Source organism: Xenopus laevis, chromosome 9_10S, assembly GCF_017654675.1.
Source record: "Xenopus laevis strain J_2021 chromosome 9_10S, Xenopus_laevis_v10.1, whole genome shotgun sequence".
Classification (NCBI taxonomy): Eukaryota; Metazoa; Chordata; class Amphibia; order Anura; family Pipidae; genus Xenopus; species Xenopus laevis.
The window spans coordinates 45,295,011-45,367,099 of NC_054388.1; the positions used below are offsets into that span (position 1 = coordinate 45,295,011).

The following is a 72,089-nucleotide window of genomic DNA, read 5'->3' on the forward strand; positions in this document are numbered from 1 at the left end:
CTTTTGTAGAGGGCTGAACAGATATATTTTGTTGAATTATAATCATTATTTGTTGCATTATGGGACCCAGAAGGAGCTGAGTTTCACTAGGGTGGTCAGTAATCAGAAGCAGTTGCATTATTAAGGTGACAAGTAATCAGCCTCCGCTGCAATAACGATTCAAAAGAACTAGATTTGAGAGGAGAGTTATTTCATTACATGGCACAGGGGAAAAAGTATATCAATAAGCCACATCTGGTGCATTACGGGACATAGAAAGTATGGATTGCAATAGCATGGTAACTAATCAGCTTGTCAAGTACCACTATGCCACTGGACCAACCCCATTCCAAGGACACTATTAAGTTGCTTTTCTATGTCTCAAGGCCATTACTTATGTCTCAAGGCCATTACTTACTGTCCTTTTGTCTGGCAATCTGTATTGTTTATCAATGTGAAATGATTTTGTAGGTCACAGAATCCTTGAAAACAAACAATGTGTTCTCTGATCTCTTATCAATGCAGCTATCTTATCTCTATGGCTTCCTCTACAGTATATGCAACATATACTTTCCTAAATATTCCCCCATCATGTCCTGACTGCACGGGATTTATATATAAACTGGAACTTCTACAACCCCCACCTGAGTTTAACTGCTACACTTCTGTTATTAAAAGAAACCAGTTTCAGCTTTGGTTGCCTGATTTTGATTAATTAAATAATGTTTAGTATTTTTCTAAAGAAAAGCAGTGAAGCAGTCGTTCAGTTCCTAGACTTTGGCAGGATTTTTATCATTTATCATAGAACTTCCTGATTTGGACAGAATTTTAATTGAATGTCTTTATCTTTAGAAAAACTTTAAAGTACTACATTGAGGGGCCGATTCATCAAGCTCGAGTGAAGGATTCGAAGTAAAAAAACTTCGAATTTCGAAGTGTTTTTTGGGCTACTTCGACTATCGAATGGGCTACTTTGACCTTTGACTACGACTTCGAATCGAAGGATTTGAACTAAAAATCGTTCGACTATTCGACCATTCGATAGTCGAAGTACTGTCTCTTTAAAAAAAACTTCGACCCCCTAGTTCGGCAGATAAAAGCTACCGAACTCAATGTTAGCCTATGGGGAAGGTCCCCATAGGCTTGCCTAAGTTTTTTTGATCGAAGGATATTCCTTCGATCGTTGGATTAAAATCCTTCGAATCGTTCGATTCGAAGGATTTAATCGTTCGATCGAAGGAATAATCCTTCGATCGTTCGATCGTAGCATTTGCGCTAAATCCTTCGACTTCGATATTCGAAGTCGAAGGATTTCAATTCCTAGTCGAATATCGAGGGTTAATTAACCCTCGATATTCGACCCTTGATGAATCGGCCCCTAACTGTAGTTGTCTTATATTCTAACAATATATAGTTTGAGTTTAAACACAAATAATTTTAGTAGGTGTCACCAAAAAGCATCAGTTATAGTTTGGGCTTTCATTAATGGTGGTAAGGCCTGGGACTTCTGTACTCCCCATATTGCCATATTGCTGCTTTTTGTCTTCATCTTGTTCTAATATTTCCTTGTTCCTTACTGTCACCATCTTATTTCCATCTAGTCTTATTGTCTCTATTTTGTCCTACTGTCTCTGTCTTACTCTAGTGTCTTCATCTTATCCTACTGTCTCCACCTTGTTCTACTGTCTCCATCTTGTCTTACTGCTACTCTTATTCTCCTGTTTCCATCTTACCCTACTGTCTTCATGGTGTCATCCTTATACCTGCTATCCAACACTCTTTCTGCCTGCGAGTGCCTGTGAGTGGTGTTCTGCATGGTGCCATTATGCCTGGTGTCCAGGATAAGAGAGCCTATTTATAGTTACAGTCGAGGTATAGGATCCGTTATCTGGAATAGACTCCATTTTAATCAAATTATTCAAAATGTTAATTCATATTTCCTTTTTCTCTGTAATAATAAAGCAGTATCTTGTGCATGACTAAGATATAATTAATCTTTATTGGAGGCAGCACAATCCATACCTGTGAAACAATGCATGCAGCTGGCAAGGTGACTTCTATTGACGAGCTGGGCTGGTCAACAAATACAAGTTTAAGAATTCCTTAATAGTGCCAGAACCTACCTTAAGGGCTGTGACATTTTGAATGAAAAGACCACTTATTGTCCAATGATTGAGAAAAGGGGCCTACATCAGCAAAGAAAACTATAAATAAATAATGTATTGTAACACAGCAGGGGGATAGTCTGGAAGGACACTTGGTTGGGTTGACATGATTAAAGCAACAGGATTGTGTTCAAAATAAGCACCCTTCTGAATGTAGAATACTGTGCATCCTTATTATAAATATATTGATTTCCTTTAACGGAAATAGAAGGGGGTACCTGAAACATTCTTTCAGTAGCACTATGAGTAATTCTGGAATGTTTGAAGCAGGCGCTGTAAAGATAGGAGAACTGGGAGCTTCTTATCAGTTTCTATTAAAAGATCTCACCCCCACGCACATTCACACACTATTTACCCAATAAGCTCATTGCTCCAGGCTCCACCAGTCCAGTCATTCACTGGGTGTTTGGACAGTGCATGACACCAGAGGTGGGATCTGAATTTAATGTTAATTTTATAATTTATAAACGCTTCTATTGTCAGTGATGTTTGTTTGGCTGCTGTGCATCCCATGTCATGCCAGGAACCTGCTTTTTATTTTATAGGTTCACCATGGAGTCGGATATTTTTCCAGTGAGAAGTGTATATGTTAGGTACCCAGCACAGTATTAACCGTCCCTACATGCTTATTAATTATCCATGCCTCACGAGGCAACATCAAGTGACTTCAGAAATCCGAAGCGAACCCGCCGGTAAATCGTATTCTAGCCGGCGGGAGGGCTGTATGGGGAGATTAGTCGCCCGCAGAAGAGGAGATTTGTCGCTGGGCGACTAATCTCCACGTCTGCCACCACCATTAAACTGTGAGTCTCAGTGACCGGCTTAACTTAAATTGTTACAATTGTTTCTTTGCTTATCTTAAATTGTTACAAATGTATCAAAGTGCGACCGCCAGCAAGCCTCTTTTTTAATTATGTTTCAGAAACTTTGTATCTTTTTCTGGCATCAGTGCAGAACTTTAAAGAGAAACTGAGATTTCAGTAAGAAACCAGGGACTGTGGGTTGAGCTGTCCCACAAAAAACACACCCTATCCGACACAGGACACACTCTTAAGCATTCTCCCTGATCTAACTGTTTAAAAACATTTGGTATGCATTTCAATAAGTACTGATAATTAAAATATGGGTGAAAATGCTGTAAGGAGTGACTGTGCTGTTACAGGGTGACTCCCTAAAAAAAAAGGGCAAGTTGACATATCTGGCACACTATTTTCGCCAGCGCTATGCAAATTCACTAAAATCCAAAGTTGCGCTCAGGGGAAGCGTAAGGTTGTGAAATTGCGCTAGCGTTAATTCGCCAAGCAAAGCGAAGTTACGCTAGCGATGCTTAATTTGCATACGGCGCCAAATTGAAGTTACAATGGAGGTATATGTAGCATCACTACACAAACCTGGGAAACCTTCAAAACTGCAAATAAAATTTTTATTTTGCCCTACACATGTGCCCACTGTATAGTTAAGTTGCCATGAGTTAGGAAATGTAGGTGGGATGGAGGGTAGCCCAAAAAATTTTTCGATCTTTTTCAGCCTATCATCCATAAAAAAGAAAAAACGCCAACGTTTTTTGGGACTTTTAAACTTTTTTGGAAGCAATCCCTATCTACTCTATTGCACTTCGCCTGGTCTGAGGTGGTGAAGGAAGTCTGGCGTAAAAGGTAGCGTTCAGAAAAATGCGCACGTTAGTGAATTTGCGTAGTTACGTCCGTTGTGCAAATTCGTCAGGCGTAAGGGTGCGAAGTAACATTAGCGAATTTACGCCAGCATCCGTTAGTGAATTGGCGAATTAACGAAAATGTGCTACGCTAGCGAATTCACGCTAGCGGTTAGGCGCTTCGTCCTTTAGTGAATTTTGGTCACTGTGCCCAGTCAGTTTAAAAAGTGTTGAGGGTTACAGTTCAGCTTCCGAAACTCATTCCTTTATGAATTCACCAGGGCCCAGCTAAAGATGAGGGTCTCATTACTTAATAAGTAATACAACACTTTTCCTTCAGGCACTCTTCTATGCTGACACCATTATCCCTTTTCTATGAAGTAAATTTGATTTGTTCATTAATTTTCCATTCCTGTAACCTGGTTTTACCTCATTAAATCCTGTGGAACGCTGCCAACATCATTAAAGCACATTTGTGCCAAGGCTCTGGTGTGTTTGCACTGGTATTAATAAATGGCTGCGCTTTGCAACTATAAAGCGAAGCTAAACTGACGGACACCTCTATAAAGATGATGGAATAGTTTCTATTAATGTAGATCCTTAGTAACAGACTTCTGAAACGCATTCTTCGTTGCATGTGAAACTTCTACTCATCAGTAGGGATTCATGTTGAATCGAATCTCGAATCATGCGCGTTCTGGTGTCTTTATACAATGGCTCCTAGGAACATGGTCACACAATGGGCTTTGTCTTAACAGCACAAAGAGAAAATGCAAATACCAATCTGAAAAGTGAAATTACTAAGGATACATGGTGCAGAACACAATGGTTCCACAGAATGCTGATAACAAGGTAAATTACATACTTACATAGTTTGGCTTTTTGCGCAGTAAAATAAGAAAATTGAGAAGTAGCAAGTTATACAGTAATTTCTGGGTAAAATCAAGCATTATTATTAACAGTACATATTTATAAAGCACTTACGTACTCCACAGCACTGTTCTGCCGCTTTTATAAGATTGCCACAAGAGAGCACTGTTTTTTGGCAATTAAATTATACCAAGCTGGTGTTGATCCTCATAAGCCTGTAGGGATCATATCCTTGAAAGAGGGCTAAGAGCACTTCTGTCCAGGGTCTGGCTGCACTTTGTACCTCACTGCATATACAAAATCTGGGGAGAGGTGCAGAACACCTGCGATAAGGCAAAAGATATCAACGGAGAGCTCTGACTAGGGATGCACCGAATCCACTATTTTGGAATTTGGACAAATCCTGAATCCCGAATCCTTTGTGAAAGATTTGGCCAAACACCAAACCGAATCTGATTCAGTTTGGCCAGGCAAAAAAATACTGAAGATATAGCACAGCTTCTCCTTATTCTGAGCTAAATACAAGAAAGTAATCCACTGGGTAACTACCATGGGGGCATTGGGTCTGTGTGTAAGGGGGTGAACCAGATGAAAAGTGTGATATGTGAAAATGTTGTTATCTTGTGAGTGACAAAAATGTGTTGTGTGAACATCAGCTGGTCGGTGAGTGGAGACATGATTGACAGATAGGAAAAGCTAGAATAGGAAAGATCTTAAGTAAAGCAAGCACTAGGTGCACGAGATAGTGAAGCCTGTGAAGGTAGTTAGTAAGGGCAGCTTTGGCCCCATCAAGGAGGAAAGTGGAATTCGTTTCCTACGGGCACTCCGTAAGGGAATCAGTGGAATTTTAGGACAAGGTAGGAAGCACACCTGGGTCTCTGGCCAGGAATTGGATGAAAAAAGTTCCTAACCTGGAAGAGTGGAGGGATATCACCCAGAAGGTATCGGACCACTATTGGAGAGTGGGTGGATACGGGTGGAGAATATATCAGACCACTAATCGGTTAGGTGTGATCCAAGATCCTACGGCAGGTGTGCCTACTCTAAAGTGATTCCTTGAAGCAATTGTGATTGAAAGTGTTTTGAACAAGCGTGTGCTGGAGTGGTTGTAATGTGTCTGATGTGAAAGTTTATTGGTGTTCCTGCAAGAATAAATATCTCCTGTTTCATTTTTACAACGAATTCCGTGTGGTGAGTAACAAGTGGGGTAAGTTCCCCTTTAATATCTGGAAGCCCCTCCCACATGTGGGATAAGGATGTCAGGGGAATAGCTGGTACAAGTGGTCACATGGATACATATGGAACCGGGAGGTGGCAGTTTGGTAATGAGGATATAGAAATATAGATTTTTATGGCTCATGCAGTTGGAATTTGGTTAACTTTTGTGGTTGTCTAGATAACTATAAACAGTATCTTCAAATAGCAATCTCAGTATTCTCCATTGATTTGTCTTTAGGACAGGCACATTCCCTTTTGTTTGCATTCAAATATTTGCCTCTGCTTTTTCCATCATCTGTGTACAAATAAATGATATTTATCCATTAGATCTATTCTACAAACACTTGAAACCAGACTTGAGGGACTTGTGCAAAATGGCATGGAACTCAAGGGTGCCTCTCTCTTTCCATGAGATACTGTAAATATTTAGAGTTGGACAAAAATATAACATATAAGACGTGATTGAAACCTTGCCTTTCAGATTCCTTTTTAAAGGACAATTACAGCACAGCATCATGGCTCATATATGTTATATTTCATCCATTTCTACACTTCCTTAGAATGCACACCAATGGTTTTAAAGACATTAGAGACATTTTATATAACCTTGATATTCAGATACATTACTCATCCTTCCTCAAAACATGTAAAAAATATTTTGAAAGCATTTTACCTCCTTAAACTGTCATTAATTTCTGCTATTTATTTTTTATACTATACTGGGTAATTATTATGGAGTTATTTATTAATACAATCAAAGAATGCTGCTTACCTTAGACCATCAATCTGAAAGGTAGAAGGACAACCCACAAATAGAAAAGTCTCTCCCTGTTGCTGGGTGCTAAACAAACTCTTTATCAAACCTGTAAATATTAAGACAGCATGGTTGGAACATGGATATTTAGGGTTATATTTATCAAAGAGTGAAGTTAGAGATCACCACAATCCTCTAGAGTGAAATACCACGTCTCTCCATTCATTTCTATGGGACTTTTTAAATGCATATTTATCAAATGGTGAACTGTCACCCTTTGATAAATACGCCTTTAAAAATCCCATAGAAATGAACGGAGAGAGGCTGTATTTCACTCTAGAGGACTGTGGTGATCTCTAACTTTACTCTGATAAATATACCCCCAAGTCTTTAAAACCAAAGAATAGCTATTTGTTAGTTATTTGTTACAACAAGATGCAGACTATTTGCTTACAATAAGTTGATAGGTCTTTCCATAGGGCAGGGTAAATCTGTGGTTCCTCATCCATGTACCATTCACCTTCCCTCTGTCTGGGCAGGGTACATTTGTGATTACTCATTCTCTAGGTACCACTCATCTTCCCCTCTGTCTGGGCAGGGTACATCTGTGATTACTCATTCTCTAGGTACCACTCATCTTCCCCTCTGTCTGGGCAGGGTACATCTGTGGTTCATCATCATGTATGCACCACTCACCTCCCTTCTGTCTGGGCAGGGTACATCTGTGGTTCCTTAGGTTGTGTGGGCCCACTTTCCAAACTATTATTCCTCCTCTCCTCACTCAACCTCTGAAATAGGCCAAATGTTTAAAAGCAAGAGGGCCCACTGACATCTGGGTCCACCAGGAGTTTTCCTGGTATCCCGGTGGGTCAGTCCGATACTGCCTCTGTCTGAGCAAGGTACATCTGTGATTCCTCATTCTCTATGTTCTACTTACATTCCCCTCTGTCTGGGCAGGGTACATCGTTGATTCCTCTTTCTCTGTGTACTAATCACCTTCCTCTCTGTTTGGGCAGGGTACATCTGTGGTTCCTCATCCTGTAGGTACCACTCACCTTCACCTCTGTCTGGGCAGGGTACCTCTGGGGTTCATCATCCTGCATGTACTAATCACCTTTCCATCTGTGGTTTCTCATTCTGTCGGTACCACTCACCTTCCCTCTGTCTGGGCAGGGTACATCTGTTGTTCCTCATTCTGTATGTAACACTCACCTTCTCCTCTGTCTAGTACCAATAACCTTCCTCTCTGTTTGGGCAGGGTACATCTGTGGTTTCTCATCCTGTAGGTACCACTCACCTTCCCCTCTGTCTGAGCAGGGTACATCTGTGGTTCCTCATTATGTATGTATCACCCCACCATCCATTCTGTCTGGGCAGGGTACATCCGTGGTTGCTCAATCTATATGTACCACTCAACTGGACATGGTACATCTGTTGTTACTTTTTTTCGAATATCAATATTTTCATACTTAAATAAAGTTCATTGACTTAAATAAAGTTCATTGGCTCTCTCTTTAATAGGGGTTAATCAGAGAGCTAAAAATGCCTGATATTATTATATATACGCAGTATTGCAAGTGTTTTTAGATACTGAATAATTAGATTTCATTACGAAAAGACAATAGTTTATGTTTACCATACATAATATCAACAGTTGACATTTCAACATAGCTGTTGGCTCAGACATTAACAGAAGCCCACCAGTAACTGCTCAGGGCTCCCAGCGGCTCATATAGAGGGGTCACATCACCAAGACCCTAATACATTACACTGAGAGCTTCTGCTTTGATGCAAAATATCGGTTTCTTCCCATTTCCCAAAAAAGACTGATATTTATCTGAGCAGCAAAATACTAATGTTTTTAGATCATACCCTCTAAGATATGTAACTTGTGAAATCACAAACGCATGAACTCTTATTGGATGAGAGACATCAGGGATAAAAAAAAAGAAACATCTGTCTGCGGAGGTTTTAGTCTGGTGAAAACCTTAGGAAACATTTCTGGGATGCACAGACTCCTAGTAGAGCCATGCGTCATCCTCCCTTGTTTCGACAGGCAGATGTGTCTACAGATCTCTACAACTTCTAACAAGGATGAGAAATTCAGGACGAAGTTTCTCTTTATGTGAAGTGACTTTGCTAATGGAACATTCTAAATGGTTGTAAAAGTGTCACTCTCAAATATCCTGCACGCTCCACGTGAGCTGGGAATTAAATAGTACACGGGATTCACCATCAGCATATATTGCCAAACATGAGAATTTTATACAATCCCTCGGATACCTGGTGCCTTCACCTGGTGCTACTACTACTCATGCTCCTACCTCTGAACCAGGTAATGTCCAAGCTTTCTTCATAGTTAAAATTCTTACTGTTAACAGGGAAGTTTCAAAGTTGCTCTATACAGTAGCTAACATTAAGATGTTCATGCTATATTTGTTAAATTTTCTAAACTGGTGACTAATAACCATTGCCCTCTTCCTCCTCGTACTCTTTGGCTTTATTTCACATGTGCAGGGCACCTTCTTTAGGGCAGTTATGTGCACCCAAAATACTACACCTGGCTTCGGAAGGGGACAAGGACTTTATCAAGGAAATTGATGTTAAAGGGGTGCTTACTATAAGGCAGTTTGTGTCCTACTGGTCCGGTGTTCTGGTCATTATGGTCACACTCATCACAGCAACCAGGTAGTAATGTTCCAAGGCTTTACTTTAATATTGTAAACTGAATATCCTATAAATACAAGTATATTCAGCTGCTATGTTATAGGAAATCAGAAGTGAATGGGCTCACCACTGCTGTGTTTGAGGAGTTTTATGTTTACCCCACATGATACAAATTATTACCTTTTCCGAGCTCCAAAAGAGGGAGGTGCTTTAACACACTGGATTCTATCATCATAAAACCAGTCAAGTCCTACTGTATGTTACAATTCTTTTATTGCTAGAATTACATTTCTGTTGCCCTAAAGGGAATTCCACAAGCTTTCTGTTGCTTCCACATTTTAGTACAAAACTTGGCCTCTGCTACAGGGTCACCATCAGAAATCTTGTAGCCACTTGTTCATTGTAAGCACTAAGCAAAATCTTGCATTGCCTGCCCAGGAGTGGGTGGCTCCAAAGGACCCCTGTTACCATTGTACAAGGCCCTATAATTTGCTAGGCTACCTGCAGCAGCAGCCCCAACAGACCTGTCAGATAGATATATACAAAAAAGAGAATAAATAGAAGAGATATGTATCTGTAGTAACCTTGGCGGCATCTAAATTATTGTAATATTCATTTTATGACACATAAGTTGCCTATTATCCCTGCAATCACTACCATCAGTCCAGCCACTTCTCTAAACAGAGAAGTGGGCGGACAGATGGCCACCTCTACAGTTATGGGACAGGGGTTTCTGCAGAAATGTAGCCGCTCTGCTGAATTATCTTGCAAAGGATAAATTCATGTTAGAATTAAGGAATTATAAACTGCCTGTCGACAGGAGCCATATGGAAAAATCTCATATAGGATTTCTGGGGTGAAGAAAATGTTTTCTACAAATGTTTTCGCACAGACTGAGTTTTGTTATGGGTAAAAACATGACTACTTGCTTCTGAAGTTGCACTTTGCAATTTTGTTAGACTCATTGGAATTCTTGGCCACTAATCATAGCCATAGGCTTATAAAGGTTTCTTGGAGTTGTTGCATGGTAAACTTTCTTGTCTTCCATCTGATGATGTTGTCTTTGGTTAAATATGGAATTCTAACTGAATAATGCAGAATATTGATCTAATTATATAAATTGCATGGTGTTTATGCAGGCCTATAGCAACCAAATAGATGTCTGGTTTCAAACAGCAGATTAGTAAAGTCAACTCACTGATTGGTTACTACATGTTACCACAGACAACAGCAAATTTGTTATAACATCACTCCCTTTATAATGAAACTGGTGTCACATGACAAAATGGTATCAGAATTCACCAATAAATTATCTGACCGGTATAAAAGAACACCATCTGCCATGGTGATTTTACCAAGATACTGCACTGATACATTATATACCAATACTGGCCCCAGAGTAATGTATATAAATAGCACTGTATTTTGATTATAATGCTGTGGAAACTGCGGTGAAAAATCTCCTGCGTCAAAAAAAATCCGAATAATCGTGCACATAAAAATTGCCACGCTAGTTATAGAAAATCATGTAAACATTAAATAGACCCAATAGGCTGATTCTGATTTCCATAAGGATTAATTATATCTTAGTTTAGACCAAGTACAAAGGACTGATTTATTATTTCAGAGAAAAAGCAATCATTTTTAAAAACTTGGATCATTTGGATAAAATGGAGTCTATGGGAGACTGCCTTTCCGTAATTCAGCCATTTCTGGATAAAGGGTTTCCAGATAATGGATCCCATACCATAATCACAGTATGTATTTATCAGCGCTCCATTGCAAGCGCAAAAAAACTAAAGCTCAAGTTAGGGGTTGGGTTGGTGATATTGCTAGTTCACACTGTATCAGAAGCAAGACTACATGTATACAATAAACTACTGTATATATCTCAAGTATGCAGTGAGACTGCTGGTATGTTAGTTATATGCGGCTTTTAATAGAGAGAGCCATAATTTCAATGACACTACAGTCTGGCCAACAAAACTCTTTCTCTTATCTTAAAGAACTGAAATGAACTAAATAAAAATTCCTGTGTGGGACATTATTTATAATGTGAGGTTTGGCAGTCTTTCACCATTGCTTTTTGGATAAAATACTGCCCATTTTATTGGTTACTAGACAACATGGATTTTAAACCCACTGACATTTCTAATTAATATATAGTGGAATCTTGCCTAACATGGCTTCTTTATTGTGCAAAAAGCTTCTATAGAAAAGGATGGTTTCCATTTTTGATGTCATAATATCAATTATCTGCTTTTTATTTTGCTTCTCAGTCCCTGTTACCAATTCAAAACAAGATGAGAAGGAGAACAGACCTAGCAGACTTTACAAAACCAAAATAATATAATGTGTTTTGGCTCATAAATAATGTTTTTTTTCAAGCCGATTTAGTTAAAAACATCATAAATTTAATTGATTACATTATGGCTCTCATTTGCCAAATCCCTAAAAGCTGCTTATTGTTGACTAGGGATGGGTGAATTTTTTCACCTTGTTTCGCCACAAAAATGATGCCCATAGACTTGTATGGCGTTGTGCGTCAAAAAAATTTTTTTTATAGACTTTAATGGGCGTCGACGATATTTCGCCTACGGAGAATTTTTGGTGAAACTAAACAGGTCAAATTCGCCCATCCCTATTGTTGACGATAACAAATACAAAGTATTTGGTAAACATTCTGTAGAAGACATCTGCATCTTCTCTTCATAAGTGATTTTCTCTGGGTATCATCTCCAAAGATTTGGCCCGGCATCATGGAGGAAACAACAGATTACATGATTTAGACAGGGTCTTTAGCTCTATGTTTCAGCATTGACAAAAGCAAAATGGACTGACAGGAGCAGTAAAGCTTAGAAAGTGCAATATCCTTCTCTCCAAAGACTGGGCTGTCATACGCTTGCATTGAGCACTCGCTGACAATGTACAGGAGATAAGATCTAAATTCAGCCGAGGAAGAAAAAAGGAATGCTAACACCATATCAAACTACCCTTTAGACTGTTCCAAATGGAAAATAAATGATGAATATATTTCATATTAAAACCTCATTTGAACTCATTATTAGAATGTAAAAATAATATATGAGATTCAGTTAAGTCTGTAGAGACATTATACCTACCAATTAACATCCCCCAAGTAGGGGGGACTGAAAGATAACTGATTTATATGATAATGTGGTTCAGGAACATTTGGCCAAAAGAGGTCACTTGCTGTTCTTATAGAGTCCAAGAAGGATGTTACAGTGTCTGAACAATAATGGCTATTTTTGCTCGTGAATATGTAATACATTGCATTCATAGATAAAGTGAAGGTTAACCCATAGTTGGAGGGAGATTTTTGTGTTTGGGGTGGCTAAATTAAACATTTTCTACACTTGCACTTTTTACAATGTCCGTGTCTTGTATAATAACTCCAGGACAAATAGCAGGATAAATGCAATGCCAATTCCAAGTATAATATTGCTATCCTCTTTGTAGAAAAATCAATGTGGTTGGTTTGGGGAAGCTCACCCCAATCCTTAATTAAAATCTGCCTATGTGTAAACCCAGCCATCAGATTTACTTAATGCACAGCCTCATGTACTGTAGTAATAGTAAAACGGCTTCATTTGGTAAAATTTTCAACCGGATTTAGTATTCACTACTGTAAAGTAAGATTTTTTGAACAGTGAAGTGTGTGAAAGGGATTGTAGGGGGAAGAAAAAAAAAAGGTAGCTCATCATTTCTTTTTACCCACTGTACCAACTGCACTGGGAGGAAGTGACTGTGTATCCCCCACCCCTCTCCCACCTGTACAGAAATTACCTTCCCCAGATACCCAGGGAACCCACTGTACCTACTGCACTGGGAGGAAGTGACTGTGTATTTCCACCCCTCTCCCACCTGTACAGAAATTACCTTCCCCAGATACCCAGGGAACCCACTGTACCTACTGCACTGGGAGGAAGTGACTGTGTATCCCCCACCCCTCTCCCACCTGCACAGAAATTACCTTCCCCAGATACCCAGGGAACCAACTGTACCTACTGCACTTGGAGGAACTGACTGTGTATCCCCCACCCCTCTCCCACCTGTACAGAAATTACCTTCCCCAGATAGCCAGAGAACCCACTGTACCTACTGCACTGGGAGGAAGTGACTGTGTATCCCCCACCCCTCTCCCACCTGTACAGAAAGTATCTTCCCCAGATACCCAGGGAACCCACTGTACCTACTGCACTGGGAGGAAGTGACTGTGTATCCCCCACCCCTCTCCCACCTACACAGAAATTACCTTCCCCAGATACCCAGGGAACCAACTGTACCTACTGCACTGGGAGGAAGTGACTGTGTATTTCCCACCCCTCTCCCACCTGCACAGAATGTACCTGTACCTAGTTCATTGGGAAGAAATGATTGTGGATGTATGTACCTTAAGTAAATTGTTCTTTTTGGTTGTACCCTCCCTGTGAAATTAGGACCATAGCTGATTTTTATATTACAGATGGCCTATCTGCCACATAAATACATGGAATTGATAAGTTTTTTGTCTCCTCTTTCATTATTTTCTATGTGACTACAGCATAGGTAAGTAGAAGAAAAGGTCAGCAGCACACTGAGAATTTGACTTAGTGTGAGATTTATTGAAAAAACATCCAAAAATAGGGCAGCGTTTTCGGTCACCCGGGCCCTTTATCAAACCAGGCCCCGAAATGTTGCCTATTTTTGGATGTTTTTTCAATAAACCTCACACTAATTCAAATTATCAGTGTGCTGTTGACCTTTTCTTCATTGGATTGTCTGACTCTTGAAGCAGGCGTGGGTCCTACAGCATAGCACCTGATACCGCAAAAGGTATTTGTTCAGGGTATAAGCTCTCTATCTTTGATATTACAGCATAGGTAAGTGACAGTCAATTGGACTTAAAATGTTTTATAAGCTGAACCGCAAAAATTTGTCTCAAGAATTAGCTCCAACGTGTCAAGAAGCCAAATGGCCTATACTGAGCCAGTGTGTTAACCAAATCAGAACATAAATCACTCTGTCTGTTGTCACCACTGATATATTTAGGTATAAAGGAAATCCTTTTTCCTCTCGTACTGTTACAAGATCAAACAGTAAACAGAATGCGTTCCCATTTCCATGTGATGGGTCTTATCTTCTGACCTGGATGATGTCAGTGCACAAAGTGAGGCACGGGTTAGATTACCATTTCTGGAAGTGCTGTCAAAGACATTGATCCAAAAAAATACAGCTTGCTTTTTGAGATATCAAATGGTTTACTTCACTTCTTCAACTTTTCCTTCCCCCTGCAAACAACTCAGTCTTGATGCAAACAATTTAACCCTGCTGTAAACAACCGTATCCTGCTCAAAAACAACTTAACCCTGCCGCAAATAATTGAATCCAGTCATTTGACAGCTGGACATTCCAAACCACTGACTGGCGCAGGAACCATTTTGTTAGACCAGGAAAATATATTATTACTATATTAATATACTGTTACCTCCTCCTTCAGGATAGAATCAATTCCTCCTGTTATCAACCAAGGACTCGTAGTATCAGTTGTTTGCTGCAGTAAAACTAAGTTGGGTTTATAATACCATTAGAATAAAAATAATTAAATAGCCAGGGCAGTTTTATGTACTGTATGGTATATTAAAGAAAGCTCACCAGTGACTAGAATCAAATTAGACATATGCAAGAAAATAATGGGCAAAGTTTACAAATAAATAAATATCTTCTATTTTTATTCTTTATTTGGGTGTTGGGTCTGAGATGGAACTAAGTGTAACATTTAGCCAATCCCACCCTGAGCCCCCCAGCACACGTTCTGAGTTGGTTAATCTCACACAGTAGCAAGTTGTGTTAAATTGTCTCCCACCAGAATTTTTTTTTCTTTGCTGAATTTTCTGCAAGCAAATTTCTTAAGTTTGATAAAAAGCAGACTTGAAAAGAAGTTTATAAGTTTTAGTAAACTGTTTACATTTTTATGGGCGATGGCCAGCGTCCAAGTTACCATCGAAAGCAAGTAGTACATAATTAATTAAAATAAGACATTTCTAATAATGGTCAAGCTCAAGTGAGTGTCATCCAACATGGTGACAGCTCCAGTTAATTATTAATATAGTGAGGGAGAAAAAGTTGAAACCAGATTTATTTGCTGCTGGGATTACCATGGGAATATTGTTCAATGGATGGGACCAGCTAAGCTCTTGGCAGTCTGTTTAATAACATGAGCAGGGCTAAACTTTTTGCATGAAAAACGTTCTGAGAAACTGTTAAGGAAAATGGTAAGTGGACGAGTTTACTACTGAATCTAGACCTTTGCGGTTACTGTATATAGTATCTGCGTACAGATCCACAAGAACCAATATACCTCACTGTATATCCTGCAGTACAACAGGAATCAATAAAGAAAATAGATTCAAGGTGTATAAAGCAAAGGTAATAGATGCAAGATTATTCATTTGCAAAATGTAGAGGAAAGCCACTGGACTATGGGAAATAAAATTATTGATTGCAGGAAAAGGAGAAAATAACTGAAACCACACCTTTTCCAAATTTTACTTACAATCATGGCATCCATATCTAGCACCAATGCATGGACATCCTTGTGGCCAAGTAAACTTTTGCTCCCTTAGTTGGTGATACTTGTGGCTTTTATGTCAACTTCCCCTTAGCCACTTGTGATACATGAGAAACATACCTCTCAGTATCTTCTGGCAGAGCTGCTCAAACCATCTCCTTCTTCCCAGAGATACTCGGGTATCTTCCATAAATTAATCCATAACCATCCATGTACCCATAATTTACTGCTCATACTTGGTCTGGGTGTAATAAAAGAGACTCACCTTGGTAGTCTAGTGGGGGATGGCAGAGACGCTCGCCATGATGTGTTCCTGCTCTGTGAAACTCGCCTAGGGCGTGCGCGCTGTATTTAAAGGCGAGAAATTCAAATGTTTAAAAGGGACATCTATGTGTAAAATCCTTGCCCATTATAGGATTTGTTCCTGGCTTTTGCTATTCTGATCGTGATCCTGATTCTGACTACCTGTTGTGACCCCTGCCTGTTCCTGACGATTCTGACCTCTGTATCCTGATCCTTGCCTGAAATCCAACTATCTCTTCCGCCTTATCCATCTATTTGATCTCCCGGTTTTGACCCTTGCCTGCCTGACCACGCTTTGAACTTGAAAAAATTGATTTGCCCTTGTGACAGTTCTGATCTTTGTAACATTTCTGGTCACTGATAAATAGGAGTCTTCCACCCTATGTATACTATTAATACTTGATTAATGTGAAATGTGCTTCTACTACCGTGGGTGAAAATATGTGTCAAATAGTGGAAGAGGAAGGCCACACACACAGTCGAAGCATCATGCACCAAAAAATAGGCTTGTGACAGTTAATGTAATGCAAATGTTATGTACAGCACTTTGTGCAATACTTACATAAATAGGAGTCTGCGGGTACAGCTGCTCTGTTGGTTCAAGGAGAATGCAGCTGGAATGAAAGCTTATTTTAGCAGAAGCTTAGTTCTTAAACATCCTGTGGCTTTAACTCAAGTAAAAAGCTTCTTTATTCACAAAAGACATAAGAGAAGTCTCTGGCAGACTTTTGTCCATGCCCCAAACCCATTTTAACAAAATATAACCCAGACCTGCCAGTATAATTGTTACAGAAAATTGATAATTAGCATATAAATTCCAGCTATGCCATTATAATCACTGTAGATGGACACTCCAATAATCCCAGAAAGGCAAGTAAGATCACTGAAAAATTACCAATAAGCACTTCATTAACTCCATATATGCTAGTAAGATCAATGAAATATGTCCAATAAGCACTCATTAACTTCATTAACTTCATACATGGCACTATGATCAATGAAAAATAGTTATACTATACTCTAACACATTAACTCTAGACACTAGTGGATAGAATGAATGCATTACCTACACTTTCACAAGCAGAATGCCAGTAGCAGAGCCTTCTTCTTTCCTTTCTTTCCTTGTGCTCCCACACTGCTTGGTAGTGTGTTCCACAGTGGAAAAATACACCCATCTTGGATTTTTTAAAGGAATAGAGGAGATTTTTTAGAGGAATAGAGGAGAAAAGAACAGTGAACTTGAGGTGAAGAGAAGAGGACAGCAGCAGTGGTGGATTGTACCAGTGTTATGGTACAAAATCAAATGGAAAAGGGCCATTTTAGTGTTTCTGTAGCAGGATATTATAAGTTATTTAAATATATGAAAGATACTGCGTATCTTGACAGCGCTATATAAATAAATGATGATGATGTAGATATATAAATATAGATAGACTTTTCAGTTATTGTTCTTGCTTGACCCAGGGGTAAGATGTTAAATAGAACAAATACCTGGAAATAGTTTTCTGAATAAATATTTAAAGCTTATACACACTCACCCATGCCAGCTCATTGTGATGGAGATACCTACATGATTGAGACTAAGGAAGCTGAAGACAGTAGAATGTTTCATCAGTTGGTTCCAATAGAAGGTGAAAATTTAGTTGGTCCAACTTGAGATCGATGCCAAAGGGAGGTGGCTGATATTGTTTCTCCCAGCTGGCATTTTCCTGCAGCTACTGACACTGTATATGCATTTCTCATTGATGAGGGATCATCAATTGTTACTGTTAATAGTGACATTTTTGTTCCCATTTTTCAGGTTTCTCCATGTTTTCTACTGTTAATGGATCTTACTATAAACAGATTTTATCAAACATGAAGGGGGTCATTCATAATGAATTTGCAGGGCAGCGTTTGCCAGTTATAGGTACAGAGCTGTAAGCTTTGAGTTACACCGCTTGGCAGGCTGAGCAGATAAGAATTCTAAGCTACTAATGAGAAACAGAGAAAGTCAACCTGTACGTTACCAACCATTCATAATTGACATGGATCATTATGGAAAACAGAGGGACAGATTCCAGATAATGAATCTCATACGCTGCTCAGCACTTGGCAGATGATGTGAGCTACAAGCGAAACTGAACATAGTCTCTGTCTGGATGGGCATGTGGGCAGGTAGTGATGGCTGAATATTGTCATTTAATAGTAATGTGGAATATGCGTGGACTTCTGTTTTCATAGGAAGGGACTTTTCGTGTGGCAGGTAAACGGAAAGTCACTCAAAGTGTGTTACTTTGGTTCCAATATCAATTAAACTCTAAAAAAATTAAAAAGTTTAAGTTTAATTTGGTCTGATTCTGCTAGAAGTGACCAGAATTGGGTTTTTGATCTACAGGGTCAGGGTCTGACTAGGCCCAGCTCCATGCCCTTGCTGCACCTGACCTCCCTCTCCAGCCCTGGTTGCGGCAAAAGAAGCTGCGCATGCACAGGGGGAGGGGGGTTGCAGCCTATTCCCAGGGTCCGGAGGGCCCTTTTCAGCAGGGGCTGGGGGGCCCTTGAGACAGCAGCCACGGTGGGCCCATGCCCCCCAGTCCGACACTGTACAGGGTCAATAGAACCCTTAAAAAGTCACCTTCCATGTTTTATTGGATCACCAATTTGGAAAGCAACTGCAGGGGTTGGCCCAAAACAAGCAAGACACAGAGCCCAGAGGGTTTGTCTGACATACTACCTACAGAGGCAGGTTGCAGGTCATACTACTTTTAGGGCCATCACTGTTTGTGAGCATTTAAGTAGCCTGCTCTTTCCAGTGACCCAGCCATAAGAGAGCCCAAGGCAAATAAAAATTAAGAGACCAAAAAAAAAAGACTAACTGCAGTACATAAGTAAACAGTTATACAATCTTCCATCTAAAGCAATTTATTGGTAATCTCTCCAAGTAAAAGTGTTACTTTCCACCTCTGAAAGATCATTCCTTTCTTTGATATATGACAGTTGGTGGTCCGAGACATGTTGTTAAGTCAGGTTAGAAGACTTAAATATTAAATTGTTGAATTATTTACATTAGAGATCATCTGTGATATGAGATACTCATTGTGAAAAAAACATGATCAAACTCAAATTGTAGAGTTTTATCAGTGAATAAACTCGAAAACTAAAAAAAAATAGCAGCTAAAACAGGCCAAGCTTCTATAGAAGTCAGTGGATGGTGTATTTTCAGCAATTAAGCTGGAAGAAAGGCATACATGGTCACCACTAGCAAAATGCTTAGTATCTCCACAGCATGTTTCTTGTTTCACAGCTTTACCTTATATTGTTCTTCAAAAGCCAAACTTAATACCAAAATAAATTAAATACACATGATCACTATATCATGTAATGGGTTATAAATAAAGGCCATAATTATCGATGGTAATCAAATAACTGGAGCGGGGCCAACTGATCTTCATTGGTTTAATATTACCCATGTACCCCCTTCACTTGGCACAGATCCAAATGGATACTCAGGACAGACAGGGAGGAGAGTGGTATAACTGGCCAAGGTTTCTGAATCCCACATCTCTATCTTCTGCCTCTTTCAAATATAGATTTTTTTTTTTTTTTAAATCTCTATGTATAATCCCCACGAAATTGCACGTAATCTCTGCTTTTCCACAGGGACGCCAGGCTAAAATAGCTCTAATACTCCCAGTTTTCGTTTCCACTAATCTGTTATAAAAATCTTCTATTTACATTCAGCCCATGAAAACTGTCCAGAGTCACGTCTCAGTAATTAGCCCCCTGGAACTCCTGAGTTTGTCTCTAAAAAGATATTTTCTGTGTTGCAGGTCAGGGGATCTCTGCTGGAGGACACTTTGAGGAAATGGTCTCAATATAAACAAGACTGCATGAAACGGCTGAAGGTTGAGAGGGGCCTGCTAACTGGTCAGAGCTATGGTTGATAAGAGATAAATCCCTAAAATCATAAAAACTTGTTAGAGACATCATACCTGTACCCATAAGTCTATTTGTACCATATTTCTTTAAAGAGCAAGAAGGAACCCCCCAAACCAAATTATGATTAACCTCAATTAACTGATTTGGGTTGTCCATGAAAAAAATGTGAATCATGGAAATCTAAGTAAGCCTGTCTCTATGATCCTTAGCATTTTTTAAACCTCCTGCCCTCTCATGGCTGTAGAGTCTTCACTGATGGGGCCATTATGGTCCCTTTCTCCTCTTGATCATAAAGTGGTAATATTTAGTTAATTTTGTATCAAATGCCCTTCAAATTCTAATTAAACAGCAGAAATGCCACTGCACAATTGAGACTTGGCTAGGAACTTGCATTCATGGCAATCTTTTTTTTTGTCTTTGTCAAAATATTATTCTTTACTGTAGATAAAGCCATAGATTAGCAATCTGAAACTGTGTTTATTCAAACTTGACATGACTTGGCCCAACAGAAAGCGTAACAAGTTGTTTATATGCACTGACCTAATGTTATACTTTGGTTACAATAAAGCAATATGATGTAACTATATATCCAGTGGCGTAACTATAATACAGCAGACCCCGCGGTTGCGGGGGGCCCGGGGGACAGAGGGGCCCGGACCAAGGGGTCTGCTGAACGTAAATTCCTTGAACACTGTGTGCGGCAACCACCACAAGTAATTTAACGGCAGAGCGGTGGGGCAGATCGGAGGACAGGATGTGCGAGCGCTAAAGCGGATGCGTGTATGCGCATGCAGGTACGTGCGTGCGTGCAGCTAAGCCGGGGCCCCTGAAGATTTTTTTGCAGGGGGGCCCGGTTAGCTGTAGTTACGCCGCTGTATATATCTATATTAAAGAAGAAGATGAATGTTCTGAGAAGTAGATTATCCCTTCAACCAATTCCTCCTTCCCCAAACCACTTCCACCACAAATCTCAGCTCTCAGGATACTCACAGCTTGTACCTATGTATGCTTATGCAAATTAACTAAAGATTCTTTGTACTTGAGCCACGTAATTTACCTATAGTAATATAAGAGACTATACCAACTGCAAGGGAGGATTCCAGGTATAAACATGAACCAGTTTAACTGTGCCATAAATTTAGTGGATTTTAAAGTCTTGCAATGTCTGCTTATTATTACATAGTCAGTCCTATGTCTCACACTATTTGATCAAGCGCAGTTCTCTGTCACTAAGCACCTTATCCTTCAGTGACAAACAATTTCTCAAATCCTGTTCTCTAGTCTCCTTCTCCACTAACCATTACCTCTGACATGTTCTAATACCCCAGGATTAAGCTTATGCACACATTTCCAGTTACTGTCTCCAGGCATTTGTCTTTGTTCTTCTGTGTTTGAAAATCTTCCAAATGCATATGAAAATTCATTTTCTTCTTATGATTATTTTCAGGGTACATTTTTATGTGTAAATGTATTTGTTTTAATACAGTTATAGTCAGAGGTTTCCTAAAGTAATATTGTAGGCTGACATGGATTGTTCACTTATAGCCATTCTGCCTTCTATGTAATGAGAGTAATTGACGAAATTGATTTATTTTTCGAGGAATGGTTATTATCTCTACTTGTTACATTATTATACAATACATTGGCGATTGCCTGTACACATTATAAATAGTAAGATAAGATTCTTTATTTGTGACATGCGTAGTTATACATCATGTTATGTTATCATGTTATACAACATGCAGTGAAATGCATAAAAATTTTTTTTTAAAAAAATCAAATTTTTTAAAATTAAGTATAGTGGCAGAGCATATGTAGTACAAGATTAACCATGTTATTTACATAAGTGACAGTGAGTATAAAAATATAAAATATAAAAATATCAGTGCAGTACAGTATACCAAACCATATTATGGTGATGCTGAATATAATAAAAGAAAACGGTGCAGTAACAGTACACAGTATTAAAGTGCAATATATGTGAAGTGTATAGTACTGTATTGTGGTGATGTAATGTGTCACATAGATCAAGTAGGCGCAAGTAGTGATGGGCGAATTTGCGCTGTTTCGCTTCGCCGAAAAATTTGCGAATTTCGTGCGAAATTCGCGAAACGGCGAAAAATTCGCGAAACGGCGTCGGCGTCTCGTTTTTGACGCCGGCGCCTGTTTTTGACGCCGGCGCCCGTTTTTGACGCAGGCGCCCGTTTTTTGCGTCGGCGTCCGTTTTTTCGAAAAAAAATGTTGACGCCGGCGAATTTTTGCCGCGAATGTTCGCGGGCGTTTCGCGAATTTATTCGCAGGCGGCGAAACTCGCAAATTCGCCGCGAATTTGCGCCTGGCGAATAAATTCGCCCATCACTAGGCGCAAGTGAAAAAAGGGAAAAGGGGGTAGGAGATATGGGTAAGGTGACATAAACCATATTATTTACATAGTGACAGTGGGTGTAGATTGTATAAAACGTATAAAAAAAATATAAAAAAAACAGCAGTGCAATACTGTATTGCAGTGATGTAGAGTGTCACATAGGTCAAATAGGTGCAAGTGAGAAATAGAAGGGGAAGGGATGTGAAAAATTATGGGTAAGGTGGCATGTCCTGGTTCAGCAAGTCTAATGGCCTGAGGATAGAAACTCATTTTAAGTCTCAGTTTTGGCCAGGATACTGCAAAACCCTTTTCCCTGATTTAAGTAGGTGAAACAGTCCATTACTGGGATGTGATGAGTGCTTGAGAATCCTGAGGGCTTTGGTCCTGCATCTCTTGGTATAAATGTTTAGCAAGGATGGAAGAGCTGACCTGCAGCAGCGTTCTGCTGCACGTATCACTCTCTGAAGGGCTTTGCAGTCCTGGACAAAGCTGTTTCCAAACCAGGATGTAATGTTCTGTGTTAGGACTTTCCACAGCACCGAAGTAAAAAGTCTTTAGAATCTTTGAAGTGACTCCAAACTTCCTCAACTGAGATGGTACAAACGCTGCTTTGCCCTTTTAGTTTGAACTTGGACATATTTAGACCATGTCAGGTTCTCAGAGATGTGGACTCCAAGGTATTCAGCTGGAGGCAGTTTTCCTGACACCACAGCGTCAGGTTCTCCACTTCTTCAATGTAGGCCGTCTCATCGTTGTTCATGATGAAGCCCAACACTATCGTGTCATCAGCAAACTTCACAATAGTGTTTGAGTGATGCGTGGCCACACAGTCGTGGGTTTAGAGAGAGTATAGCAGAGGGCTAAGAACACACCCTTGTGGAGCTCTGGTATTAATAGTGATACTGTTAGAGACACTGTTACTAACTCTCACTACCTGTGTTCTGCCTGTGAGAAAGTCCAACACCCAGGAACACAAATGGCTGTTAAGTCCTAAATCCTTCATTTTAGTGAACAGTCTGCAGGGTAGTATTGTATTGAATGCTGAACTGTAATCAATAAACAATATCCGCACATAGTTCCCCTGTTTCTTATCCACGTGGCTGAGGGTGGTCTGCAGCACGTGGGAAATGGCATCCTCTGTCGCTCTGTTGGGACGATAGGCAAACTGAAGTGAATCCATGAAACTGGGGATGAAGGAGAAGATGATATGCTTAAGAAGCCTCTCAAACACTTTCATGACTAATGATGTCAATGCGACAGGTCGGTAGTCATTCAGGCATGAGGCCTTATTGCTTTTTGGAACGGGAACAATTGTGGATTTTTTGAAGCATGTGGGGACCACAGACTGCGCCAGATTCTCATTAGGATAACAGTCAAAACTCCAGACAATTGATCAGCACAACAGTATAGAAGTCATCCGGAGATGCCATCTGGACCTGCTGCTTTCCTGATGTTTACCCGTTTTAGTGCTGCCCGCATGTCATACTCTGCGATGCTGATGACGCGCTTGTCGCTTATGATAACACCTTCTTCCGTTGTTAGGCTGTATCTAGAGTTAGCCATACGACTAGTCTCAAAACGGGAGTAAAACTCGTTGAGCTCAACAGCAAATGCAGGATCTGTGTTTAGTGTCACTGAGGAGTTTCCTTTAAAGTCCGTGATGGTGCTCAGTCCGTGCCACATGCTCCGTGTGTCACGTTGGTGGAAGTGTAACTCCACACGTTCACGATACCGGCATTTAGCATCTTTTACAGCACGCCGAATGCCATATGAAGCCTCTTTGTAGGCACTCATATCGCCTGTAGTGAGTCCAGCATTATAACCAGCAGTTCGAGTGTTCACTGCCAACCGAATCGATCTGTCAACCCATGGTTTCTGATTCGGAAAAGATTTAATTTTCGCCGTAGGGACAACTTCATCAGCAAGCATGCTAACAAAGCTAACAACTACTTCCGCAAACTCGTTGATGTTGTCTGCGCATGCCCGGAACATGTCCCAGTCCACGTCATCGAGCTCATCCTGTACCGTGGCTTCTGATTAAACAGACCAACGTTTCACCTTCCTCACAGTGGGAGCTTCACGAATGAAAGTTTGTTGATATTCCAGCATGAGGAAAATGGCGTTATTTTCAGATTTCCCAAACGCTGGATGTAAAGCAGCTTTGTAGCCTTGCTTTTATTAGGTATAGCAGTGATCCAAAGTTTTAGCTCCCCTGGTCGGACACATAACATGTTGATAAAATTCCCCTGTTACGATCAATGCTGCGTCTGGATGTTTGTTCTGAGTAGCACATAACCCATCGTGAAGCTCAGACAATGCTATACCTGTGTCCGCGCTAGGTGGAATGTAGACACTACCACTATTAAGATTCTTTACTATAGTGTACATACAACTGGATATCTTCACAGATGCTCTGGTCTTGTTGCACCTCTCCCCCCAAAGACATCTCTGGAGCAGCAACCACATCAAACATTTCATCTTTCATATAATCAATTTTGGATGTCATTTTCCTTTGCTCAGTTGAGATTGTGATCTATCACACAGCCAATGTATCACTCCTTAAACATTTTGCATTCCAGGGCTTCACATTGCCTACTTAAAGAAATTGACCTTCTTTATATGTCACATTCTGTTTAATGTCTGAAGTGCGGGCGTCTGAGCCGATGTGTGTGGAGTTATAGAGCTCCAGCAGATCACAATGATATGACCACTCCAGCTATTTCCTCCTGTAGCACATTCAACATGAACCATATGGCGGTTACTTTATGAATGCTTTAGAAAACTCTGTCTTTATATATGTTACCATACAATTACCATATTTTACTGGCCAACATGTTTATTGCACTAGTCCCAAATCAAGCAGCCTAGTTTTCAAATGCCTGCCACCTGAGTTCTAGCTAGATGTTTTGTGTCTCCATGTATGTATGTATATTTTTATTTGTAAAGCACTCCTTGAGGGCAAAGCACTGTACAACAAAACAATAAATTAGTAGTAATAAACAAGGGGATATTGGAATAAAAAGTAACAATAAGTGCATTATTAGAATACAATTCACAAAAATACAATTACAATGCAGATTAAGTGCTCAGTGTCAAGAAAACAAAAGGCTAGAGGACCCTACCCCGTAGGGTTTACAGTCTAAATGTATAGCCAACATTGGGTGTGAGAACCTTCACTGCAAAGGAGGAGACACCCCACTTATGTGGATATAGTATTGCAATTTGCATTTGTTTATAAAACAAGATATTCAGTGCATCCCACTTCACAGGGGACTTAATATAATGTCGGGCCATAAAGTATTGTTTAAAGCCATAAAGTCCAAAAACATATTATATATCAAACACGAAGCATGATGCAAGCTCTGTCCATAACTTTTTTCCAACAAAGACCTTCATACACAATTGTAAATCTATGGGAGAAGGGAGGGGGGTTAACAATACCCTAAAATATTTATGGACAAATGTAAAGGAGGCTTTACATTGCCCTTAAAGGAACAGTAACATCATAAAAAATTAAAGTGTTTTAAAGTAATGAAAATATCATGTAGTGTTGCCCTGCACTAGTAAAACTGACATGTTTGCTTCAGAAACACTACTATAGTTCATATAAACAAGCTGCTGAGTAGCAATGCTATATGGCACAGGTTAAATAGTGGATAACAGATAACATTATGTTCTACAGAGCTTATCTGCTATCTGTTGTGTAACTTGAGCCTTTTTCTTTGATTGGCTGCCCCCATTGCTACACAGCAGCTTATTTATATAAACAATAGTAGTGTTTCTAAAGCAAACACAGCAGGCCAACACTGCATTACATTTTTATTACTTTAAAACAATTTCATTTTTTGATGTTACTGGTCCTTTAAATGATTTATGGACAAATTTAACCCTGTAGAGACTACTGTCCCAACATGATCAAACAGAAGAGGTAAATTAGAATATGTCAGGTTTATCCAATGATCTATGATCAAGAACAAGAGCAAATTAGCCCCAAATGAATGGTCAAAGGCCAGCCAAAGATTCCATTCTTGCTCATGTTAAATTTAACCCTGCAATGTCAGTCAGTCATAAGTTTAATGTTGCTCCTAATGGCTTCCATCGATTTATCATGTCTAAAATCTTTTGGAAATTGGCTAGCTAGAAGACATTAAGAACTAATGAGTCAGTAATACCATTCTGGAATAAACACTACATATGTTCAGCAAAAATTCTCATGGAGCACCTGTCTGAGTGGGAGCAGTGCAAAAGAGAGGACTAGGGAAAAGCAAATGCCAAATGTTACTTATTTTGCATGGCACATCTCCCAGTCTCATTGTTTTCTAAAAGGCACATTTTAATTCAGTGTGAAACAAATTGTCCTTGTGCGAAGAAAAACAAGCATTAGATTAAAGGCAGAAAATACTTGCATTGCAGGGGTGTTATTACCATTGTATTTAGTCACTTTGCATACTAACACAAGTACAAATCACAGAGATGATCACAATGGATGACACCATAAAGACAGAAAATTCTTTTGACTTTTCTAGTTGATATACATCATATTTCTGTCTGTGACAACCTATGCCTTCCACAGTGGGAAACTGGGTCAAGCCATTGGCCAGACCAATGGGTACAGGTATGGGATCCATTATCCGGAAACTGATTATCCAGAAAGCTCAGAATTACAGAATGGGCATATCCCATAGACTCCATTTTATTCAAATGTTTAAAATGTTTTCCTTTTTCACTATAATAATTAAACAGTACCCTGTACTTGAACCAACCTAATATATAAATAATTCTTATTGGAAGCAAAATGGTTAATTACCATTAACATTTACCTGATTTTAAGGTATGAAGATCCAAATTACAGAAAGGTCTTCTATCTGGAAAACCCTAGGTCCCAGGCATACTGGATAACAGGTCCATACCTATATATGAAAAATTCCAGGCTAGCATAATAGCCTCTTTGAATATAGAACTTCTTGCTCTTTGATTCCAAACTAGTGACTCAAGAGCCATGTTGTTCTTGGGTGTTGTTGGCAAGTTTTGGAGGCATAAAGACATTAAATTACTTTAAAACAAGTTTCCGGCAGTCTACATACAGCCAATCACAGAGCTTGTTTGACAACAGTCAACACTTTGTACAACTAACTTTGGTTCATGGGTAAAAAAAAAAAGGTGGGAACCCATGAGTCTAATAAATAAACTACTAAGCTATCCCTCCGGCAGGCATCCCTATGGTTCTCCCCGGTCAATTCACATGTATTACTGTTATTATCCTCTGTAGAGAGATTAGCACTGGTTTTGGATGGGGCACTGTGTGAACATTGTGTGAAAGTTTTGGGAAATTATGAAAAATTTGGGAAGTGGGGGCTTCCTGCGTTTAAATGTTTGGTTGACCCATACTCAACACTCCCCAGTCACTTCATAATCTGTATTCACAATCTTTTGTAATGAGGTTCTGCTGGGTGTGTATGCATTAAGCATTTTGGTGGAATGAGAATATCAGGTTCCTGCCTAAATGTTTGGTTAAACCATATTCAATATTGAAATGCTTGCATGGATCCAGCTAGGTAATAAGAAATACTCAGAGGTTTCAGGAGATGCAGATGATCTATTTAGTTGAAAACTGACTAAATTGTATAAATCACATGAGCTATTTAGTTTATGCAAGAGCACACTATGTAAATAGAATGTTTTACATCCTGACAGCATTTAATTATGGAGGCAAAGATCAAAAAAATCTGCCTCGAGTTCCTACACGGATACAAGCCAATATGGGGGATTAGTTTCTTGTTTATCAGTCTCTTTGATAAACAATCAGGTGAAAATCCATTACATGCCAAATATCTGCATGTCAGGAAGTAAATTAAAAAGCCATTTTCCAATGACCATGCTTCAGTAATAACTTACACGCATCAGGCAGCTTTCTTGTTTTAGCATTTGAGAGAAAAGAGCAGAATGAACAGTACACGGCTTGTTTATAGAAGTGTACAATGAGCACAGTATTGTTCCTCATGTTTAGAGTATTTCAGTGGCACAGAGACACTGTCAAAGAACCTTATCCTCTGTTGGTTATAATGGGTGGGTACCACTACAATATTCAAAACTTCAAAAGGAGACAGGGCAAAAGGGCCCACCCTATATAGTTTTTCCTAAAGAATAACCCTGGACCTACAGTAAATAAGTGCAGCGAGCAAAGTGTGAGCCAGACTGCGAGAGTCTGCATTGAATGACTTCAACTGGATTACAGAGGCAGAGAGCCTAGACTGGAGATGTAGTCAAAGCTACTGTTCTTCAAACAGTCATTCAGTGTTTTTTAGTGAGTAAATTTCATTGTAAATTTGTTCTTTTACAGTAACATTAGGCATGCAAGGGTCTTTATTTGAGCAAACTGCCTAGAGGAAACCAAGCTGTAGTGTAGACATCCGACTACTGATATGTGATCTTAGATGTAATAATCACATGGTCAACAAGAAAGCATGAACATATATTTTATACGTCTACAGCTGTCATCTCTTACTGCAATGGCTGCATGGCAATCATCTCCTACTAAACATTAAGGGTTAGGCCACACTGGGCGTTTTGGGGAGATTTGGTCACCTGGCGACTAATCACCTCGTCTTTGCGATGACCAATCTCTCCAACTGCCTTCCGTGACTCTGCGCCGGCAAGGATCAAAAAATGCTGGCGCTAATCACACGCGGCGATTCGTTTTCCGAAGTCGCCCGAAGTTTCCTCATTAACTGGTCTGCATTATTTCCTCTGCAGATTCCTTGAGGATAAAGAAACCTTATCTCCAAACAGCTTGGTCTTATCTAACCTTTTAGAAAACAGACTATAAATATTGTGAGTACCGGCCTCTGCCTTACATTCTGTGCATTCCAGCCTTTACACTTATACACACAGCCCTGTGAATTGCTGCCTCTGATAAAACAGACAAAACTCCAGGTCTGGGGAGGCCCACAGGTGCGTGAATAGTGGGATAGTGGGCCCTCTCTTCCCCCAGCTATAGATAAGCCACTGCCTGGGATAGAAATGAATCATTAAAAGATAATTGCTGGGAAACCATACAAACCAATGCACATTTCATTTCCTTTGTATAAATAAACAACAGAGACAGAATATAGTGGGAACATTCTGCAATGCTGCATGACATAAGTGGGGACATTGCTGTTTTAAGGCATGAATAATGAACTAAGAAAAGCACTAATTCAAATACTAAACTCTCTCTCTTGAGAAAAACTTGTCCTTTCTAAGCTTTTTTAGTTTTGCAGTTTCTCCGCTTTAATTTCCTAACTTTTGAAGCTTATTCCTGATGGGTCACTTTTGCTTACTTTTGAATATTAGGATTTGGTCTCATACAAATATGATAGCATTAAAGCTAAAGTTAATAAAACGAAAGCTTAAAAAAAATATTGCTAGAAATGCTCTATGTGTGACTCAGTGGCACGGCACATGCTCAGTGTTCTCTAAAGGAGTCATTTTCTGATGACCCCTAAACTTATCCCAGAGCACACTGAGCATGGCACACAAAAGAAGCCTAACAAGATCACACAATTCTAGGGATGTGGTGGCCTTGTGCTGGTACAGAACCCCAAATGTAAAAGTATAGCAATTGTAGGCTTATTCTTTGGTGAGCTTTAGTTCTCCTTTCAAATTGTAAGGTTCTTAGTACCATATGTTTGTACTGGCTGAGATGATTACTTTCACTATTTCAGTATGCTAGAGAAGACTTTCATATTCACATTTCTCTGTGTTGATACAAAGAGTCGCTATGGGAGGATACTCATTAAAGGAATAAATTAGCACTCCAAGATCTCATCCCTGTGCTGATTTATACATGGAAAGGTGCTTTGCTGGTGTTTGTACAAAGTGCATCAGTCTGACAGATGATAATCCCCTCATTTATTTAACAATCGGTTTATCCATTGGTAAAACAAAAGGTTCCTCTCCGTTGCACAAACAATCCTTATGCTTCCATTTTTGGCTGAGCGTTGTGCGTGCAAGGAATTTCTATGTCCCTAAAATATTCTGCATGAGCATTGTTCATGCAAATCTATTTGTAGAAGTTGGGGAGCTGATTTAGAATGAAACCTGACAGAAATTTTATTAAGTATGAATAGAATAAATTTTAATCATTAAAACAATCACAAAGAAAAGAAATTGAGGATGTTATGATGTTGACAATGACTTTATTATGCAATTTAAAAATTGAATTTTTTTCTCACTTTTCTTTGAGGGACAACTGCTATGGTTGGTTAGTCTGTTAAATTTCAAGTGAATATTTAAAATAAACAAATATATATTTTAATAGTGATGGGTGAATTTGCGCCGTTTCGCTTCGCCGAAAAATTAGCGAATTTCGCACGAAATTCGCGAAACGGCGAAAAATTCGAAAAAACATTTTTTGACACCGGCGAATTTTTTCCGCGAATTTTCGCGGGCGTTTCGCGAATTTATTCGCCTGCCGCGAATCACGCAAATTCGCCGCGAATTCGCGCCTGGCGAATAAATTTGCCCATCACTATATTTTAATAGTATAATAAAAGTAATAGTTTAATAAGTATTTCAAAAATTTTAAATTTAAATATCCCCGGTTAGCTTAACATTCTAATAACAATATAATATCAAAATATTTTAATATAAATAAATATTTTAAATGTAAATAAAACAGTTAATAGGACATTCCGAATTTCATTCACTTTTTTCTTGTCCTATGTTCTCCAATGTTAAAAACCTGCAATGCAATGCTAGTTGCTAAGGTCAAAGATACATTTTATCTGCTTAATTGCCATTTAATTTATTTGTTAATTTTTATGTTCATGCTTTGTTCTGACCTTTAAAATCAAGGCATTTTTTGTTAGTACAGTCACCCAAAACCCTGAGGAAGTTGGGTTGCTGGCATTATCTATACAAACAGAGACTTAAATCCTTTATAGTCCACAATGGGAAATGTCAATTCAAAATTTAATCAAGAAAGTTTTAACAACTGTAAAAATATGACCACATGCTGTATTTTTATGACAAAATGTTGATTGAGATGAACCCATTCAAGAATTCAGACATCTTGTCTATTTTGTCAGCAATAAATTATTTTAGAGATAAAAGTACCTATATTTATGGTTCTTGAATTCATTCTACAGATCAGTGTTATTTGTTAGCTAAAGTGTTGTGGACCATTTGTGCTTTTATTTGACAAGTAGGCCAAGGTCAATCTATTTTCTTTAGCAGCGGGCCTGTCTAGTTTAAATTTTCTATCCAGACAAGGATGAGACAAGGACAGCTCATCCTTATATGCAATGTGATGCATAAGGGCTTAGGAAAGTAAATCTATACTTTTACCCTGTTGATCTAGGGGGCCAGACATTTGCCTTGCTCCCGGCTGGTACACCCGCCGGGCCCTCAAAGTAGCTTCCTTCCTATGGTGCGCGCGGGCTTTACGAAAGTATAAATATTTAAAGGGGCCTTTGGCTCAAACTCGTTGTTAGGTCTATTTTGGTAGTTCCTGGGTGCGCTTATCTGTCTGATATATTCTGTTTTGATCCTGGCCTGTCTGACCTTGCTTGAACTCTGTCTGTACTGACCCGGGCCTGTCTGACCTTGCTTGAACTGCACCAGTACCGACGCTTACCTGCCTGACTTTTCTATTATCGTAATTCCTTGGGAAGTTGGTGTTGCCTTCCATCCTAAATACTTGATAACGATTGTGATTCGTGCCCCTTTGTTTGTCCATAACATTTGCTTTGCTACTCTCACATTAAGATGTGGCGGCATCTGAGAAGCTGAGGGCTCCTCCCGAAGCCAAAGGCAGTTGCCAAAGGCAGAAGACTGAGCTGTGACCGGAATTTTAGCACTTATTCTGGATTTAGTGAGCTGTTCATGACAGTAAGGTTCTTGCCCACTACAATGGTTTATTTTCAATACAATATCCACAGATCTGCACATTACATATAATACTGTAAGTGACATTTTAAAGGGATACTGTCATGGGAAAATGAATCAGTTAATAGTGCTGCTCCAGCAGAATTCTGCACTGAAATCCATTTCTCAAAAGAGTAAACAGATTTTTTTATATTCAATTTTGAAATCTGACATGAAGCTAGACATATTGTCAATTTCCCAGCTGCCCCAAGTCATGTGACTTGTGCTCTGATAAACTTCAATCACTCTTTACTGCTGTACTGCAAGTTGGACTGATATCACCCCCTCCCTTTTTCCCCCCAGCAGCCAAACAAAAGAACAATGGGAAGGTAACCAGATAGCAGCTCCCTAACACAAGATAACAGCTGCCTGGTAGATCTAAGAACAACACTCAATAGTAAAAATCCATGTCTCACTGAGACACATTCAGTTGCATTGAGAAGGAAAAACATCAGCCTGCCAGAAAGCATTTCTCTCCTAAAGTGCAGGCACAAGTCACATGACATGGGGCAGCTGGAAAATTGACAAAATGTCTAGCCCCATGTCAGATTTCAAAATTGAATATAAAAAAATCTGTTTGCTCTTTTGAGAAATGGATTTCAGTGCAGAATTCTGCTAGAGTAGCACTATTAACTGATTCATTTTGAAAATATTTTTTTTTCCGATGACAGTATCCCTTAAGATATTTAGGTTTCAAGTTCCATTTGCCTTCAAAAACTCGAATTACCTCCCCATTAGCTAAATACAGCTTTATAAATGTACGAAAATAGTGTTAATGGTCACTAATCTATTTTAATCTGATAATTTATATAAAACAGGGATATGTAACCTGCAGTCCTCCAGTTTTTCTCAAATTGCAGTTCCCTCCATCCTTCCTGCCACAGTGGATTATTTATATACGGAATATATTAATACGGATAAACTTGTAATACATTTAATGCACATTAATCCATGTTTTACATGCCCTTCTGATGCTAGGTGCCCAAGGAAAACTGCCCTTTTTAGTTACAGCTAATTAGAGATGGTTTAAATAAGTGTAGGTAGTGCCATTAGGTACAGCTGATTGGAGAAGTTATAGTAGAGTTGCCATGAGGTCTCGGTTGTAATACTAGGTAGAGCTGGTTGGATAGAGAATAAGAGAGTTGGAGGTAGTGATACTAGTCAAAGATGGTTGGAGAGAGTGTAAGAGAGTTGGGATGAGGTATAGGTAGTGATACTAGGCACAGCTTGTTGGAGAGGCAGCAAGAGTGTTTGGATGAGGTGTACAGTGTCGGACTGGCCCACCGGGATACCAGAAAAACTACAGGTTGACCCCTCTTGCTTCTAACTCTATAGCCTATTTCATGGTCATTCCCTATTTCTTTATAGGGAAAAATTTTTAATAATGGAAGACTATAGTAAGTAGATATAGAAGACTAGGAGAATAAAGAGGGTTGAGTGAGGAGAGGAGAAATAATAGTTTGGAAAGTGGGCCCACTCCTAGTAGTGATACTAGGCAATGTTTCCTCTAACCACTTACTTTGTGCACGCATCTTAAACTTGGGCCCACATTTTAAAAACTGTGTACTCAGGTTAGAATAAATGAAAACCTTAATTTGTTGTGGGAAGGCCTCAAAATTTGTGTGTGTTCACATGAGCGCACAACCCAAATGCAAATTCTCATGTTATTTATTCTGTTTACACAAAATATTGTTATTTGTTATCTGTTGACTCTTATTGGTTCTCTTTCAGGTGTTCATTGCAATGGAACATTTGATCAGTATGCCTGCTGGCCAAACTCTCGTCCAGGAAACGTTTCTGTTCCATGTCCCTGGTATCTCCCTTGGGCTCAGCCAGGTACAAGGCAAACCCATAAGAAAAATGGGTTCTAACTCAAATGACTAAATTGCTATAATATTTAGACAAGGGGGAACACTGACTTGATTATGAGTATTGGGTTGCACTTCCAGTAGCATCCATGATTCATTTAAATAAAGTCAATTTTTTTTCATAAAGAAAAAGTATTAAACTCTTCCATTAAAGGTGACCTGTCCCCCTAAGAAATAATTCCAATTTTTTTTCTATCATGTTAGTTGAGCAAAATAAGCTTTAATTGCGCTATATCTATTATTTTAATTTGTTTCCTTCAGTCGTGGAATTACATTATCACAGCAAGCAGGCAGGAGCCACTTTGTGGACACTGTTATTAGGATTACAATTGTGTATCACCCCAAAATCTTGTGTATGCACCAGAATGGGGAACCAAAAAAATAAAAACTGGGTAAATAGATAGACTGTTCAAAATAAAAAATGTTTCTAATATAGATAGTTAGGCAAAAATGTAATGTATAAAGGCTGGAGTGACTGGATGTGTAACATAATAGCCAGAATACTACTTCCTGCTTTGCAGCTCTCTTGGTTTTCACTGATTGGTTACCAGGCAGTAACTTAAGGCACTTGGGGCACATGAGTCACTACTGTTGCTTTTGAATCTGAGCTGAATGCTGAGGATCAATTGCAAACTCACTGAACAGTTATGTCCCATGTGACCCCCCCCCCCTTAAAGTCACTGACTGACTCAAAGTTAGGGAGCTGCAAAGCAGGAAGTTGATTTACAAAACCAACTCAAAGAATAAATCTTGCATTTTTCCGCAAAATAATATCTATATATAATATCTATATAAGTAGGTCTCTGCTGCATAAAACTCAACTATCAATTTAAACATAAACAGAAAAATTGCTGAAATTTGGGTGAATGCTAAATTAAGGGACAGAATTAGAGCCCACCGCATAAAACCTTACCCACTGTCTGTTCATTTCTATGTGATTGTTAGAAGCATATCTCACATTATGATAAGTCTGCCCAGAGTTGTTCAGTCTTCAAGATGCCTAATTTATATGTTTAATTCTGGGCACCTCTTACATAAAGGCTCCCAGCAGAGGGAGCTGCAGAGCTTATTGTAATTATGGGACATGACTTGAGTGTGACTCAATTTTCATAACCTAGTAAATATTCACAGTCACAAAATATTGGGTGGAAAGGCAACTAGCCTTATAACATTTACCAACTGCTCACAATTAACCAAAACCCATTCTCCAGCATAAGGCTAAGCCTCCACCACCTACTTACTTGCCCTCTGTGCCTCCTGGCCCCTAGACCTAGCCCCAGGGCTATCCAACACCACTTCACCGTAACAATACCGCCCCCTTTTCGGCTACCCAGAAGAGCAGCCACACTATGCCAAAAGCTGCAACATACCATCTCCCAAACTGTCCCCACAAGGCAGGAGGGAGGGACGCTGTCTGTTCCCGTGGAGTTACAAGATAAAAAGGGGTTCCCACACTATCTCCCTTGCTATTTAAAGGGTAAGAGCTTCTCTTTTCCCTCACACTGCAACTCCTATAATGACCCCCCCCCCGCTAGTTTTCTTACTAATCCCTCAATCATGGCCCCTTTTGCTCCACCTATCCCAGGCTCGCTTCATAGGGCTTCTTTCTGGAACATATGAAATTGCTAAATATGATCAGTAGATTAACTTAACTGAATGCAATTGTACATGTAATGGATCTCCAGAATCAATTAACACAAAGCACCAAACACATGCATGTGTTTCTGCAGCATTATACTTTTCATTTAAAATAAAGACTGCTTGTACAAAGTGAGACAGACCTCCAAATCCCAACAAATTCTCATGAATAGGCATGATTAAATGCATCCGACTGGTTTTCCAGTACATAAATATGAAGGCCGATAAGCAGATGAAATAAGGAAAGAACTATATGTAGAATTCACCAAGAAAATTTGGGTAATAAAAATTGGAACAATAATTCTTATTAGTAACCAGTTCTTGCTCGACACAGGGAGATCTTCTGTTATGTGTTCATTGTATTGTTATGCATTCCTTCTCATTGGCAAATTGAAACCGTCATTTAATGGGTGTTTTAAAACTTGAGTACGGAACACTTCATACGTCATACCTATAATTCTGTTCAGTGGCAGAGGCAAAATAAAAAAACGGCTATGCTGTAAAATCCAGTTAAATAAATGGCCAAATTCTTCTTTTAGGAACAAGCAAATACGCAGGGAACATTTGGAGGCTCAAAAATAAATGTAATGTGTGTGTTGAACTTTCATCTTAAAAGACATGTTTACTTTTAGGAAGCACCGGGCTTGTATACAGATACTGCTCTGACGAGGGAGTTTGGCAAAAGATGGAAAACTCAACAAGCATTTGGCGGAATCACAAGGAATGTTCTGCAAATAATCACTTCAAACCAAATGTGAGTCTGTCTTGTTTCTCTCCAACATCCATCTCTCGGGCCTCTAGGATTACTTCAGTGGTAGATGGATTGTTGGCCCAGATAATATGCTGATATATAGAATAGCAACTTGGATTAGGAAATTATATCAGGTAAGGCAATTATTTACGAAATAGGGGGATAAATCTATGTGCCTAGACTTACTAGTAGTGAGGGAATTCTAGACTATTGTCTAGACTTGCCCCCAGACTTTTGACAGATAGTTGTTAAACTTATTTTTGGTCTTAGTAGTCTAGATGTGCCAGGAGGACTTTTAATGTGAGTGTTGTCTGAAATCATATTTTAAACTATAGCATTTTAAACCCATTTGTAGACTGTAAAAAATGTGAACCTGTTTTTTTCTAGATTTTCTAGCAAGTTTTTAACCCATTTTGCAGATGTTTTCTTTTTTAACCTATCTGCAAAATTATTACAAAATGTTCTTACATTTCTAAAATTGTGCCCATGCATCAAAATATTCTTGGTCATTCTATGTTTTGTTCCCTCGTACACATTATTGCCCCACTAATGACACACTACAGGTATGGGATACATTATCCAGAAACCCGTTATCCAGAAAGCTCAGAATTATGGAAAGGCCGTCTCCCATAGACTCCACTTTATCCAAATAATCCACAGTTTTTAAAAATAATTTCCTTTTTCTCTGTAATGATAAAACAGTAGTACTTGATCCAAAGTAAGATATAGTTACTCCTTATTGGAAGCAGAATCAGCCTAGTGGGTTTCTTTGAAATGTACATGATTCTAGTAGATTGAAGGTGTAAAGATGCAAATAACAGAAAGATCCGAAAAGCCCCAGGTCTGGAGCATTCTGCATTACAGATCCCATACCTGTATTTTTAGCACCTATAAACTGCTTTTCAAGTCTAATTTCTATGAGGGATGGAATTACAGTATAATCATATTTATGTGATCTTATGTTAGAAAAGCAGGGCTAATTAAACTACCAGATGTCCTTTGCCTGAGCACTGAATCAGTGGCGGAACTACCGGGGGAGCAGGGGGTGCGAGCAGGCCAGGGCCTGCACCCCCTCAGGGCCCCCTGGCAGCGCCGTGCGCCACTAAAATCCCTGCAATTCGGGACGTACGGAGGGGGGCGGGTGCTAGGCTGCGCGTCACGCTGTGACGCCCCCCTCTAGTTACGGTACTGCACTGAATACTTTTTTCAGAATTTATCACTAGAAACGTTTGGCTGCTGATTAGCTAACTGCATGGAGATGCTGTATATAATGGTAAATAATAGTATCAGCGTATATATTCCTGGCATGGTGGTATGCCATTGCCATAGAACAATGATATTGTTTAAATATCTAAATCACAGTGCAGAGTGGGTAAGGAGTGAAAAACCTTTTAACAAGCACAGCATATAGGAACTTGGGCCAATACAAGTTAGCATGGTGCAAGGCTTTTAGTTGCATTTATTGCAGAAAAAGTACAGTATGCCCCAACTAAAGTAACGTAGTACCATTTTTCTGATTTGTATTAAAAAGACACATCTGAACTCAACTTGCAGTTGCATCAATAACTATGACCCCATTAGAAAAAAAGACATTTGTGCCCATCATGTAAAAGCTATTGCCTATTGCCCCACAAACAAAACACAGTTTTTAGGAAAAACTTACCGAATTTAAAGTGGGTTCTCTCAGTTGTTTGCAGCTCCTGCTTCCCTAGGCACAGGCAGCCAGACTCACAAACTGAAGCCTTTTGTACCTGCACAACTGCATACTAATTAAGCAACAACCTGGCTGATCACCTGCCAACTCTGGCTGGTATATAGAATGGAGGGCCCACCATGCTCTCTCTACATTTACTCCAGGGACCCAATATCCAGCTTTCTAAAACTGACAAACAAAATGTAGAATCCCTGGAGCTAGTGCATGTAACTTTTCATGACTAGTGAAATATACACACACCACCTAAAATCTGCCTAGCACTTCTCTTAAAGGAGAATTCATCCGCTTATTAAAAAAACCCTACCCCCCTACCCTACATAGACGAAGGTGGCTGCCATGAACTTTGTTGGACAGAATCTTCACCAGGGGGTAAGTAAAGGGTTAGGGGCATTTGCCCGGGGTAGCAGCTAGACTGGGAAGGAGGAGGGAGGGGGGTCTATGTAGGGTAGGGGGGTAGGTTTTTTTTAAATAAGAGGTTGAATTAAAGTATGGTTACCTTATTTATTTCTGCATAGCAATTGAGCTCCAATTGAAAGTTGACCAACGTGCTCATCTTATCTTTGTAATCAAGACCCATCATTGCTTTTATTCATATTGCTAAATTTTCTCTACTCTCTCTTGTTCCTTAAGGCCATTTACTAGAGACTAAAATTGGACTGTATACTCTAGACAGAATTTTACTAGGGCCAAGTCTGTCAGCTGCAAGTACGCAAGTCATAGGTCAATATCAGTCAAAGGTAACCTTAATATATTTGCATCAAGAGTATAAGTACCGTGCACAAATGACCCTTCTACATTTGGAAAAAGATAGACTTAACCTAAATAATTATATGGCTTTGCTTATTAAATAAGGTTTCCTCATCCTGTTATAGGAAAAAGAACATGCCTTGCTTTCTGCTCTACAAATCGTTTATACCATTGGATATTCCATATCACTTGGGACACTGGTTCTGGCCCTTGTTATTCTCCTTATATTCAGGTGGGTACTCACAACTGTGAAACAATCAGAAATAGAAAAGTATGACAAATGGAACAAAGTTGCCATAACAATTTTACCGTAGATTCTTCAAGCAAGACAATATATAAATCATATTTAATGACTTGTGTCAGGTTATCATCGAGTAACATGCCATATGGTGATATAGAAAGGCATGGAGCATGTTATTGTTACAGTCCCTTATTTCTACAGATATACAAATGATTGAATCTTTTTGTAGTTGTCTCTTTATGTTTAGGGCAAAATGTAGGGATGTCTGAAAATCTGTGATTTCTAACAGGCAATACATGTAACTCCCTTACCCAGATAGAACTATGGAAAAAGCTTAGATAAAAAGGTATGATAAATAGGGGTGTGGTCAATATATCATGGGGACAATATAAGTGCAGCTGATGATACACCTGTGCAAATTATTCTTTTTCTACAAATCCACAGAAAACTTCATTGTACAAGAAATTATATCCACATGAACCTGTTTGCTTCCTTTATCATGAAAGCATTGGCTGTCCTCATAAAAGATATTGCCTACAAAAATACTTACTCAAAAAAGCATACTGATGAAATGGGTTGGATGTCTTATCTTACATCAGAGGTAAATAGCCTGTTCTTCATTTATATTTATTGTCCAGGCCTGCAATATATCATTTCTAGCTTCATCCTAAATCAAGAAAACCCTTTTCCACATTTTTAGCTTTTTTTGAAACTTTAGTTACACTTCATATAAATTAGATCAGTGCTGTCCAACTTCTGTGGCCTACATGTTGGAAGGCCGATAACAGAAGTCAGTGTTGACTAATCCCTGTTATTAAACCACACCCATGGTATAAAAAAAAAAAAATATGTGCACATTAATCATACTATCAACCCAAGAAACCAAATGGTTGGTGCTCACTGCAGGTATATCACATATTACTCATGTGAAAAAAAGAAACCATATTAGGACATAACCTTAAATCCATATGCCTCATTCTCCCCTGTGGATAACAGAACACCCCCAGCACATAGTTAAACACCATAGAGGTCCCTAACAGCAATTTTCAAATACTAACAAACCCCCAGAACAAACCCGGCTCATGTACCACAAGCATAATATGGCACACACAGGGAGCATAATATGGCACATACTGTTCCATACCTGACCAAGGAGTCACAAGAGATGCGAGAAGCCTCTCCTACAAGTACCACAGGAGAACCAGCACCTGAGATTGGGAACAGGTCTGGGCTCAGTGCACATTCCCTGGATATTCCATTTGGATATGCCAGTAGCACTTCTCTTATATTCTATATATTTTTACTTAGCAATGCGGGTGCTCCCACAACCCCCCTTGTGTATTTGCTTTTACAGCCTGTAGCTTTGGCTAAGCTTCTTGTGGCTTGTAGCACCCCCCATACCCACCCCTATTAATTAATAGTGGCCCTATGCTTTTAACTGCACTATATTTATACATTTTTGTCAAAAATGGGCGTTGGTTTGGGCAATCACTCTCTCTTAAAAGCTGCAATTCAGCAGTGGGGGAGGATTTAGCCCTCCAGAAACCAAGGTTCAGCAGACTTTTACTTTTTACTTTACTAATGCTATTATGCAGAGAGACACAAGATCCTCAATACTATGACTGGTAGGTAAACAAGTTAGGGACTGCCATATGGGGTTTACCTTGACGTGGTATGGTGGCTTTTCAACTTTATGATCATAACTTTGTAACTAAAAACCCCTGTCTTTGTTAACACATGCATTTGCATATCTACTGAATTACTTAGACAGGGGCCCAGGGAATGTGCACTGACCCATTTGGATATGCCAGTAGCACTTCCCTTATACTTCTATATATTTTTACTTAGCAATGCGGGTGCTCCCACAACCCCCCTTGTGTATTCCCATGTGTATATACTCAAAAAAGAAAAACCTGGATAGTAGTCAAAAAAAGTTACATAATCATATATGAAAATCATATATTTCAACTGTCATATATTTTCATAATAAGATCTACAGCAGTAGACCCAGCTTTGCCGGGAGAGCAGAATGATGTTCCATGTAAAGAACCGAAAGGAGAGAGAAGGAGCCTTATAGTACATTCGTGGGCTGAGAAAATAAAAGGCCTTATTTGGTCTGTAAGAAGCAGGATAAATTAAGAGAATCATTAAGGCCTTAGTGTCACAGTGTCGAGACGAAAAATCCATTTTGTTTCTCTCCAAAGCAGTAATGTATTTCTACATCCCCCGTAGAGGCAGTTACTTGATCAATGCCCATGACTCTTAAAGAGGAAACTGGGTGTTTGTACTGGCTGTTTGTACTCATTACAGTGTTGAACCAATTGAATTCCCAATTCTAATAACACTTTTGTGTTTAAGAAACCTATCTTTTCAAAAGTCATCTTATGTTTGCTTATAAACGTGATAGAAACTTGAAGTATTTACTGGTTAAGGCTAATAACAAGTCTCACTACACGACTCCCCATTTTCTTTCCAATCCTCAACCTGGTAATTTTTGGTGTTATAATTGCTCTCATCTATTCACCTTTGTAGGGTGTATGGATGAGAGAAGGATGTGCATGATACAGGGCACATCCTTCTCTCATCCACGCACCCTACAAAGGTTTGATATAAAATACAGAACTACATGCCAGTTGACCCATGTGGAATAGGTGATTATCTGCCCTTGTGGACTGTACTACATAGGGAAAACAATACAAAAATGGAAAGATAGGTTTCTTAAACACAAAAGTGTTATTAGAATTGGGAAGTAGACCACTCCTTTTGGTTCAACACTGTAATGAGTACAAACACCCAGTTTTCTCTTTAAGAGTCATGGGCATTGATCAAGTAACTACCTCTATGGGGTAGTTCCCATAGAAGTTTTGAACTGTCTGCTATATTTATTAACAAGTGTATTGATGTTAATGTGATATTGGCCTTATGTTAAATAGTGGTAATTAGCCAGCAGCTCCAATCCTCCAGAGCGTATTGTCCGTTGTTCAATTTCCAATAACTATGCTCTTATTTTTGTCTTTGACAGAATATGCTCCATTATATTACTGTTAATGCAAATTTTTATCATGGACAACAGACACTAGTGTGATGTAACGCTTTTGCGTTCCACAATATCCCCTATTATCCTTGCATTATCCCTAGATAGGAAGCAACAACACTATGGAACGCATTTGCGTTCCAGATCACAGCCCAGAATACGTTACTATATAACACACACTTACAGGCAGTGGTAGTGACGTCACATGCCGCAATGCTTTCGTGCCTAGGACAATGTAACAAAGAGAAAAAGTGGTATAAAACCATTGTTTACACTATTCTCGTTCAGCCTTTGATTTGCTTATTTTTTCACTGTGTGTCCCTTATGAAAACTGGTTCACAGTGGAAACCAAGGGAAAATTATTTGATTTCGTAACTTTTTTTGACTAATAAAACTGTTTTCGTATACAGAGTGAGCGATCCAAATTTTTATTTTTTGAGTAACAAGAAACAGGCAGAAGTTAGTCCAGGTAGTGATCATTCAATAACGGGAACAGGCAGAAGTTAGCAACGGGTATCAATCAGAAAAATAAGGCTCAGAGTCTTTACCAGAAAAGGCACAGATCATTTTGCAAAGAACTGCAAGCCTTAGCTTCTATTGCAGTGCTCATGTGCCAGGAATTCCTGTGCCAAAACATCTTGGCGTCAGAATGCACGCACAACAATTTTGCTGCAAGTCGATGTGAGGGTGCCCTTTGGTGGCAGGAGTGTGCCGGAATACATGCTGACACACAATGGGAGCACAGGGTAGGCAGAGTATGGCACACACAGGTTGGCAGAGTATGGCACAATCAGGGAGCACAGGACAGGCAGAGTATGGCACACAAAGGGAGCATAGGGCCAGCAGAGTATGGCACACACAGGGAGGGTAGGGCAGGCAGAGTATGACATACAAAAAGCATAGGCAGGCAGAGTATGGTGCACACAGGCAGAGTATGGCACACACAGGGAGAGTAGGTCAGGCAGAGTATGGCACACACAGGCAGCATAATATGACACACAGGGAGCATGGGGTAGGCAGAGTATGGCACACACAGCATAATAGGAGCCTAGTGCAGACAGAGTATGGCAAACACAGGTAGCATAGGGCAGGCAGAGTATGGCAGAAACTAGAGTTATTGTAAATTTCAGAATTTCTGGATTCAGTTCAACTTAATCAGAAGCCTAATTTGCATGTTCAAGTTTGACCAAAGTCAAATCTATCGGGAAAAAATCATGGCCATCAGAAATGTATAACCTTCTTTTTCTAGGCTTTTAGATTTGGTTTCTCTGAATGCTAAAAATGTTGAACAAAAATGTACAGATTTTAGCCAAATCCTGGGTTTTAGTTTATTTGTGTTGAATATATCTTAACTGATATTATCATGAAATCATGTACTTACCTTTTTTTAAGGTATCTACTTCGTGCAGAGTTGCTCAAGTGTTCCTGCATTTTTTCGTGGGTGCAAATTACTTTTGGCTCTTTGTCGAAGGCATTTACCTCCACACGATCGTAGTTACCGTAGTGCTTTCAGAGAAGGGATTGCTGCTGAAATATCTTTTCATTGGCTGGTGTAAGTATATTACTGGTTATTTCTACCGACCAATATTTATCCACTGGTCCAAAAAATTATGAATCTGTAAATGAAAATATAAATCAGTTGAGTGCCAATGTGGTATATGTGGAAGACAATCTCTGCCCAGAAACTGTTGTGGACTAACAATTCTAGTGTGGTCGGTGGTGAAGTGGAAAATAAGAATTAGAAAAACATTCATTACAATAATATCATTGATGCAGAAACTCTTATAATTCAAAATATTTATTTGATTTTCACATAAACCAGAAAAATCAATATGACAGCATATATCAGGATAAGGTCTCATACTTTCAGTTGAGTTGAGTTTATAGCGTGCAGCAAATATGAAAATCCAAGCAAACGTCTGAAACGTACTGGAAACAGTAAAGGGGATGTAAAGGCAAAAATAAAATCCAATGCAAATCTCTATACAGTCGCCGGCTGCTCTACAGGAAAACAAACATGGCTGGAAAGTAAGATGGGGGCTCCCCCTGCTGTTCATAAGTACGATTGCGTCCCTGCTCAGCAGTTAGGGGCCATCTGACAATTCCTATCCACAGCAGTAAATGAAGGGAGAATTTCACTGCATACAGTCAGGTTTCTTATAAAAACGGTAAACATTTTTTAATTAAAGTATATTGGAGATAGGTTTCTTTTTCATTAAAGAAAGTAACAATTGGATTTTATTTTTTTGACTTTACATTCCCGTTAAGCGCAATGACAAAGATCTGCTTGATTTATTAGCAACATGGGAATTTTTAAACTTTTTTTTTTTTTTTACAATGTAAAACTGGGAGTCTGGGATAAATCCCAAAAATCTATATAAAGGTTAATTTAATTGATATAATGCAGTGACGGAAGTATGAAATGTAATACGATTATTGTTTCACACGGCCTAAAATATAGAATTCAACCAATAATTGGAGTGATGTTTTCTGTCTTCTATAGTTGAAGTGACTCTGTTGAAGTTCAAAGAGTTATAAAAAAAAATTCAAAATTATATTTAATACAAATTATTTCTAAGTAATTTTATTTTGTCACCTGAAAACATTTTGATCATAGAAACTTTAACACTACTATCTGCAAATTTATATGAGACCTAATTTATTTTTAAATAATTTTGATTTGTCACCTGAAAAAATGTTGGTCATAGAAACATAGAAAACTATAATATTTTGGTAAAGGCTGTAAAGTGATCCAATTTCTATTTTTTATTAAAGCATTCATAGCTGTTGTAAGCTCATTTAAAAATCTCAGCTGTCAATCAAATATTGTCTACCCTTCCTTTATGCCTAGAGGCGGGACAGACAATTACTTTCACTCATCAGTACTTCCTAGATATCACTGCTCTTCACACATTCCCCTGTTCTCTTCACCATTTAATTGTGTAGCCAGGGCATGGGGATGGACATCGGGTCCCCCATTCTGATGCACAAACAAGATTCTGAGATGATGCAAGACTTAATAGCAGTGTCCACAAAATGGTGGAAGTCATGCCTCCTCCTCCTACCACCTTAAATGCTATCAACATTTTCTATTATATCCAATGTAAGCTACACAATATTAGTTAATGAAATGCCAGGAAATTCCCTACAACTCAAGTAGTAAACATATTCACGATGACTTACTGCTATATCGACTTTTTAACGCAATTTAAGACTACCTTCAAATTTCAACGTTTTCCAAACTCAAATTCAAAAAAAGCTCAAAATGATGCCAAGTTTCTGTACAAGTCAGTGGGAAATCTATTCTCAAAATTCAAGATTTTTAAAATTCCAATTTTTGACAATAATTTGAAATGTTGCAGATTTATTGAAAATGAATGTTTCAACCAATTTTGGAGTTTTTAAGGGATAAAAATGCCCATTTTGATTCTTTGACTACACTTATCTGTGTGTGTAGAGGATAGGTACTGGGGTTTGTCTATTACTGTACTGTGTACCCCTTAAGATGACCTGCCTGTGTCAGTGTCTTGAAGCTTGTATACCTTTCTCCACAGTATTTCCGCTCCTCTTTGTTACATCCTGGGTAATAGCAAGACTCTACTATGAAAATAATGGGTAAGTCATACATAATATAATTTTTATTTCATGATTTAAATGTCTAATCTATAAAACATTTATGCGTCACAAAGTTTTAAAACCAGTAGTCTTACATGATACTGACCCCTATAAACTATCATGCTATATACAGTAAATGCCAATAGGTTGTACTGTTGAATATCTAAAGGAACAGTAACACCAAAAAGGGTTTACAGGGCATCTATCTCGAAAATGAAAAGTTAATATAAGCTTCATCATACTGAAATGAAAACAATCAATTAAAAATTCTGCATTGTTTCTGAAATAATCAAGTTTATCCTCACTATCTCTCTCCCAGCATCTGTTTCTCTTCAATCAGGAGTTGGGTGTCAGATATTCATTCTTCCTTTCCCTTCCTTTCCCTTCCTTTCCCTTCCTTTCCCTTCCTTTCCCTTCCTTTCCCTTCCTTTCCTAGTTGATGTATTAGAGCTCACTCAAATAAATAATTCCAGTACAAACAAAATCTAACAAAATAGCTGCCTTTTGCACAAACCCTGCATGTAGAGAGACACAATATCTGGTGATTTTAATAGAGTGAGCTCTAATACATCTTCTAGGCAAAAGGTAAGATATATTGGATCTAACTGTCAATGACTATCTGACACCCAACTCCTGCATGAAGACAGAATGAGAGAAACATATGCTGAGAGAGGGAATGTGGAGGTTAACTTGATTATTTCAGAAACTGTACAGAACATGTTATTGATTATATTTAGAAAGTTTCTTATTTCAATATGACAAAGCTTATATTACATTTTCATTTTCACGATAGTTCCCCTTTAAAGTAATGAAAATATACTGTTATGCTGCACTGGTAAAATCTGTGCTTGTTTGTTTCAGAAACTCTACAATAGTTTATATAAACAAGCTGCTGTGTAGCCATGGAGGCAGCCATTAAAAGCTGAAAAAGGAGAAAAGGCACAGGATACACATCGAGCAGGTATGCTCTGTAGTATTCAATGGGAAACTTCAGCTTATCTGTTATCTACTGTGTATCCTGTGATGGAAATGGCTGCCCCATGGCTAGACAGCAATTTGTTTACCGGTATATAAACTATAGTAGTGTTTCTGAAGCAAACACACCAGTTTACCAGTACAGTACATTATATTTTAATTATTTTAAAACACTTAAATTGTTTGGTGTTAGTGTTCCTTTAAAGAGTGCTTTGTGCTTTGAGCTTTGATGTGAACTTTAACAGGTGCCAGTCTGAGCTGAAAACAAATCACTTCCTATGTACAGTAATAGAGGAAGTCCCACTCTACAGTTGATGCTAAAAAAATAATCAAATAAATATTTGTATACATTACTTTCAACACTGAGGAAAGAAACCAAAATAATTTGGGCTCAAAGTCACATGAACCAGGGATGCACCAAATCTGGGATTCGCTCTTTTCAGCAGGATTCGGATTTGGCCGAATCCAAATGTCTGGCAAAACCGAATCTGAATCCTTAAAATCATGTGACTTTTTGTCACACAAACAAGGAAGTTATACATTATTTAATTGTGCATGCAGCTAACAGTTCTCTTTAGCCCTTCCTTGACCTGATTTGCATATGCAAATTAGGGTTCAGATTTGTTTTTGGCCAAATCTTCAGGATTTGACTGAATTTCAAAATTAATGGATTGAGTGCATCTCTAACCAATTGGGACATTGAGTTATTTTTGTTTTCAGTGAGGGCTCGTTAACATATTGCTTAGACAGAGCACTTTAGGTCGAGTCATATTGATTATATGTCAATTAACCTCTGATAGATCCTCATTTATTCATCAGGGAAATTCTTCAATGATCTCTACTCCCCCACACTTGCAGCTTATAGGATTACACTCTATCTATATTTATGACTGTGGCACACACCGTTAATTTAAATTTAAATACAATTTTTTGCATGTCGTAATGATTTATCAGTAGCCCTTTTTTACCATTTGGTGGCTCAGACTAGAGAAAGCAAAAAGAATCAGCAATTAAGTTAACCACTTTGGAATCAAAGGGGTATGTATAATGTCCCTTCTCTAAGGGGAATATTTATCAAGGGTCAAATTGAAAATTTGAATTTTAAAATTCAGATTTCGAGTATATTTTAGTGTAATTCAACTAGGGAAGAGTCCAAATTAGATTCAAATTTAAAAAAAACGAAATTCGAATTTCAAAATTTAGCAAGTACTGTCCTTTTAAGAATTCAAATTTGACTATTCACCATCTAAAACCTGCCAAATTGATGTTTTAGCTTAGCTTATGGGGGGACCTCCTACAACCAAATTGGAGTCGTTTGGTGAACTTTTGAAAAAAAATGTACTTATTTTTTTTTACATTTTTTGTTTTTTTTTGGTGAAAAAACTTGAATGGAATTTGAATTTGATTAGAGCTTGCAGGTCGATCCTATTCATCCGAATTTACAAGATTCAAATTTTTTAATAAATTTCTATTGGTGATTTTTTGAATTTCGAATTTTTATAAACTCCCATAAACTGTAAATTTGACCCTTTAAAAATATGCCCTTAAGTGTCATCAGTTTACATACAACTACAGGATTGCTGTCTAATTGTGCGGCTATCCTGTTCAAAAAAGAGGTAATGATTACAATATTCCCATTGGGGCTATAGATATGAAAAGACACCCCAAAATAGTTACAGAAATAAGCACTGTTAGAGCTCTGGTGTCTTTATGAAAGAAGACTGATTCCAAAGGTCGGCAACAACGGAAGAGTACAGATGGAAAAAGGAAACTTGGCTGGGGCCCTCAGTCCAATTTCAACTCTTGTCTCTGCTACTAATTACTTATTAATAAATATTAATAATACTATTGCTTGTTATTATTGTTGTTTTATTGCTTGTTGTTATTATTATTTACTGAGAACAAATTATACTGGCACATGCGCTTATTCAGGAAGTCATATAATATGGTTTTGGGAGAGGGTTCCCGGGCATTCTGTTACCATCTAGTGGGGAGAATCTATACTGCAAACAGCATCATCTGACCATAACAGCCTCCAGTGTTTCTTCCAATATTGTTCTATTTTTGAATGCCATGGGACATAAAAACTATACTCTGTCTTAGTGACACTACATTCATCAGAAAATGGATGTGCCGTGCTGTGCTATTTTAGAGTTTACCCATGATTCTATTAGGAAAATGTACAACACAATACACCGTTGGGTTGGAGAACTGTTTCCCCTCTGTTCTCCTTTTCCACAGAAAATACCTTGTAAATATAGTAGACCTGGCAGAGATTTCTTTGTAGATTCACAGCAGGGTATGAAGTCTTCTGTCTTTGATCCACCAAAAAAATGGCAGAATGCAAAGGGCTCAAAGTATGTCTGCAAGGCAGCTGGTGCACACAGTTCAGAAAGGGTTAGAATTCTTTTCTGAGTTCAGTTCGGACCTGGGCACTATATGCATGGAGTCAGGGCCGCCATTAGAAATCACAGGGCCCCATACAACAAAAATTTTGGGGCCCCCTGGGCCCCGCCCACATTGCCACTCAAGCCCCAACCCAGATCCCGCCCACTCCACATCACAGTTAAAAGACCACAAAGACATCAGCGCTAAAAAAGTAACCCCCCCCACACATAAGTTATAAAAAGCTATTGATGGTCAGGGCCCCCTTATAAGTTAAAAAAAAAACATTGGTGCCAGGCCCCCCTTACAAGTTAAAAAAAATTGGGGCCCCACAAAAATATTTTTTAACACAACATTGGCGCCAGGGCCCCCCTTACAAGTTAAAAAAATTGGGGCCACAAAAATATTTTTCAAAAAAACATTGGTGCCAGGGCCCTCTTACAAGTTAAAAAAATTGGGGGCCCAAAAATATTTTTTAACACAACATTGGCTCCAGGGCCCCCCTTACTAGTTAAAAAAATTGGGGCCCCAAAAAATATTTTTCAAAAAAACATTGGTGCCCGGGCCTTCTTAAAATTAAATATAATTGGGGCCCCAAAAAATATTTTTTATAAAAACATTGGTGACAGGGGCCTATAGAATATTAAACTAATACAATACAATGCTTGCAAGGGGGCTTGGCTCTTTCAGCACTGCCGGGCCCCCCTTCATGCCCAGGCCCGGGACACTTGTCCCCCCTGATGGCGGCCCTGCATGGAGTTTGTGTGTTCTCCTACATTTGTGAGGATTCCCTCCTGCTGCTTTGGTTTCGTCCAATAATCCAAAGACATTGTGCTATGAAAATAAAATATTGGAATTGCATATGTAAAATTAATGTAAAGTTTGCCATAGTTTACTCTGTGTTGTAGATGCTGGGGAATAAACGACAGTCCTGGAATCTGGTGGATTATCCGTGGGCCCATGCTGCTTTGTATATTGGTAGGTATTGCGGAGTTCCAGAGCATCTGTACAGAACAATGTTTTAAGGATTTATGTAGCTCAGTTATAAAAAAGACAATGTCAATCAAGTTCAAACTTGGCCTTTAGCAGTCAAAATAGAATGGGAAGTCGGTTTATAAATTTTCTAATTCAATCAATTTCTAAATTTGAACAAAATGAAACCTGATTCTTTTTCTTGATCACAATATTTTTGAAAAAAAAGTCCTCGAAAATGGCTTGAAGGTTGAAAATATGCCTCCAATTAATTTCTATAGAAGCTCACCACATATTCGCCCCCACATTTTTTCACTTGAATTCTTGAGATTTTGAATATTTTACTTATTTATAATATTCCACCTGTGGGTGACAGCCAATAACAAGAGAGCAATGTTAAAGAAATCTCAACTGTTGCTTTGAGATAGCAGCTGGAAGGCAAAGGATCTGTGCAACAACTTTACATGGACCTGCTTCCAGAATAAAGAAGAAATAATACAAATACAATTGACACAATACAAAAATGTTCACTGGACCAGTAAATATTCATATAATATCTTCACTGGGGCAGGACTGATTAGAATGATGTATCATCCTTGTAAAATGCTGCAGAAATGAATTTGTAAATATGGTGCATTAGTCCCCAATTAAAAAAATATTGGCACAATCATTAATAAAAGAAACCTTTGAGCAAACCTTAGGAATGCATTATGCACAAATAAACTGTGCAATCTAAACAGTTATTTATTTGCCTTAAACCTGCAAAATTTATTCAGCTTAATACTTTTATTATTGTTCCCTTTAAAGATGAAAACAAATGATATGGAGGCAGACTTACCTGTGAAAAAACCCTCTGCCTCCCTTTGCTCTGAATTATATAAGAAATGGTTTATTTGAAGAGACCTTTTTATCTTACAGATCAAATTTCTTATATTTATCAAAGTTTTGAAACTCCTGTACTCCAAACTGAAAGCTCAGCAAATGAAGTACACAGATTGCAAGTACAGGTAAGGTGAAAGGACAGTGTAGTGTAACAAAATTTTTGTGGTACCTACTGAGACAATGATGAAAATACAACCCACACTGTGGCCACCGTCTGGGTAAATGTACCCAAACTCCAGGTACAGATCTTTGATTTTCTGTACTTCATGCTCATGGGTTGCTCTCTTTCCCATGGTCAGACAGTAAGCCCCCTTTCTTTATAAGTAAATCCAAAAGAGGAAAGTAGTGATGGGTGAATTTGTCCCGTTTCGCCATGAATTTCGCGAAATTCAAGAAACTGCTGAAAAATTAGCGAAACGCAGATTTCAAAATTTATGCTGGCGCCCATTAAAGTCAATCGTCGCTGGCATCCAAATTTTGGACCAAAAAACGAATATGGATAAACATGCCATATTTTATATACTGAAGTTATTGCACGCGGAATCTTGGCGCTGCGATTGACAAGAAGCCGGTAAAAAAGGTGAGTTGGGGGCAGGCCACGGGCTTTTGTTAGGTGTATTACAAATTTACTGGCAGCTTCATTGCCGGTAAATTTATAATACTGGCCCCGGCATTGGCAGGTGTTTTACCAGCTAGGCCTGTAAAATACTGGCCGGGTGGCAACCCTAACTTCAATGCGTTTCGCAAATTTTTCACAGTTTCATGGATTTTTCTGTAAATTTCCAAACAACACAGATTCACCCATCACTAGCAGTGGAATATAAATGGTTTTCAACATGTTTGTAAAACATTAGGCTATGGATTACTACCTGAATGCCAACAGAGACATTCACTTAATCCTGCACATGGGAACTGGTGCATCATGTAAAAGTTCCTACCTCAGCTGTGAACATTAGTTCCCTCTGCAGTAGCAGAGCAAGAAATGTTCCTGGAAAATACTGTCTTACAGGAAACAAATTAACTAAGTGCTAAACAGTTCTGTTGTGCACATTTTTTTTGTAGGGTTTTTGGACCCCTTACAGAAATATTCAGTTTTAAAATGCAGCCCATGTCAGTGAAAGCCAAAGCCCCTTCCTTGGTGATACATTGTGTGACAGATTTATTGATATTGTAAAGTTGTAGTTGGTTGTAGTTGTAGCATATCTCCCAACATTTAAAAAATTAAAAGAGGTACAAAAACTTATGAAGTGTATAACATGGCAACATGTTTGACCACACCCATTTTATGGGGACACCACCTAATTTTAATGTCCATTTTATAAAATTTGGCAGGTTATGAAAGTTTGAACACATTTCTGGGCGTTTTAGTGCAGTGTTTTATGGGTTATAACAGTTTTGCTAATGAAAGTGAAATTGCCCTTTAAACTGCTAGTCTCAGTTCTCCCAAGAGACTTGCTTATCTTAAATAGTTACAATTGTTTCTTTGCTTATTTTAAATTGTTACAAATGTATCTGCAGCTGCTGCCTGTTCTGGGCTCTCTGCCAAAAAGGTTCTTATTTTAATGAAGTTTCGGGAACTTTGTATCTTTTTCTCGAGTCAGTGCAGGAGATCAAAGAGAAAGTCAGGAAATTTCAAGTAAGAAACCCAGTACTGCAGGCTGAGCTGTTGGGACTGTCCCGCAGATATAACGATTCTTATAATGAATCCTCTTCATTTGTAAGGTGTTGTATTGCTTTTATTCTGTGAAACAGACTAGCGAGAGCCACGCTCGCATTGATTCCGCTGCTGGCGATGCACCAGGTTGTGTTCATGTTTATTACAGATGAGCAGGTAGAGGGAGTGACGCGACATATCTGGCTCTTCATTCAGCTGACATTCGACTCATTTCAGGTAATGGTCTAAATACTGATTAAAACGTAATGTTTTAATTATCCGTCATAACATAAAACAGAGATAGGGAATCAGCAGATTGTTATTCAGATTTTCTTCTTTCCTCAAACTTTAAAATAGAAGTAAGGAGAACAAAGTCAGAACTAAAGGAATATGTTTTTTCTCTTACTCTTTTAGGGATTTCTGGTTGCCACTTTCTATTGTTTTACCAATGGAGAAGTAAGTACATACTTTATTTGTTATCTTAATGCTTTCATTTCTTATCCATTATGAATATACAGAATACAACATTCGTCCCCTAATCTCACTTCAGTTTTCTGGTTATTGTGAGCAGGTTTACATACAGTATATGAGTAACCTTAAAGGAACAGTTTAGTGTAAAAATAAAAACTGGGTAAATAGATACGCTGGGCAAAATAAAAAAAATGTTTCTAATATAGTTAGTTAGCCAAAAATGTAATGCATAAAGGCTGGAGTGACTGGATGTCTAACATAATAGACAGAATACTACTCCCCCCTGCTTTTCAGCTCTCTAACTCTGAGTTAGTCAGCTCCTTTAAGGGGGGGCCACATGGCACATAACTTTTCAGTTAGTTTGTAACTGATCCTTAATAAGCAGGTCAGATTCAAAAGCAATCAGTTATGGCCCATGTGGCTCCCCCTCAAGTCACTGATTGCTTACTGCCTGGTAACCAATCAGTGGAAACCAAGAGAGCTGCAAAGCAGGAAGTAGTGTTCTGGCTATTATGTTAGACATCCAGTCTCTCCAGCCTTTATACATTACATTTTTGTCTAACTATATTTTAAACTTTTTCTTTTTTATTTTGCAAAGCCTATCTATTGTTTTTATTCTTGTACTGTACAATTCCTTTAAGGTACTGCAGCACTCATGGCTGTCATGTACGGCTCCCTAAATTCAGAACAAGTGCTAAGCTCCCGGTCACGGCTCAATCTTCTACCTGTATTAGCCGCCTTTGGCCTCAGGAGGAGCCCTCAGCTACTCAGATGCCGCCAGGTCTTAACTTGAGAGGAGCAAAGCAAGCGTTCTGAATGAGCAAAGGGGCACGCTCGTTACCAAGGATAGCATGGAAGGCAACAACAGCTTTAATGAGTAGACGATAAATCATAGTCGGGCAGGCCGGGGTCGGTACAGGCAGAGTTCAGAATAGTTGGACAGGCCGGGTCAGTATAGGCAGAGTTCAGAGAATAGTCGAATTCAAAAGAGTCAGACAGGCAGGGTTCAAAAACCAGATAATTGACTGACAAAATTGCACCCAGGAACTAATCAAATAAACCTAACAACCGGCAATAAGTTTCAGTTCGAAGCCCCTTTAAATATTTAAACTTTGCGCCAAAGCACAATGACGTCATCACGTACATTACTTCTGATCTGTGTCAATCAAATAAGGATTAGCATTTTATAGTCAGGACTCAAGTCTAACCCTATTGGTGTAACAGCCTCATTAACAAAACAAATAAAACACTGATTAAAAAAGTGTATTTTATATCATTTTAACACACATTTGCATTATTATACTAGTTTTAGCTTATTGAATGAGGAAATATTAGCAACTTGAGTGAATATATTATATAATCTAAAGGAAAAGTAAAGCCTCCCAACCATTATTTTCTTTTAGCAGCACTGAGACACTTGACCTAAAATAATAAAACATATTTCTGATACATATTTCTGATACAAATCCCTATGTTATGCAATATAGCATTTTTTGTAGTTAGACCCTCATATCTTGTTACAGACGTGGAATTATACAAACATGTAGGCAGATTTAGAAAGCCTAGGAAAAAATATGTATATTTTTCTAGGTAAAATAACCCCCCTCCCCTGGGAAATTCCAATTTGATTGCTGACTGACAGGTTAAGTAAGCTAAAGCCAAATTCAGAAAAAAAATCGTTAAAATGTTGTGAGAAATACAAAATGTGAAAACTGTCTGTTTAAAAGACAAATTCACAAAAGTGGAGATAGAGGTTCGTGAATTTGGTGGGCCATTTTTATCTCCACTTTTATTTTGTCTCAATATCACCACTTTTGTGAATTCCTCCCATACAGTTCCCATAATGTCATGGTATTACGTAGAGGGAGGAATTAAAACCCTGTCATGGCAGCCTACAATAGAGGAGCCTGTTTATAATGTATTCATTCGAAACAACTCCCTTTATATGTATAATATTACTATTTAGCAAGCAAGTAGAGAACTTTTCAATCAGTCTATTTTGGATAGGACACAGTACCCACCTTCAATTTTTTTTGCATGGGCATAAGATCAATTTTACTCTACAATGTTCCTGCGCCCTTGGAATCCTTCTGAAGGTAAATTATAATATGGAAATTATTATGCAATTCATAGTTTTACTCTCTTCCACATACAACTTTATGCCCATTATGACATGGTATAAATCTTTGCCTCTTGTGAGTGGGAACTTTTTAGCTTAACCTTTATTACAGAAAACATTTAAAATACAAATTAAAAGACCATTTCACTGTCATACGGTTCTTCAAACCTATTTACAGTTTTTGTTAACACCCTAGACCTTGTCTTTGTGTAGAGAACACTGATTTCTAAAGGTCATTTCATGAGTTTCTGAAAACCTGTGTGGCATATCATTTCACTGCAATTGAATAAGATCTTGAGTAGTTTCTTATCCACAGAAAAGATAGAATGAACTTAATGATAACTAGGTTCTTTTTATTTTACTCTGCATTAACAGATAATTAAAATGTCACATACGATAAAGAGCAAACCTTTATCAAACAGAAACAACAGGCAATTGTGTTTTTTTCTTGGGTGTCAGTTCTCTCACAGTAACCGGATAAACAAAAAAATGCATAATAGAAATTGTGGCACTAAATTGCTGGCAAGTATTAGGCTAAAATATTCCTCATCATTAACAGGTACGTACAGAGCTGCGGAGACAGTGGAACCTTTTACTGTTACATTATTTTCCATGCCAAAGCTATCTCATTGACAACAAGGTCAAGCATCAGTCAAAAACTTCAAAGCCCCCAAGGAACAAGATAATCAGAAAAAATGGGTTCTACCAAGAGGACAAGCAACCCAGTAGTGTTCAGCTTCTCAATGTGAAGGTCAATGTGGTTACAGATTTTAACCCACAACGTCCTGTCCAGTATTTTGCAAGAGGAAGTGTGTCAGAGAGTAGTGACGGTGGTTTCACAATGGGCGAAACAATAGAGGAAACCCTTGAAGATCTAAAATCTAATGACTTTCAGATAGATGATGCTGTCATTTTATGAACCCACTGAACTGAAAACCACAGGGATAGCCGTCTCTTATCTACATTTGGTAAAAGTACATAACAAAAACTAATGTTTGGTGGTGAAGAAACCCAGGACACAGAAATAAGAAATATTCCAGCCAGTGTGATGCAATGGCAACACATTTGTGCAGTCCTTCTTAAAGGAGAATTCAACCTATTAAAAAACCCCTACCCTACATAGACCCCCTCCCTCCTCCCCCCAGCCTAAATGTTACCCCGGGCAAATGCCCATAACATTTTACTTACCCCTTGGTGCACATTCAGGCATTGGCGTTCACGGGCGCCATCTTGTTCTCTTCGGAAATCTTCGTAATGAGACCGGCATGTTGGTGCATGTGCAGTTGGAGCAATTTCTGTTTCGCAACAACTGCGTATGCACCAAATTTTACAAAAATTGCCAAACCGCCAGTTTCATTACGAAGACTACCGAAGTGGCAGAAGATAAATTCCGATGCCTGAATCTACATGGAGGGGCAAGTAAAATATTAGGGGCATTTGCCTGGGGTAACACAGGTTGGGGGGACGAGGGAGGGGGTCTATGTAGGGTAGGGTTTAATTCTCCATTAAAGGACTATTGAACTGGGTGATTGAATTATTTGTACCATTGGCCATATCAAAGAGTCTAGATAGCTATATCTCAGTCCATCTCATAAGCGTATCTTATCCAAAAAAAAAAAAGTAAAAATCCAAAGCATGTATAGAAATTAAATGAATCAATGTACATCAAAAATGTCTGTCGACTTTTAGGTCATTGAAGGCACCTGCTCAATTAACACAAGTTGCAGCAATATATGTTTTATTTTTAAAGGAGAAAAAGAAGATGTGGAGCTACTGGGGCATATTCAGAGGCACGGATCTTTACTGCTAAAGGACTGTGGTTGCCTTGGGCTGGTATAGAAGACCAAAACATAATGTACAACATTCCTACTTCTTTAGTTAAGCTTTAGTTCTCCTTTAAAAGCCACAGGTACTTTATTAAAGTTGAGACCCAGAAAGTCTATTTAAAAAATTTCAAGAACACGTTATTTCCACAATTCAAGAATATCTTGACCAAAAAAGACACTCTTAGTTTTTAATTCAAGTTTTCCAAATTCTAATTTTCATATCTTCATAATTTTCATAATTTTCATAATTTTCATAATGTTCATAATGTTCATATTTTTATTAAAAAAAAACTCGAATATCTGGATGAAAAGTTTCAGCAACTACCATGTATAGAAGTCAAAGTGAGCTTCATTTACAACATTCAACAATTTAATTTTTTGTAAAATTTTAAAATGCAATTTGAGTTATTTTTCATTAACTTTGCTTAATGAAATTTCTCTATTTGAGTTTTTATACAAATATGCTAGATCCTGGCTAAACATATGGATTTTTTTGTTTTAATAAGCAACAGGTGCCACTGCCTATGAACATAGGTTTTACACAATTCAAGAAAATCGTGGTAAACTAAATTTTTTTTAATACTAATTTTACAAATGCAAAATTCAGTTAAAAAACCCTAAAAAGCTGAATTAAAAAAAAATTAGCAAATAAAATTTGCAAGCTTCTTTTAATTTGTTACATTTGTTTAATTTGTTTAATTGTAATTAGTTTTTAAGTCTAAGTTTTAAAAAATGAATGGAAAATGTGTTTTTATTGCAATCAAGATTTTTAAAGAAAAGTTAGTATGATGAAGTTTTTCCAGTTCTAGTTTACCATAAATATGCTAGTAATTGTTAAAATACCTTTCACAATCAAGTTTTGAAAAATGTGGACTTGTAAAACTGATAAATCAGCCTTCCTGACATTGTGGTGTTTATACCCTTCATTATTGGGTTTAGCAATTTACTGTTTTTGTGCAGCTGTGAATTTTATATGCAGGTTGCTTAATATATTTCATGCCTGAACTTTCCAACATTAATGGAGAACCCCTTCTAAACCTGTCAGACAGATTGCCATGGTCTCTACATCATGTCATTATTGGAAAAATTGTCTCTTATGATGTGAAAGAAAGCTGAAAAAAACAAGAACTGTTATTTATTCCATTTTCATGCATTTTTATTTGAGTTTATTGTAAAAGTTCAGATAAGTGGAAAGGAAAGTGTCACGTTTTTTTAAAAGAGATACTTTGCAAGGATTTTCCAGCTAATTAAAATGAAGGCATTAGCATCTCTGTCAGTAAATTCACCAACTTTTCTAGAAATGTTCATCTATGGTCCTTGAAGTCAAGTTCTGCAACAGAACACTACCACTGGACACCATTTAAGCCACAAACAAATTCATCCATTGTTTGCTGGAAGGTCACTTATAGCACCTAATACAGTCTCAACAAAGTATTCAATAATATGACAGTTCTCTGTGTGCTTCTTTTGGTTATTAGTACTGAAAATGTAAATAAATTAAGATGTACAGTTCTAAAGAAGCGTATAATATTTAAAATGTATATATATAGCAAAAGAGTACACCACTGTTTGTTTTATTATTAAACTGTGAATATGCAAATGTTTAGGTAAATCAATCAATCTATCTATCTATTTATCTATCATCTGTCTATTAGACATTTACTCTATTTGAAAAATGTCCAATTGTTTTGCCCCACAATAAATATTCAGAAATAATGTTCTTTCCTAGCCTTGGCCAGTTCTCACGCCAGTGATGGGGTTAGGGAGGGGGCTGGGATGCTATTGCACTGGTGCTAAGAGGTAAATTGTCTGGAGATGGTTTACATCTTATCTATAGATGATTATTTCAAAGAGTTTGGGTTTTAGGGCATTGGTAGAAAAGTACCTTGCCTTGCAGATGTTGTCTGTTGCTTTTAGGGAGGTGACACACGTAGTGTTCCGGGGAGATTAGTCGCAAATCTCCTCTTCTTCGGGCGACTAATCTCCCCAAAATGGCCTCCCGCTGGCTAGAATGTGAATCGTCAGCAGGATGGCACTCAGAATGCTTCGGTTTTCCGAAGTCTCCTGTTTCCTCATGTGGCAACTTCAGGCGACCTCAGAAAACGAAACGATCTGAGTGCCATCCCGCCTGCGATTCATATTCTAGCCAGCGGGAAGGCATTTCAGGGAGATTAGTCCTGAAGAAGACTTGTCGCTGGGCGACTAATCTCCCCTTGAAGGAACAAAAAAAATACACTGAACAAATCTTGTAGCTGGGAGAAGTCCAAAACATATGTCTGTTAGCACAGGCCAAATGTCAGCCTGAACCTGGTACTTGTGGTCAAGCAATATGATACATGTTTATTGACAAAACACAATTGCTGAATACGTTTTTACCATGAGATTCGGCTCAATTCACAGCACCTGTGTAATTGTTGGCAAAAACTGCATCAGTTGGTAAACAATCACTTGACCAACAACCAGTTCCCCAAAAACACAAGTCTTCCGAGCTTAAAACTGTCTTCAATCTGTGGCTAAATGGACAACCATTAGCTGTTGTAGTTCCTTTAAGTTTGATGTTATCACTTGCCATTAACAGCAATGCAAAAGCATAATGTTCCATAGCCTTTTAGCTAAAAGGCCAATCTTGTCTATCCCTTTATCGGCCCCACATGCTGTTACTTGTTCCTAAGTATTTCTTTGTGTAACAATAAAAAATATGCTTTATAGCTCACATAATATTTCTATCAAATTCCTGAAGAAAGATTAAAAAGAAAAGTTCTAGTTCCTTTGAAGAAATGTTTTGCTACATTCAGTACAAAACAGTACTATTTATGTATTAGGCACATGTTTTATAATCATATTTTTAGTAAAAAAAAAAAATGGAAATGCAACTATTTATTTATCAACTTGTTCTCTAGAATGGACACTCTGGCAATGATGATATAATCTGATTACAACACAACAATAACATTTACAGGGTACCCAAAGTGTAACATAATCACATTTTCTCATTACCAACAGAGCTTTAAACCTCCTAATGCTGACATTTAAAGAGAGAGGGTGCTTAGTCAGCTTTGGATGCTAAATATGTCTAGGAAACAGACGTCAACTGAAATCATTCTGCAACAGTATGATAATGTAAATAACAAAGGGTTGGTCAACCTCAGGGATAATTTGCCCTCAATAAATTATGTGACAATCTGTAGTGAAAACTACAGTACCTGAGCAAGGGAATGAACCACAAGTCATAATAGTGTTGTAATTTAATTTTGGTGCCACTCTTATGCTCTAGAACCCTGTCACCTCCCTGACATCTCAATAAAACTGTTTTGTTGATGAAGGTGGAAGGCTGTCTAAATACTAAAGGCTATAAGCAGTTATGAAAGACTCCTCCAGGCTAACATACTGAGACCCATAACCCAAGAGACAAGAGAGGCGTTCTAATGAAAGAGGGACCTAAAGTTTTGTGGTAAAAGTTTTGTTTACAGGAAGCGCATACATATTCTATTTTATTTTTGTCTCTCTATCCTTGCGCAAGGTGTGAACATTGTTTGTTTAACATAATGGTGGCATGCAGACACCTACTGAAATGAAAATGCCTACAGGAATATATTTTGTAGGAGAAGAAAAGCAGATGCCTTCAAAAATGAAGTAGTGACGCATATTATATCTTAGCCATTAGCTAGCAACAAACAGGCCAGCATAAATCAAAATTTCCAAACAAAATGAATACATTTGATCTGTGAGTCCTTCTCCCACTTCCCCTTCGCTATGTGAATGATGAAATTACGGTGAGGTAACAGACATCCGTTCAAAACTTCAGCATTCAAAGTCTGCCCCTAGTTCCTGAGTATTTCTGCAATGCTCACATTATTACAGAATAGCCAATTATAGCACTCAATAGGGGAAATATTCATTGGGTGCATGCTGGGTTTTAACGCTAGTATTGCATGGGCCAGCCGTGAACCTGTAAATCGATGGGGTTTGGTCAAGCATAAGACTTTTTTTTGGAAGTTCGTGGAGTGGCCTCTATCTATGGCCCTACCCTGCCTGCAACATCCGTGCGTTCTGATTCTGCTTTATTCCCTGGGGAGTTAATACACACTGCCTGCCCCATCCCTTTGGAGATGGGAGAGATGGCTGGGTCAGGTGTGGGTATATAAGCAACAACTGTTATCAAAGAGTGTCAATCTTTGATAAACATGCTAGTCGGGCTTCATACTTAAAAATTAGAAAATTGGCAGTTAATATAAAACATTCTACAATGGTCATTGACTAAAATAATTCATGATTCCAGCTGATTTTAGAGAAACTACATATATACTTTCCTGTAGAGAATTAATACAGGAATACAGGCAAGCTTGTACATTTAATTTGTCATTCTATATATTAAATATCAAGTCCTGCACCCTTTAATCTTTACACTGTATTAACTGTGATTATAATATACAGATGCCCACTGGTTGCCTAAAAACACCAGGCACATTGTTAAGTTACGTGCAGAGAAGCACCTAAAACTAAATTACAACACAGGCCAATTGACATTACACATGTACAGTATCACTTCAGCGTATGACCTCAAAACACAGATGGTGATTTAATCCCATTGGTATCCTATGGCAGAATTAGGCCCTAATGCCTTGCAGAGAAAGAGTCTAAGCTGATTAGGTTTCTAAGTGCTGGTGTGTGAGGACGATAATTTTTTAGCCTTTGTAATGAATGTGATTGATATCACCTTTCTTATTCAGTGGGAAAAGCATCACAGTGACGTAAAAAAACAAACAAAAGATTGCACCAAAAAGATTCACAGATGGAACAGAATTATGTCCTTTTTCTCTTAATGATGTTTAGTGCCAAATCTTATAAATAGAAGTCTTGGGGTAGGTGGAAAATTTGTTATGTTAGAAAAATGAAGGCAGCACTGGAAAATTATTGGTCCTGGAAACACAAACTTTTATATCATAGTTAAAGTGACAGTGATACTTCTCTATTTGATAGAAAACAATCAGAATTCACATTCCAACAGTACGCATTTTGCACAGACTCCAAACGTTCCAAAAAAGATGTCCTTCTGATATTCCAGCCCTTCGGTTGGAATATCCAAAAAGATGACTCTTTTACAAACATATTTTAAAAACTGCCCAGTCATGTGGTGTCAAGATGAATGGTTCAAAGGTTTGAGGGGTGCACTAAGCGGGAACTGGAGCACAGACAGGGCAAGTACTGGAAAACAAATTTAAACTTAATTTTAAGTTCAACAAAGGCAAGCCATGTAGTCACATCAAACAGATCTTGAAATGAGTAAGGGAGGCAAGGTAGGTACAAGAAACAGGCCCTGGTACAAACAATCAGGCAAGGTAGATATATACAGGGAGGCATGGCTACTAAAAGTTCAATGGCAAGGTGCCAAGGGGATAAACAAAGTCTGGGGCCAAGGTCTAGGTGTAAGTCAGAGTAGAAAAAGAAGAAAAATTGATCAATGCACATTCCCTGGTCCCCTGCCATATCAGTAATCTATGCAGATGAATGTATTTACAAAGACAGGGATTTTTTAGTTACAAAATTATGATCATTAGATTGATAAGCACCATACCACGTCAAGGTATGGCAGTCCCTAACTATTTACCTCTGGTCATAATTTCAAATGCTAAAGCCTCCCGGCATAAGAGCATTACCTGAAATAAAAGGTCTCCCGACCTGGGCATTGGTTTTCATCATAGGGCTTAGTCCTCCCCCGCCATTAGCTTTCAAAGGGGAGAGATAACCTAGACCTATGCATCTGCATAGATTACTGATATGGCAGGGGACCAGGGAATGCGCATTGATCAATTTTTCTTCTTTAAGATAATTTTAAGTTAATTTGGCCAGATCAGTAGCACTTCCATTGTATTTTAGTACATTTTTATTAAAGGAAAACTATACCCCCAAACAATGTAGGTCTCTATTAAAAGATACTGAGTAAAACAGCTCATGTGTAAAACCCTGCTTCATGTAAATGAACCATTTTCATAATAATATACTTTTTTAGTAGTATGTGCCATTGGGTAATCATAAATAGAAAATTGCCAATTTAAAAAATAAGGGCCGCCCCCTGAGATCGTAAGATTCACTGTGTACACATACAAACCACATGTAAGGTCACATGAGCCAATTAACAGACAGAGTTCTGCCTTTTGCTTCCTCATTTCTTCCTGTTACAGTTAGAGTTGTAGTATTTCTGGTCAGGTGATCTCTGAGGCAGCACAGATAGAGTCACGAAATGGTGGCTCAAGGCAAGAGGTGTAAAAGGGCAATATTTATGTAAATATATATTCCAGTTTGGTAAGATTCTTTAATATGTCATTCAATTTGATATAAACTATCTGTTGCTTAAGTATTCATTTTGGGGGTATAGTTTTCCTTTAAGCCATGGAGCGCTCCCTTAACCTTTCCTTTTTGTAAGTCAGAGTAGGTGGCAGTGTTCAGGAGTATCAAGAGCCAAAGTCAGAATGCTCAGCTGTTTACGCACAAGATCAGGGAGAGAGGACCTATAAAGGCAAAGGACCACTGGAACCAGTGGGCTTTAAATATTTGATTTTCGTGCCACTGGCACACATTTCAGTCTAAGCGGGTATTTCAGTCTGGTATTTGTGTAATCTCAACTTCATCTAACTGATGCAATCTGGGATATGTTACTTTATCCTATTGTTCACCCCGTTTAAGTACCTAGAGGGGAAGGAGACCAAGTAACAAATGGACAGGTGGAAGGAATGCAGTTAATAGTGGAATTTGAAATTAACAGTCTTTATCACCTCTCACCAGCAATATTGTACATTATTGTAGCAGTGTAAACATCAACTACCATAGGCATTGTTTACATTAAAGGAAAACTATATACCCCTGAACAATGTAGGTCTCTGTAAAAAGATATTGCATGAAACAGCTCATGTATAAAACCCACTTCATGTACATAAACCATTTTCATAATCATATACTTTTTTAGTAGTATGTGTCATTGGGTAATCCTAAAAAGGATGTTAGGTCACATAGGCCAATGAAAAGACAGAGTTCTGTCTTTTGCTTCCACACTTCTTCCTGTTAGAGTTGTAGTATTTCTGGTCAGGTGATCTCTGAGGCAGCACACAGACCATCACAAAATGGTGGCTCAAGGCAAGAGATGTAAAAGGGCAATATTTACTTAAAGGAAAACTATACCCCCAAAATGAACACTTAAAGGAACAGTAACACCAAAAACTGAAAGTGTTTTAAAGTAATGAAAATATCATGCAGTGTTGCCCTGCACTGGTAAAACGGATGTGTTTGCTTCAGAAACACTAATATAGTTTATATAAACAAGCTGCTGTGTAGCAATGGCGGAAATTGAAAAACGGCTAAATGGCACAGGATAACGAATGGATAACAGATAACACTATTAGACAGACAGAGCTTATCTGCTATCTGCTGTGTAACTTGAGCCTTTTCTCCTTTGAATGGCTGCCCCCATTGCTACACAGCAGCTTATTTATATAAACAATAGTAGTGTTTCTGAAGCAAACACACCAGTTTTACTAGTGCACAGTGTCGGACCGGCCCAGAACCCGTCTCTAAATATTTCCAATCACGGGAAAAAAAAAAATTTCCGGCGATGCGCAGCGCCGCCTGCGCATGCGCGTTAAACGGCGCTGTTGCGCATGCGCGTCAAACGGCGCTGTTGCGCATGCGCCGAGCGGCGGTGTTGCTGGGCAGATGCAATTTTGTAGGGCTGCGGGGGGCTGGAGGGGGGCCCCTGGACAGCAGTCCCGGTGGGCCCCGGGCCCCCCAGTCCGACCCTGCTAGTGCAGGGCAACACTGCATTATATTTTTATTACTTTAAAACAATTTAATTTTTTGATGTTACTGGTCCTTTGTTAAGCAACAGATAGTTCATATCATATTAAGTGGCATATTAAAGAATCTTACCAAACTGGAATATATATTTAAGTAAATCTTGCCCTTTTACATCTCTTGCCTTGAGCCACCATTTCGTGATGGTCTGTGTGCTGCCTCAGAGATCACCTGACCAGAAATACTTCAACTTTAACTATAACAGGAAGAAGTGTGGAAGCAAAAGACACAACACTGTCTTGGCTCATGTGACCTAACATACAGTACAGTGAATCCTACGATCCCAGGGGGCGGCCCTTATTTTTTAAAATGGCAATTTTCTATTTAGGATTACCCAATGGCACATACTACTAGAAAAGTATATTATTATGAAAATGGTTTATTTACATGAAGCAGGGTTTTACATATGAGCTGTTTTATGCAATATCTTTTTATAGAGACCTACATTGTTTGGGGGGTATAGTTTTCCTTTAAATATATAGACCAGTTTGGTAAGATTCTTTAATATGTCACTTTATATGATATAAACTATCTGTTGCTTAAGTATTCATTTTGGGGGTAAAGTTTTCCGTTAACTTGTATAGATGCACCTGTTGCTTTTAAAATGTACCTGTAGTTTCTCTGCATCTAGCTGTGGGTGTTCTACAGTCTTTGTTTATGAAGTTCAATAGGAAATCCAGAGGGAATCAATGTGGACTTTACTGTAGTACTCCCAATCTCACCATCTTGGTCATTATTATTATTTTTTTTTAACAGGTTTCCTTTTAATTGAGTTTCAACAAAACGGGGTACAGAAAGAAGAAAGAGGGGGAAATAAGTCAAAGAAAGAAGGTACAATAACATCACATCATCAATAGCACAAGAACAATTATACAGGTAGACTGCAGTACATCAATGTCAAGTAGCGCCTAGGTGAATATCACACCACATTTCCCACATCTTCCGAAATTTGGAAGGACATCTTGAGAAAGCCACGTTTTGTGGCAAAACGGCTGTCGAGATACAACGCGGCTGAGCTGAGGTCCCGTCCTCCACTGTTATCTGTGGGACCCTGGAATGCACCTGCGCAAGTACATGCATTGATCGCATTGGGCTGGAGGGAAGGAGTCTGTAGCCAGATCGGTTAGCCACGGTCGGTGAAATTTACTGTGTTTGGGGCTGGAATTGTTGATATCCAGGGCCCCCTTTGGATTATTACATCCAATAGGACACCAACTTTTATTGTGGCCAGAGTGACTATTCGGCTGTGAAGGGGGTCTTGAAACTGTAACCCGCATTTGGATTATACATTTTACTACACGCCAAAGCAGTGTCATTCTGACCCACAGACTGCAGTCTGATACAACAGCCCCATACCGACTTGGCTACACAGCTAGGGCTGATTAGCCCACACCTCATCGGAGTGTTATGGATCAATAATAATTATTCCAGCAAACTCTTCCCAACTTTGTAACAACTGATACAATACTATCGAGCATTGGACCTTGTTCCAGGTGCACCCATTTCATTGATTGCAAACAAGCCACCCAGGATGGCTTTTATCAGATACCTATTTTGAGTGGCTCAGTTCCACTTTACAAACTTCTCATTTATCATTGTATGTTTGTCAGTGGAGAGGGATCCCTCAGTCCTTATGAAGAGCTGTTTCCTTGGTTTTAAATGTTTTTAACTAGTTCATGGCAAATAAATATTGCCTTTTATTTTTACTCTCAGAATATTTTGTAATTCCATATCCAAATTAATATTGTAATGGTGAATTGGTCATTTGGAGTTGAAGTCCCATTTTTCTAATATTTATATTTACTTTTCTAAGTTGGGTGAGGACACTCCATGTGGCCTAATTCACCATTTATCTAGTTTAAAATATATCCTGCGCAAACCATTCTCAATTAGCAAAGAAAGAAGGTACAATAACATCACATCATCAATAGCACAAGAACAATTATACAGTTTGACTGCAGTACATCAATGTAAAGTAGCGCCTAGGTGAATATTACACCACATCCGAAATTTGGAAGGACATCCCCGTGCTTCATAAGTGAGTTTAATTAACGGAAGCATGCTATTAACATCATTTATCCACTCTTTTCTCGCTGGAGGCTCTGGGGAGATCCATCGTATTACCAATACCGTTTTTGCATAGAATAGCAATGTTCTCACTGTTAGTCTAGTATGAGCTGCAGGGAGAAGATCCTCAACTATCCCCAGAAGGCAACATTCAGGAGTATATACATTAGGGTATCTGAGATATATGTGCATACTTCCTTCCAGTATATAGCTATTTTCGGGCAGGTCCATATCTTGGTCATTATTAACAATCTAAAATTGGCTAGTTTTCTCACAATTAGGGTCTTTCTAGTAGCAGAAATGATGCAGCATAAATAATGGTCAAAATGTTTATCATTTTCAAGGCATTCATAAAGTCATCAATTCTAATCATAGCGCACAGAATTTGCAACAAACATTACATGCTTTGATTGCTGTAGTTATGAATTCTAGGATATTAAAAGGACAATAGAGTTTCACAAATAAAATCAGTTTGATGGTAATATCATTAGGTTGTTCCCATGCATATAAGTTGTATAAATAAAACTTAATGCTTATAGGGTGCTCCATTAATTGGACAATTAGGGATCATATCTACCCAGTATAAACAATGCTTGGGACCCCAGGTTTATATAAATCCCCAGATTACTTACACTACTCACAGTCCTTGGTCCTGCTATAGGGAACACTATCCAAATTTATGAATTCAAACCTTAATACTTGATATCAGTGATCAACGAATTTGTCCCATTTCACTTCACCGAAAAATTTTCTGAATTTCCCACAAAATTCACGAAACGGCGAAAAATTCATGAAAAATCTTGAAATTGGAAAGTTCTCCAAAAAATCGTGACATTTGAAGGATTTCACTCAAAAATCGTGAAATTTGAAGGATTTCCCTCAAAAATCGTGAAATTTGAAGCTTTTCACAAAAAAATCATGAAAATCGGAAATTTTCACGAAAAAATAGTGAAAATCGGAAATTGACGCCGGCCAATTTTCACAGGAGATTTGCGAATGTATTCACTGGCTGCGAAACCCTGGAATTCGCCGCAAAACGTGCCAGGCGAATTTATTCGCCCATCACTACTTGATATTCCTCACTGACCAGGCCCCTTAACCAAATTTTCTAGCAACTTATACCCAACCAACACCTATACAACTCCCTTCCCTTTGACAAGCATACAAGAACATGAATGAGACCATTCCCCAACAGGGACAGTCTGACAGTAATGTCACTAATGGAGCTGTCATAGTCCTTCCACTCTTTCTACACAAAGGCGCTAACTTTAAGGTATTATCTATTTTCCTACATTGTATCTGCTGCTTCTTCAAGGAAAAGAAAACTAAATGCTTAGAAAAGTGTTTAAAGATATTATAAAATACTTTATATTATCTGCAGTCTTCCTTTGAAATTCTGTACAACAGAAGCTAAAATAGAACATTGTTTGGCTAATTAGATGTCTTCTTTAGACTTGCTTAAAATAACCCTGAATAATAGGAAGTATTACTATGCTCCAGACAAATGATGTGCTATTATTACAGACTGTAAAGGTTTCATGTTGTTTAATGATTAATAAACAGCAGGGTGGCATCATTAGCTCTATAATGATATATTCGCTTCCAGGTGCACTGCTGAAAGTGTAAACAGACAAAAATATCTGCAGCTCAGCAGGAGAATACAAAGGGGTGAGCACTGAGCAAACAACTGTAATTAAGACTGGTTTTGTGTTATTGGGCATCTACTGCATGAGGTATTTGAATGAAGCTTCTGGCGACTGATACTGCTGGAACACATGGCCGAAACACGTGGTGAGAAATGACAATTCTGACACCAGCGACAATTGCTGGCATCAAAATTTTTTTGGACACTGCGAATTTTTTACGGCAGTTTTGAGAATCTATTTGCCGGTGGCAAAACACGGAAATTTGCGCCCATCACCCGATTGTTAATAAAATATGAGATGGGTGTAAAATCATAGTTAATACTTCTCTTAAGAAGAATATAACCTTTGGGATGTCTGAGAAATGATCTACAAAGGTTTAGCCCATGATAATGAGTGTGAGTCCAGGCAGAAATCCAAGTGCTGTGCTGTAGAGCAAGTTAAAAAGGAACCTGTCCAGTTGCAAAAAATTTTTTTACTGTGCAACATTTTTTTTTTTAACCCATTGGAGTCTATGGGGCATCATTTCCGAAGCGAAAACTTGGCAAAAATTTGTCTCATCACTAATATTAACATCTTCAAATAGTTTAAAGGACCTCTGTCATTGACTTCTGAATGATCTCAGCAGGTTTTAGGTGGAGAATTCAAATTCAAACTCGAGTTGGTGGTTTTAAATTCAAATTTGCGGGTTTTGACCCCAAAAAAATTGAAAATTTGAATTTATTATTCGAAAATTAGTAAATCTGCCCCTAATTAGAGTTGGTTATGTCAGGCCACAAGACATTAGGACCAAGTGGTGTGAGGTTTAAGGAAGATGCAAAATTCAGATTTAGTGGTGACAAAGGCATTATGCAGGGAGGCAGGGTAGCAACGATCTGTATTAGCTACATAGATGTCAACAGGTTTTAAGTATTTAAAATATTTGACAAACATTGTTCCAGTGTTATATTTGCATTTAATTCAAGGGTAGTGATGGGCGAATTTATTCGGCAGGCGCGAATTTGCGGCGAATTTGCGCGATTCGCCGCCAGCGAATAAATTCGGGAAACTCCCGCGAAAATTCGCGGCAAAAATTCGCCAGCGTCAAAAAAAATTTTCTCGAAAAAACGGACGCAGCGTCAAAAACGGGCGCCGGCGCCGTTTCACAAATTTTTGGCCGTTTCCCGAATTTCGTGCGAAATTCGCAAATTTTTCGGCGAAACGGCGCAAATTCGCCCATCACTATTCAAGGGTCCCAGAGGGAGCTCAATGACATTGCTTGGTGCCGGATAAGAGACTTCAGCCCCATCTTTGGCAAAAGCTTCCATACAAGGACTACCCCTTTACAGGATTTTTAAATAAAAGGTATTTTGAAAGCAATAAAATAGACATTGACATGCAAACTTTAAATGTTCCAGTGCAGAAAATTCTACAATGTTGCAAGACTACACATCAAAGCTGTTAAAGAGTGTAGGTTCTGTTAGAGTGTAAGTTTTTTTGAGGTGATGCAATAAACAAAAATGTTCTCTAATGTTTTGTAGCAAAAACCTGAAATTGCCATATAGATAAATACAAATGCAATGTTTATATGAAAGTGAATCAGATCAGTGGGTAAGTGATTCCATTTATGACTAGTCAATTTGAACCAACTATTTCCAACAGTGGCAGCTGAATTCATTTACCAGTGGGAGCCTCCATGAAAGACAATGATATTACCAAGTCTAGATGCCCACACAGCAATCAAAACACGTGTCTTCCAGCTGATACATAAAGTATTCATAAAATAGGTGATGTCACAATGTTAAAATAAAAACACCCACTCCATCGTTTTACATAAAATAGATAATTTGAAGAGGTAAGAAAAGATTTGCTATACATTTATTCTGTTTATCTGCACAGACAGCTTTAAAAATCAATTGATTGCGATTAATATAAAAAAAACCCAACAACTGTGTTCCTTTCCTTTGATTGCAGCTGAAAATATTTTATTGAAATTATTTTTTTCAAATGGATGAAACTGTAATCCTTAAAAAAAAAAAAAAATTATATATATATATATATATATATATATATATATATATATACTGTATGTATACTGTATGTATACAAATATATATATATAGAGAGAGAGAGAGAGCATATTAAAACCAACGACAAAACCTGTTTGTAGATCAAAATGTATGTGTGTGTGTGTGTGTATATATATATATATATATATATATATATATATATATATATATATATAGATATATATATATATATATATATATATTATTATTTAAAAATTTTAATTTTACTTTCATTTGTTTTAAATCTTCCAATTTACATGTAATTTATAGAAACACATGTATTAAGTTCATTGGGCTTAGGCTGTCAATAAGTAAATAATTATTCATACCGTACAATGTCCCCCTTTCTATTAAAAAGGTCACTGATAACATGTCTGAGCAAAGTCGGTGATGCAGGTGACTAGTAAATTTATGGTTTCTTCCCGCAAGTCACAGGAAGAAATATGCTGAGTTTGGCTGGAGTTGAGATTTGCTGAGTCAGTTATGGATGACCTTGGCTGAACTCTAGATTGGGAGTAATATTGCTCAGAATATAATATGCAGAAAAACATAAAGGCTTTATGGACATCCTTCCAATTTGGAATACCCATTAATATGATGCTTATGTTTAAAGTCAACTTTCATGTAATTATCCCTTTACTTCTTCTATAATGGCTTCATAAAGGGTTGCCACCTTTCCCTGTCCCCCCCTTTCCAAATGGGGGGTGGGAGCTGATGTCATAGGGGGACAGGCTGTGACATCAGGGACATGGTGATGACGCTGTGATAATGATGACGTTCAGTAATATGCTTTAACCACTGTGTGAAAGCTAGTAAAAATGTGCAATGGATTGTTACTGTACCATTATTGGGAAGTTCATATATTTGTGGTAGGTAAATTAGTTTTTCCACTTTTTATCTGTGTATTAATTATTATTTACCACTCCCTCCACTTAAGGGTAAGGTCACACTGGGCGATTTGGGGAGATTTAGTCGCCTGGTGACTAATCGCCTCGCCTTTGCGACGACCAATCTCCCCGAATGCCTTACCTCTGTCTTGCGCCGGCTAAAATGAAATGTCGCCTGTGGCATGGCACACATGTCGCTTGTTATTCCGAAGTCACCTGAAGTTTCCTTGAGAGGCAACTATGGAATACGCGTGCCATGCCGCAGGTGATTTTTCATTTTAGCAGGCAAAAGACAGAGGTAAGGCATTCGGGGAGATTGGTCACTGCAAAGATGAGACAA

At 38.4% G+C, this 72,089-nt stretch overlaps 1 protein-coding gene across 1 annotated transcript; it reads left to right on the top strand.

Moving 5' to 3' along the window:
- Positions 1 to 8,644: 8,644 nt before the first annotated feature.
- Positions 8,645 to 56,580, top strand: glp2r.S (glucagon-like peptide 2 receptor S homeolog). The gene is made up of 13 exons (XM_041578812.1): positions 8,645 to 8,972; positions 19,988 to 20,084; positions 34,099 to 34,203; positions 36,506 to 36,627; positions 39,211 to 39,317; positions 39,771 to 39,927; positions 43,753 to 43,912; positions 45,915 to 45,975; positions 50,244 to 50,313; positions 51,226 to 51,314; positions 52,942 to 53,080; positions 53,258 to 53,299; positions 55,993 to 56,580. The coding sequence occupies exons 1-13, from the start codon at positions 8,892 to 8,894 to the stop codon at positions 56,350 to 56,352; spliced, it is 1,590 nt and encodes a 529-aa protein (XP_041434746.1). The 5' UTR covers positions 8,645 to 8,891; the 3' UTR covers positions 56,353 to 56,580.
- Positions 56,581 to 72,089: the final 15,509 nt, after the last annotated feature.

What these genes read in the sequence shown, in the direction of transcription:
- glp2r.S (XM_041578812.1), top strand. Translation starts at nt 8,892, where the DNA reads ATGAGAATTTTATACAATCCCTCGGATACCTGGTGCCTTCACCTGGTG. An exon ending in ATAATCACTTCAAACCAAAT is followed by an intron (nt 36,628 to 39,210) that starts GTGAGTCTGTCT and finishes ATCCTGTTATAG; the next exon opens with GAAAAAGAACATGCCTTGCT. An exon ending in TACACAGATTGCAAGTACAG is followed by an intron (nt 51,315 to 52,941) that starts GTAAGGTGAAAG and finishes TCTGTGAAACAG; the next exon opens with ACTAGCGAGAGCCACGCTCG.